The sequence below is a fragment of the Heloderma suspectum genome, chromosome 5, assembly GCF_057233095.1.
Source record: "Heloderma suspectum isolate Gila_16-S chromosome 5, 16-S_ref, whole genome shotgun sequence".
Lineage (NCBI taxonomy): Eukaryota > Metazoa > Chordata > Lepidosauria > Squamata > Helodermatidae > Heloderma > Heloderma suspectum.
Window position 1 is genome coordinate 52,668,425 of NC_139462.1, and position 72,089 is coordinate 52,740,513.

Below are 72,089 nucleotides of genomic sequence, written 5' to 3' on the forward strand. Positions count from 1 at the left end.
CGTTCCCCTTATTTTCGCCGTAGTCTACGTAAATGTTTACGTAGACTAGACATGCCAAAATAAGGAACACAAAAGGCGGCACCCATGGGCGCCGCCATTTGCGTACGTGCGGTTTTTTTTTTTTACTCAGCCGTGATAGGCTACGTAAACATTTACATAGCCTATCATGGCTGACTGCAGGGACGCAAATGGCGGCGGCTACAGCCGCCGCCATTTGTGGCCCAGCCGGCCAGGATTCGGGGGTGGAGGGACGGAGCGCCTCCCCCCCGGCCAGAATTTCGGGGGGAGGGATGGAGCGCCTCCCCCCCGGCCAGAATTTGGGGGGGAGGGACGGAGCGCCTCCCCCCCATGAATCAAATTTTTTAAAGGTAAGTGACTTTCGTACATCTCTACGACATATTTGTATGCATGTTTGCCCATTTTTGCAAGCGACATTCCTAACATAATGCATTTTTAATGGTATATACACAGTTTTGTATGCATTTTTTGAATGGAGAACTCCATTGCAAAATTCAGAGAAGTGCAAATTTAAAAGGATAACTGAGTTCACCTAACGGTTCAAACGTGCAAAATTAGGTAAATTCACAGTAAAATATTAACTGAACAAATTTCTCCCCCATCGCTAGTGACAATGGAGTCTTCTGAATCAACAGTAGTGTGCATATATTCTCTTTTTGGAAGCAAAATATTTTTTTCAAAGCAGTAGCAATTTACCACTATTTTATATTTATTATTTTATACCTTCTCCTTCAATTTCAAGAGGAATGTCTTTCTGTCACTTCACTACCAAGTAAATACAAACCAGCCATGACACATCTGAGATCCTTAGAAAAGAAAGCCCTCTCAGCCCCAGCATTTCAGAAGGCATAACTTGCAGGAAGGACTGGGCTCCATCACCTCTCATTCAGAGAGAAATTATTCATTGGATGCATGCATAAGACTAGCCTTATACATGCATAACTCATGTGAACAAGGTATCAATTTAATCAGGGTTCTAAACTCTTTGAGGAGCCTGCATGAGTACAGAAGGCTCCCCACTGCACAATTGATGCTGAAAATGGCAAAAGTGATAGAAACACAGAGTCATAGAATTGAAAGGGACCATTTAGGCCATCAAGTCTAACCTCCTGTTTAGTGCAGGAATTGAGTTTACATCATCTCTAACAGATGGCTGTCCAGTCTTCACTTGAATACCTCCAGTGAGAGAGAGAGCCTACAAATGCCCTAGGAAGTTCTTCCATGTTCTGACTGTTCTGAGCATTAGGACATTTTTCCTGATGTTCAACCAAAAAAAGTCCCTAATGGTTAGGGCAGTCAGGCAATGGAACCAACTTCTAAGTTTGAGAGTGGACTCTCCATTGTTGGAGGTATTACATGGGCAGCAGGAGTGGTGTGACTTTCTGGGTGGGGCTAAACATGCAGCCACATGGTCCCTATCACCAGGGATACCCTATTCACATGAGTAATACATGAATAGGACTACTGTGTGAATACAGATGTGAATACAGTTGAATGACCTTGTATGCCATGTGAATGGTGCCAGTCACTAACACAGGCAGAACAGAAGATAAGGAAGGGAGAAGACAATAAGGGAAGGTAGGGCTAACTGAGGATGATTGGCTCTACTTTCTCAACTTTTCACCCTGGCAGGTCTGAATAGGGGTGCACGAAAGTACCTTACCTGTCCTTGAAGCTTTTCGCGGTGGGGGGGGAGGCGCTTCGCTGCTCCCCCCGTGAAGTTCAGGCCAGGGGGGAGGCTTCCCGCCTCGCCCGGCCAAATTTCAGGCCAGGGGGGAGGCTTCCCGCCTCGCCCGGCCGAAATTCAGGCCGGGGAGGAGGCGCCTCGCCTCACCCGGCCGCGAACTAAACAGTTAAAAAAAAAAAACGCCCCCGTGATAGGCTACGTGACGATTTACGTAGCCTATCACGGCTAGATCTGCAAAGTCAGCCGTGATAGGCTACGTAAATAGTCACGTAGCCTATCATGGGTGACTTAAAAAAAAAGAAGAAAAAAAAGCGCGTACGCAAATGGTGGCCCCCATAGGGAGCCACCATTCGCGTTCCTTATTTGGTCGCTGTAGTCTACGTAAAGGTTTATGTAGACTATGGCAAAAATAAGGGCAACGCTATTTGCGTAAACCTTTACGTAGACTACAGCAACCAAATAAGGAACAGGAATGGCAGCTCACTATGGGGGCCGCCATTATCCATATGCGCTTTGTTTTGTTTTTTTAAGTCATCCGTGATAGGCTACGTGACGATTTACATAGCCTATCATGGCTGACTTTGCAAATCTAGCCGTGATAGGCTACGTTAATCGTCACGTAGCCTATCACGGGGGCGTTGGTTTTTTTTTTCTTTTATTGGAATGGCGGCGGCAGCAGCCGGTCAAAAGATCGGCTGCTGCCCCCGCCCCTGACGAAGACCCGACGAACCGCTGGCCGGACCCGCCGCCGGGAGGGACATTCGCCAAAGGTAAGTCCCATCCCAGGGGGGGGTGCGGGGTGCGGGGGGGGTGCGGAGAATTTCTCCCCGAAACTTGTTTGGGGGCCGAACACGTTGGCGCTCGGCCCCCCGAAGTTTCAGGGAGAAATTCTCCGCCAACCCTAGGTCTGAATCTCAGCTCTGAATCGATTTCTCAGCACCCCTGTATGGTGAAGGTGAACAGAAACAATGAAGATGGAAGTGATCAAGCCTGGCGTCATTTGCACGGACATCCCACTTCACCTTGGATGCTGCTTCAGACCCTCCTAATCAGCCCTTCTTTGACTTGGACTGATTTGGACCCCCTCTGCTTTGACTTGGTTCCAGATCCAAAGAGAGGTTCGGATATCTGAACCACTCGGTTTGGGCATTTTTCCATTGGCTTGCATTGGAAAACACAAATGGCCATACCTTTTTCAGTTTTCATGGTTAATACATGAAACTTGGAGGACTCTATGATGACATGGAGGGGATACCACCTGCCAAATTTCAGACAGTTTGGCCCAGTACTTTTTGTGCTAGGTACATCTGAACTTTGAGTTTTTCCACAAAAACTCTCAAAGCAAAAAGTTTTTTATACCTCTCAGCACCGCCCTGCCACCGCCACCCCCTGCCTTCTCGGATGTCTATAGCCATGTTTCAGTGATAATGGAAGGAGAAGCAAATGAAGTAGTAGTAGTAGTAGTAGTAGTAGTAGTTGTTCAATCGTTCAGTCATGTCCGACTCTTCATGACCCCATGGACCATAGCACGCCAGGCCTTCCTGTCCTCCGCTCTCTCCCGGAGTGTGCTCAAGACAAGTTCATATTCATTGCATCAGTGATGCTATCTAGCCATCTCATCCTCTGCCGTCCCCTTCTCCTTTTGCCTTCAGTGTTTCCCAGCATCAGGGACTTTTCCAGAGAGTTTTCTCTTCGCATTAGGTGGCCAAAATATTTGAGCTTCAGCTTCAGGATCTGTCCTTCCAATGAGCACTCAGGGTTGATTTCCTTTAGGATTGACTGGTTGGACCTCCTTGCAGTCCAGGGGACTCATAAGAGTCTTCTCCAGCACCACAGTTCGAAAACATCAATTCTTCGGCGCTCAGCCTTCCATATAGTCCAGCTCTCACAGCCATACATTACTACTGGGAAAACCATAGCTTTGATTAGATGGACCTTTGTCGGCAAGGTGATGTCTCTGCTTCTTACTATGCTGTCTAGGTTTGCCATAGCTTTCCTCCCAAGGAGCAAGCGTCTTTTAATTTCATGGCTACAGTCACTGTCTGCGGTGATCTTGGAGCCCAAGAAAGTAAAATCTGTCACTGCTTCCATTTCTTCCCCTTCTATATGCCAGGAAGTGATGGGGCCAGATGCCATGATCTTCATTTTGTTAATGTTGAGTTTCAAACCAGCTTGTTAATGTTGAGTTTCAAACCAGCTTTTGCACTCTCCTCTTTCACCCTCAACAAGAGGCTCTTGAGATCCTCTTTGCTTTCTGCCATTAGGGTGGTATCATCTGCATATCGGAGGTTGTTGATAATTCTCCCAGCAATCTTAATTCTGACCTCTGATTCATCCAACCCAGCATTTCTCATGATGTACTCTGCATATAAGTTAAATAAGCAGGGTGACAATATGCAGCCTTGTCGTACTCCTTTCCCAATTTTGATTGAAGACATTTCCCAATGTCTTGTTCTTACTGTTGCTTCTTGACCCTCGTACAGGTTTCTCAGGAGACAGGTAAGGTGGTCTGGTACTCCCATCTCTTTAAGAATTTGCCGCAGTTTGTTGTGATCCACACAATCAAAGGCTTTAGTGTAGTCAATGAAGCAGAAATAGACGTTTTTCTGGAATTCTCTTGCTTTCTCCATGATCCAGCGAACGTTGGCGATTTGAACTCTAGTTCCTCTGCCTCTTCGAAAACCCAGCTTGTACTTTCGGTAGTTCTCGGTTCGCATACTGCTGAAGCCTAGCTTGTAGGATTTTGAGCATCACCTTGCTGGCATGTGAAATGAGCGCAATTGTGAGGTAGTTTGAACACTCTTTGGCGTTGCCCTTCTTTGGAATTGGAATGTAAACTGACCTTTTCCAGTCTTGTGGCCATTGTTGAGTGTTCCAAATTTGTTGGCATATTGAATGCAGCACTTTAACAGCATCATCTTTTAGGATTTTAAATAGCTCAGCTGGAATACTGTCATCTCCACTAGCTTTGTTGTTAGTAATGCTTCCTAAGGCCCACTTGACTTCACTTTCTAGGATGTCCGGCTCAAGTTCAGTGACCGCACTATCATGGCTATCAGGGACATTCAGATCTTTCCTGTATAGTTCTTCTGTGTATTCTTGCCACCTCTTCTTAATCTCATCTGCTTCTGTTAGGTCCCTGCCTTCTTTGTCCTTTATCATGCCCGTCTTGGCACAAAACGTTCCCTTGAGTTCTCCGATTTTCTTGAAGAGATCTCTAGTCTTTCCCATTCTGTTGTTTTCCTCGATTTCTTTGCATTGTTCATTTAAGAAGGCCTTCTTGTCTCTCCTTCCTATTCTGTGGAACTCTTCATTCAGTTGGATAGATCTTCCCCTTTCTCCCTTGCTTTTCGCTTCCCTTCTTTCCTCAGCTACTTGTAAAGCCTCATCAGACAGCCACTTGGCTTTCTTGCATTTCTTTTTCTTTGGGATGGATTTCGTTGCTGCCTCCTGAACAATGTTACGGACCTCCGTCCATAGTTCCTCAGGCACTCTGTCTATCAGGTCTAGTCCCTGAAATCTATTCCTCACCTCCACCGTATATTCATAAGGGATATGATTTAGGTCATACCTGAGTGGTTTAGTGGTTTTCCCTGCATTCTTCAATTTAAGCCGAAATTTTGCAAGAAGCAGCTCATGATCTGAGCCACAGTCAGCTCCAGGCCTTGTTTTGACTGACTGTATAGAGCTTCTCCATCTTTGGCTGCAAAGGACATAATCAATCTGATTTCAATATTGACCATCTGGTGATGTCCATGTGTAGAGTCGTCTCTTGTGCTGTTGGAAAAGAGTGTTTGCTATGATCAGTGTGTTCTCTTGACAAAACTCTATTAGCCTTTGTCCTGCTTCATTTTTTACACCAAGGCCATGCTTGCCTGTTATCCCGGTGATTTCTTGACTTCCTACTTTAGCATTCCAATCCCCTATGATGAAGAGGACATCTTTTTTTGGTGTTAGTTCTAGAAGATGTTGTAGGTCTTCATAGAACCGATCAACCTTTGGGGCATAGACTTGAATTACTGTGATGTTGAATGGTTTGCCTTGGATTCGTACTGAGATCATTCTATCATTTTTAAGATTGTACCCCAGTACTGCTTTTCCCACCCTTTTGTTGACTATGAGTGCTACTCCATTTCTTCTAAGGGATTCTTGCCCACAGTAGTAGATATGATGGTCACCTGAATTAAATTCGCCCATGCCTGTCCATTTTAGTTCGCTGATTCCCAAGATGTCGATGTTCAATCTGGCCGTCTCATGTTTGACCACCTCCAACTTACCTTGATTCATTGATCTGACATTCCAGGTTCCTAAACAATATTGTTCTTTACAGCATCGGATTTTCTTTTCACCACCAGACACATCCACAGCTGAGTGTCCTTTCGGCTTTGGCCCAGCCACTTCACTCTTTCTGGCGCTACTTGGAAATTCCCTCTGCTCTTCCCCAGTAGTATATTGGACACCTTCCGACCTGAGGGGCTCATCTTCTGGTGTCATCTCTTTTAGCCTTGTGTTACGTTCCATGGGGTTTTCTTGGCAAGAATACTGGAGTGGGTTGCCATTTCCTTCGCCAGTGGACCACATTTTGTCAGAACTCTCTGCCATGACCTGTCCATCTTGGGTGGCCCTGCATGGCATAGCTTATGGCTTCACTGAGTTACGCAAGCCCCTTTGCCACAACAAGGCAGTGATCCATGAAGGGGAATGAAGTAGTACTGGATTTTAATTTAAAAGGAATCAGCTTTGCTCCATGAGCAAGTTCTCCGCACCATTAAAAATCGCTTCACAGAACATACTTCTGGGTGGGGGTTGGAGTGAATGTCATCTGACTGGAAGGGGCTGCACAACCAATAAGAGAGGCTCCCCCCCCTTCCCACTTTCTCCTTTCCCCTGAAAGTCCACATGCACTTGCATTTCAGGAGCAAGCCTCATTGACCACAATGGGAGTTACTTCTAAGTAGACAGACATATGCTTGTGTTGGGAAAAAGAGCAGTAAACACAAAGGGGACTGGGTAAAATGAGGATAGAATCATAGAATAGTAGGTTTGGAAGGCACCTACAAGACCATCAAGTCCAAGCCCCTGCTCAATACAGGAATCCAAGTCAGAGCATCCCTGACAGATGGCTGTCCAGCCTCATCTTGAATGCCTCCAGTGTGGGAGAGCCCACGGCCTCCCTAGGTAATTGCTTCCATTGTCGTATTTCTCTAACAGTCAGGAAATTTTTCCTGATGTTTAGCCGGAATCTGGCTTCCTGTAACTTGAGCCCATTATTCCGTGTCCTGCATTCTGGGATGATCAAGAAGAGATCCTGGCCTCCTTCTCTGTGACAACAAGTACTTGAAGAGTGCTATCATATCTCCCCTCAGTCTTCTCTTCTCAAGGCTAAATATGCCCAGTTCTTTCAGTCTCTCTTCATAGGGCTTTGTTTCCAGTCCCCTGATCATCTTCGTTGCCCTCTTCTGAACCCTCTCCAGTTTGTCTGCATCCTTCTTAAAGTGTGGTGCCCAGAACTGGACACATTACTGTGTCTGTGTTTCATGGATTGTCAGGCGCCTTTTGTTCTTTTGTCTGCTCATAAATGAATGTGAATATCTTTTTCGTCATGCGGGGAAATACGCAAATAATTACGTAAATATTTACGTAAGTATTTACATAATTTACCCCAGTACGTAACATTTAGTGTATTGTCTCCCATTCCATTCAACATTTCCTCACCAAAAACTTATGTATTTTTCTATGAATTTATATGCGTAAATTTCAGGAAAGGAAAAAATATCATCTGAGAGCCCACAGACTCTATGCGGCCTGAGGGGGGTGCTCTGAAGCAGATTCCACAGGTCAGATTTTTAGAAATCTGAGCTCATTTTAGTTTGGCTCAAATTTCCCCAGCATCCCTACCCACAAGTGGCAGATCTATAATTTTTCTGCTTCAGTCTATGGAGGCAGATGTGCTCTGTGATTGGATGGTGGTTTGGGGAGTCTCCCCTTTAAAAATCATATGAAATCATGAGGATCTCTTTTTGATTTCATAGTTCCTTGTTTTACTTCCTTCCAACACAGAGACAGAAACCAGCTCCCATTTTAACCCTCAGGACCTCTATATCAAAGGGGCGCTATGCCTTCTCAGTAGATGAGGGAAATCGCTGGTGGAAACACCCCCAAGGACTGCTAAGTGTCTCCTGGTCATGAGGAGGAGACAGCTAGCAAGCAGTGGCGATGTGCATGTCACCTCCTCCTCCTGCCTGGGCGATCCACAGCACTTTTTGCGTATAGGTTTATGTGCACATAGACTTCCAATCACCATGTTTTTTAAGAACATGACGATCACAGCGGAGGCGGAAGAACCAGTGAGCAGAGCAGGGGCAGTGGCGGCGGCGGGGGGGGGGCTTTCTCACTTCTCATATCCCTAAGGAACACCACCAGAATGATCCTGGTCTCTGAAAAGCAGCCTTTTTTCTCCAGTTATTCCATCTTTCCCCTTCCTCCACCACTGTCTCTGATTGGAGATAGCTGGGTTACGTTCAGCTCTGATTTGGCACTAGAGTTTCCATTTGCCAAAGCTCCCTCCCTTACTCCCTCCCTCCTCCTCAGCCCTTTGCTGAACTTTCTGAAGTTGATACTTTTGGATACAGGCTGTCTGGTTTGCTCAGAATGAATCACTGAGTCAGATGAGCCACTTTGTATACAAGCTGCTTCGCTCTGGGGTGCTTCGTTGCTATTCTGCTCCACCTTGTACCACATGGAGGCACCTCCAAAATAGCCTGCTTTGACTCATTATTTGGGCTTTGGATTGAAGTGGTGCACAGCCCTACTCTCAATGTTCCCCTGCTGACTGTTATTCCCCTTCTCAATTTCCTTCCATATATTTCATAGAGGCTGTACCCCTACAAATGCACAGTAGGAGTAAATGCAACAACTCCCTCACCCCAAAAAGAGCCTTTGAAAAAGACGGTCTTAAGTTGAGGCTTGTTGTTTGCCCCCTGCCATGCACACACACATGATTTTGAGCTACAGCCTCTTCCTCTATTATATCAATATCTCCATTGAATCCAATAGGAAGATTTAGAGTGGAGGTAGTCTTGAAAATGCCTGGAATGGGAGAGGGGAGGGTGATTCCTTGATTATTTCCCCCAACCAGGCAATTTTGGGCCTGCCACCTCTATATGTAATCTAACGGGGAGGTATTACTCCTTTACATTGCCTATGGTGAAAGAAAAAGACTGCATCCTGCCCCTACACAGCTGAATCTAGGTTGGCTTGGAAATAAACCAAGCTGTTCCACAATTCTAAACCACATTAATCTGGCTATGTAGGCAGAGTCTTTGGGATATCAACAAGTTCCCTTCCTTTTAAAAAAATCCATTAAGCTTATGCACAGGTGTGATGGTGCGAAGGAGTGATTTTTTTTTTTTAGTCATCCCAAAAGCAAGGTACTGACTTTCTCAGGAGTAAGCCTCATTAAAGAGAATGTGATTTATTTCTGAGGTGACATGTATATCGGCACATTTTCAGCTAGTTGAGGCAAAGAAATAAAAATGACAAAAGAGAAAATTGGGAAGGCTTGAAAAGACATTCCAAACTTTATTTTTTTCAAAGGCAGGGGGAGCAGGGAGGGGGAGCAGCATTTCATTCACTCTTCAGTTCACTGACAGGGCAGGGAGAGAGTGGGAGAAATGCCAGCAGGTGTGTGTGTATGTGTGTGTGTGTGTGTGTGTGTGTGTTTACTCACAGATTCCTACCTCCACAGGTACACATTAGAAAACACTATTAAAAACAAACAAACCTGATCTTGGTCAGTGGAGGGTGAAGCGACAGGAATGGGTTAACTCTTCACCTCCATGAGGGGAGTTAATCCATTCATGTCTAGTCCACCCTTCATTGACACAACTTTCTGTTCCTACTCAGAGCACCACACTCCCCAGCCAGCACTGAAGACACTCCTCCCCCCACAGGAGTACCACACATTTAGGACACTCTGAGTCCTAAAATGCAGGGAAGTCACAATAAAGGAAACATCCATCACAAAAGGACTTTGTGAAAATGCAGTTTTTACAGCAAGAAGATCTGGGACCAATACAGATTGGGGGTTATGTCATGTGTCTCATCCATGTGTGGGGTGTAATAGCACCACAGTAAACTCCCCATATAGATTGGGCCATGGTGAATTCATCACTACTATTCACCTCTTCCTTGCACTCTGAACAATGGATTGTGAAAGACCCTATGATCCAATGGGCATACTGCAGAAGATAGCCCTACAGCTAGATTATTCTGATGTGCAACTCTGCTTTTTCTGTTTTATCCTATTTTCTAATACCCAGCATTTAACTGTAACGTTCCATTATCAAGGATATATATTTTTTATTTCTGTTCAAAAGTTAGAGACGCGCTGCCAAGCTCCTCAAGAAAAGAGCGTTCTTAAAATGTAACCACTGAGTTAGCATAGGAACTTCACAAAGAGAATGCAATGGGAGTGCATAATGTGGGCAAAACGACATTGTAATTTTGCAGTCGAAATGCATCACACACTGTTATGATAAATGACTGTGCTTTTTAATGAGGTAACTGTTTTGTCGAGCAGATCAAACTGGAAAGGCAGACACCACTTTAAGAAAGATGCTTATCACTGCCCACAAATATTTAAGCATTTATACATACAGAATAAAAGGGTACATGTGTTTTTTTTTATTTGTGCGTCATGATATTCCTTGTTACAATGTCTAGCTAGATAAAATATATAGTGACACAGTCAAAAAGAAAGACCCTATTGATTTATAAATTACTTCCAGTAATTTTGATTTTGAAAATAAAAACTAAAATAAAACTGTATCAAAATGGCTTCTGTTATTTCAGTTTCTGTTCAGACTCCTCCAAATCCAGCCAATTTTTTGTGAAATCGTTCGATGAGCTTTCTTCCAGGGTGCCACTAGGGGTGCACAAAAGTCACTTACCTGGTCTCGCAGCTTTTCGCGGTGGGGGGGAGGTGCTTCGCTGCTCTCCCCGCCAAGTTCAGGCCGGGGGGGGGAGGCTTCCCGCCTCGCCCGGCCGAAATTCAGGCCGGGGAGGAGGCGCCTCGCCTTGCCCGGCCGCGAAATTAAAAGATAAAAAAAAAAAACGCCCCCGTGATAGGCTACATGACGATTAATGTAGCCTATCATGGCTAGATCTGCAAAGTCAGCCATGATAGGCTACGTAAATCGTCACGTAGCCTATCATGGGTGACTTAAAAAAAAAAAAAAAGCACGTACGCAAATGGCGGCCCCCATAGGGAGACACCATTCGCGTTCCTTATTTGGTCGCTGTAGTCTACGTAAATCTTTATGTAGACTACGGTGAAAATAAGGGCAACACAAATAGCAAAATGGGGATGCTTTGGATCCAGACTCTGAAGTGGGTTGGACTGGGTCCAAATTGTCCAGAAGTGGGTCGGGGCTGATTTGGAAGCTCTGAATCAGCCTCCGAAGGAGGGGAGGCATACAGCCCTAGTTACCAGAGCATTGATCACCGTGGCTAGACTATCCCTATCCAGGAATGGGCATAGTTGGCACACCAACCACAGTTGATAATGGGTGCTCCAGATCACCTTGGCTCCCAGGGTCAGATATTGATCTAGGAGCATCCTCAAACTAAGTACCTGCTCCTTCAGAGGGAGTGCAACCCTATCCAGAACAGGCAAACAGCCCAATTCCTGGACCTGGAAACTGCCCACCTGTAGGGTCTCTGTCTTATCAGGTTCCAGCTTCAGTTTAATAGCCAAGAAAAAAAAACTGCATCCAGGCACTGGATCAGAATGCGCATGACATCGACATCCAGTTGGAACCATGGCGTTCCAGAGTTCTGCAGGTTGCTTATCTCTAACAGCGGGGAAAAGGTTGAGAAACCTTTTTATCTTCCCCTGGAATTAAAAGGGGAAGCTTACAGTACCATCTGGATGAAATCTTGGAAGAACAGCTGCTTCTGCGGAGAAACAGTGAAATCTACTGGAGTGTCATCTACTGCACACTGTTTGAAACTTCTAAGCAATTAGGAGACACAAGGACAAACAGCTCCAAACAACGTCCCTGAATGTAAACTACCAGCAATTAGGGATGGGGGAGAATGGCCGCCGCCATTACAAGAAAAGTAAAACAAAAACAAAACACCCCTGTGATAGGCTACGTAACGATTAACGTAGCCTATCATGGCTAGATTTGCAAAGTCAGCCGTGATAGGCTACGTTAATCGTCACGTAGCCTATCACGGGTGACTTAAAAAAAAAAAAAGCTCGTACGCTAATGGCGGCCCCCATAGGGAGCCGCCATTCGCGTTCCTTATTTGGTCGCTGTAGTCTACGTAAATGTTTACATAGACTACGGCGAAAATAAGGGCAATGCAGACAGCGTTGCCCTTATTTTCGCCGTAGTCTACGTAAATCTTTACGTAGACTACAGGGACCAAATAAGGAACACGAATGGTGGCTCCCTATGGGGGTCGCCATTTGCGTATGCGCTTTTTTTTTTTAAGTCACCCGTGATAGGCTACGTGATGATTAACGTAGCCTATCATGGCTGACTTTGCAGATTTAGCCGTGATAGGCTACGTAAATCGTTACGTAGCCTATCACGGGGCTTTTTTTTTTTTTCTTTTGAAGTTCGTGGCCGGGGAGACGGGGCGCTTCTCCCCGGCCTGAATTTCAGCCGGGTGAGGCAGGAAGCCTCCCCCCCAGCCTGAACTTCGGGGGGAGAAGTGAAGCACCTCCCCCCCACCGCGAAGCAAGCTGCGAGACCAGGTAAGTGACTTTCGTACATCCCTACCAGCAATATCTGAGGACTTGTAATTAAATCTGTGTAAGTTTGTTTTTCTTGTTTCTGCAATTATACTTTCTTGTTGTGCTTTGAAAAGTGGGGGATGGCAGAACCAAAGGAAAAAAGGAAAGGCTTGAAAACGCCACCTACCCCCCCCAATGGCTCCCCCTGCAAAGGTTTCTAGAAATGCCAGAGATGAAGAAGAGTTGCTTGCTTTGATAAAAACTATGTCTTCGCAGCTATGAGGGCAGTCAAAGAAACTTGAAACAATTCAGGACTCAATAACTGCCCTTCAGGGGCTGTGGATTTAATTCAGAAGATGGAAGTGAGGGTTAATGATATTGAAGATCGGATTGTTGTGCATGAATGAAAGTCACTTACCTTTTCGCAGGGGTGAATTGCAGTGGGGAGGAGGCGCTCGGCACCTCCCCCAAAATCCTAACCTGGCTGGCTGTGCTCCGCGGCAGCTCCACGGAGCCACTGGCCAGGTGCATTCGCAGGTGTCTGGAGCCTGCAGACGCAAATGGCAGCAGCTATGGCAGCCTCCATTTGCGTTCATGTTTTTGGCCGTGCTAGACTATGTAAATATTTATGTAGCCTATCACGGCAAAAGACAGGGGTGCAAATGGTGGCCGCTATGCCATTTCTGCCCCTGTTTTTTTTTACCGTGATAGGTTACGTAAATATTTATGTAGCCTATCACGGCAAAAAAAACAGGAACGGAAATGGTAGTGGCTACGGCGGCTGCCATTTGCGTTCCCTTTTTTTGCCGTGATAGGCTACGTAAATACTTATGTAGCCTATCACGGTCTAAATGGGGAAGTGAAGCAGTGCCATCCACAAAGCAGCACAAATGACACCAGCTAAGTGCTCCATTTCACGTGCTTTTCTCACACCCCACCTTTTGGGGTGGTGGGGCGGGGGGCTTCATTCTGCCACAGATTTCGAGGGGCTGAATGCATTGGCATTCAGCTTCACTGAGATCCGTGGAGGAATTCTCTGACATCCCTATGCATGAAATGGCCATGAAAGTGTCTCTAGGGCTGGCAGAGAATTTCTCCCCGAAACTTCGGAGGGCCGAGCGCCAACATGTTCGGCCCCCCGAACAAGTTTCGGGGAGAAATTCTCCGCACCCCCCTGCCCTCTGCACCCCCCCGGGACCGGACTTACCTTTGGCGAATGTCCCTCCCGGCGGCGGGTCCGGCCGGCGGTTCGGCGTGTGTTCGTCCGGGGTGGGAGCGGCAGCCGGTCTTTTGACCGGCTGCCGCCCCCGCCATTCCAATAAAAGAAAAAAAAATGCCCCCGTGATAGGCTACGTGACGATTAATGTAGCCTATCACAGCTAGATTTGCAAAGTCAGCCGTGATAGGCTACGTAAATCGTCACGTAGCCTATCACGGGTGACTTTAAAAAAAAAAAAAGCGCAAACGGATAATGGCGGCCCCCATAGGGAGCCGCCATTCCCGTTCCTTATTTGGTCGCTGTAGTCTACGTAAAGATTTACGTAGACTATGGTGAAAATAAGGACAACGCTATTTGTGTTGCCCTTATTTTCGCCGTAGTCTACGTAAAGATTTACGTAGACTACAGCGACCAAATAAGGAATGCAAATGGCAGCTCCCTATGGGGGCTGCCATTTGCGTACGCACTTTTTTTTTTTTTTAAGTCACCCGTGATAGGCTACGTGACGATTAACGTAGCCTATCATGGCTGACTTTGCAGATCTAGCCGTGATAGGCTTTGTTAATCGTCACGTAGCTTATCACGGGGCGTTTTTTTTTTTTAAAAAAAACTTTTGAGTTCGCGGCTGGGCGAGGCGCCTCCCCCCCGGCCTGAATTTCGGCCGGGAGAGGCGGGAAGCCTCCCCCCCAGCCTGAACTTTGCGGGGGGAGCAGCGAAGCACCTCCCCCCCACCACGAAAAGCTTCAAGGACAGGTAAGTGACTTTCGTCCATCCCTAAGTGTCTCATAATGTTTTGTCTGCTCGAATCTCTCAACTGGAGGCCTTCAAATGCAGAGCGAATCTACGTATCCTTGGTATTAAAGACATGGCTACTGATATAGGCTTCGCAGAATTTATGGATAAACTTTTGCATGAGCTAATTTGCTTTACCATCTGATTTCTTACTTGATATTGAGCATGCATATCATATTCCTGGTTCAAGGCATGGCACTAAAGGGACTTCTGGGACTGTTATCGTTCAATTTTCATGAGTCTCCACAAAAAATTACCCTATGCGTTTGGCAAGAGAACATGGTGAGCTCTGGTGGGGACCAGCAAATGACAAGATATGCTCTTTCATGATTATACTAAAGAAATTGCTGACAGAAGAAGGCAATTTGCAAAGGCAAGAAGTTTGGCAAAGCAAATTAACCTGCAATATCATATTAAATATCCAGCTACATTTTGTGAAGATCAGATGAAGAGATTCATCTGTAGGAACAGAAAGATCAGATGAAGAGATTCTTGGATCCTGACGCTGCAGAAACATTTTTAATTGGTATTAAAATTAAATTCAGGGAACAAACTCTCTCCGTCTCTGGAGTTGGAACTTAGCCATTTTTACTGTTCTTTTGAAGTGTTGTTTGGGTTTTAGCTGATAATTGGGCAGGCAGTAGGCCAAAGATAAATGCTTGCATGTTTTTTTCTTCTCTCTCCTCTTTTTTGTGTTAGATTGTAATAAAGTGCATATTTGTGTGTGTATGTGTGTGTATAGCTTTTGTTTCTGTGCTATAAGACTGTTTGGATATTTGGTTTGTTTTTATTGAAGTTTAATATAATTCTGCTTTTTTCCTCTCTCTCTCTCTCTCTCTCTCTCTCTCTTCCTTCTTTTGCTATCCTCCCTTTCTTTTCTTTTTTTTAACATACTATAATGTTGGAAACTGAAGATTTTGATTATATTGTTGGTACTGTTTATTTGATTTGTAAAAACAAAATAAAAATATATTAAAAAAAAGAATGTGCATGACATCTTTCAGTTTAGATGTCACAGAGAAATAGAGCTGGGTGTCACCAACACACTATTGATAACTGGCCCCAAATCTCCTGATGATGGCTCCCAAGAATTTCATATAGATATTTAATAACATTGGGAACAAGATGGTGCCCTGTGGCACCCCACAGTTCAACTGCCAAGGACTGAGGAACAGTCACCCAATGTTATTCTCTGGAACCAACCCCGCAAGTAAGAGCCAAAGTACTGTAGAGCATTGCCTCCAGCTCCCAACTCACAGAGGTGGTCCAAGAGGATACCACGGTCAATGATATCAAAAGCCACTGTAAGATCAAGAAGTGATACTCCCCCTGTCTTTTTCTTGGAGAAGGTAGTCCATCAGGGTGACCAAGGCTGATTCCATCCCCAAACTGGGCCTGAGCCCAGACTAGAATGCATCCAGATAATCAGTTTCTTTCAAGGGCACCTGCTGCTGAAATGCCACCACTCTCTCTCTCTCTCTCTCTCTCTTTAGGCCTTCAATAAAAGACAGTGTGCATTGTCCTAGGCTTGCCATGTGTTCTTTATTTCAAGGCATGGTTTCTCATTTAGTAATACTACATTTAAATGCTACATATGGATCTGTTCCTTGAACTAAGGAACAGGTGGCAAGCCTAAGGATCCCTGATTCAGAAGAGACCATATGCCTCTGCACTGATCAGCTGTTCAGTGCTGTCAGTTGGAGTCCATTCCACCCATATCCCGAACAGGAGATTGGCACTGTCAACACAGACAACTCAGGGTTTAAAATTGTGTGTGTAGCCCTGGTGCTGGATGCACCAATCCAGGCATGGGAACACACACACACATGTGCTAGACTGAGCAAGAAGAGTGATGATCAGAAACCTGCTTCTGTTTATGAGCCCTCCTCTTTTATTTCCCCTTAATAACAGGTGCGATCCTGTAGCCCTCTATTTACCAGTCATAGCTGTAAAATCATTCATATTGTGCTAACTTTATAGGAACAACCGTTTGGGGCTGCTAGTGCTAATCATTACTCCTGTGCAGGCAATCCTAATGCACACTTGAATGTGCATTTTCTTTCTATGTGTTTTAATGTGTGCGTTCTGTAAAAAACACATTTTAAAGAACAACAACAACCCACCTGTGTTGTGACAAGAGAAGAACAAAATCTGGTGAACTGGTAAGTTTTTGATCTGCACATTAGTCTGAGAAGCACAACTCAGGTCATTTTGTAAAGGAGTTGGCAAAGGTTGAATTCTCCAAGTAGAACTCAAACATCCACAGAAGTGGTCTCCATTTGCTTGCAAAAATTAAACACTGTAAATTAAAGTATCTGATATGTTCTTATGTGTCTAGCTTACAGTAACATGTCTGTTGTGGAAAAGATAGTCTGGATGTTTAATTCTTCCTCCCCTCCCTGCTCCTGCCCACTTAGTGACATTTTAATTTGAGAGGGCAAATAAAAGGTGTTCCACTCTTCCTTTTTATGCTCTTATTTTAACTCATTTCAGAAGTTAACGTGACTGCCATCATGCCCACCAGCCTCATCACTTGCAGGCAATGCTCCTGAACAGATCCAGTGACTCATGAACTGTGAGTTTTGCCTCGTCTCTCAGGCCTGCTAAGTGAGACGAAACCATTTTCCATGGAGAAAAAATATTGCCTGGCTGGTTTCTTTACTCACAACAGACTCAAATGCTAGTTTTTCTAGGGATGGAGGAGAATTTCTCCCCGAAACTTCGGGGGGCCGATTGTAGGGGTGCACGAAAGTCACTTACTTGGTCTCGCAGCTTTCCGCGGTGGGGGGGAGGCGCTTCGCTGCTCTCCCCGCGAAGTTCAGGCCGAGGGGGAGGCTTCCCGCCTCGCCCAGCTGAAATTCAGGCCGGGGAGGAGGCGCCTCGCCTCGCCCAGCCGCGAAATTAAAAGTTTTTTTTAAAAAACGCCCCTGTAATAGGCTACGTGACGATTAACATAGCCTATCACGTCTAGATCTGCAAAGTCAGCCATGATAGGCTACGTAAATCATCATATAGCCTATCACAGGTGACTTAAAAAAAAAAAAAGCGCGTACGGATAATGGCAGCCCCCATAGGGAGCCGCCATTCGCGTTCCTTATTTGGTCGCTGTAGTCTACGTAAATCTTTACGTAGACTACGGCAAAAATAAGGGCAACGCAAATAGTGTTGCCCTTATTTTCACCGTAGTCTACGTAAATGTTTACGTAGACTACAGGGACCAAATAAGGAACGCGAATGGCGGCTCCCTATGGGGGCCGCCATTATCCGTACACTTTTTTTTTTTTTAAAGTCACCCATGATAGGCTACGTGACGATTGACGTAGCCTATCACGGCTGACTTTGCAAATCTAGCCGTGATAGGCTACGTTAATCGTCACGTAGCCTATCACGGGGGCGTTTTTTTTTTCTTTTATTGGAATGGCGGCGGCGGCAGCCGGTTGAAAGACCAGCTGCTGCTCCCGCCCCGGATGAAGACCCGACGAACCGCCGGCCGGACCCGCCGCCGGGTGGGACATTTGCCAAAGGTAAGTCCCGTCCCGGGGGGGTGCGGGGGGTGGGGTGGGGTGCGGAGAATTTCTCCCCGAAACTTGTTCGGGGGGCCGAACACGTTGGCACTCGGCCCCCCGAAGTTTCGGGGAGAAATTCTCCGCCATCCCTAGCCGAGTGCCAACATATTCGGCCCCCCGATGTAGTTTCGGGGAGAAATTCTCCGCCCCTCCCCACGGGATGGGACTTACCTTTCCCAAATGTCGCTCCCGGTGGCGGGTCGCAGCGGCGGTTCAGCAGGACTTCGACAGGGGCAGGGGCGGCAGCTGGTGTTTCGACTGGCTGCCACTGCTGCCATTCAAGAAAAGTAAAAAAAACCCATGCCCCCGTGATAGGCTATGTGACGATTAACGTAGCCTATCATGGCTAGATTTGCAAAGTCAGCCATGATAGGCTACGTAAATCGTCATGTAGCCTATCACGGGTGACTTAAAAAAAAAAAAAAAGGCCCGTACGGATAATGGCAGCCCCCATAGGGAGCCGCCATTCGCGTTCCTTATTTGGTCGCTGTAGTCTACGTAAATCTTTACGTAGACTACGGCAAAAATAAGGGCAACGCAAATAGTGTTGCCCTTATTTTCACCGTAGTCTACGTAAATGTTTACGTAGACTACAGGGACCAAATCAGGAACGCGAATGGCGGCTCCCTATGGGGGCCGCCATTATCCGTACACTTTTTTTTTTTTTAAAGTCACCCATGATAGGCTACGTGACGATTGACGTAGCCTATCACAGCTGACTTTGCAAATCTAGCCGTGATAGGCTACGTTAATCGTCACGTAGCCTATCACGGGGGCGTTTTTTTTTCTTTTATTGGAATGGCGGCGGCGGCAGCCGGTTGAAAGACCAGCTGCTGCTCCCGCCCCGGATGAAGACCCGACGAACCGCCGGCCGGACCCGCCGCCGGGAGGGACATTTGCCAAAGGTAAGTCCCATCCCGGGGGGGTGCGGGGGGTGGGGTTGGGTGCAGAGAATTTCTCCCCGAAACTTGTTCGGGGGGCCGAACACGTTGGCACTCGGCCCCCCGAAGTTTCGGGGAGAAATTCTCCGCCATCCCTAGCCGAGTGCCAACGTATTCGGCCCCCCTATGTAGTTTCGGGGAGAAATTCTCCGCCCCTCCCCACGGGATGGGACTTACCTTTCCCAAATGTCGCTCCCGGTGGCGGGTCGCAGCGGCGGTTCGGCAGGACTTCGACAGGGGCAGGGGCGGCAGCTGGTGTTTCGACTGGCTGCCACTGCTGCCATTCAAGAAAAGTAAAAAAACCCCACGCCCCCGTGATAGGCTATGTGACGATTAACGTAGCCTATCATGGCTAGATTTGCAAAGTCAGCCATGATAGGCTACGTAAATCGTCATGTAGCCTATCACGGGTGACTTAAAAAAAAAAAAAGCACGTATGGCTAATGGCGGCCCCCATAGGGAGCCGCCATTCGCGTTCCTTATTTGGTCGCTGTAGTCTACGTAAAGATTTACGTAGACTACAGCGACCAAATAAGGAACGCGAATAAGTCACCCGTGATAGGCTACGTGACGGTTAACGTAGCCTATCACGGCTGACTTTGCAGATCTAGCCATGATAGGCTACGTAAATCGTCACGTAGCCTATCATGGGTGTGTGTTTTTTTTAACTTTTTATTTCGCGGCCAGGCAAGGCGAGACGCCTCCTCCCCGGCCTGAATTTCGGCTGGGCGAGGCGGGAAGCCTCCCCCCCGGCCTGAATTTCGGCTGGGCGAGGAGGGAAGCCTCCCCCCCCGGCCTGAACTTCGGGGGGAGCAGCAAAGCGCCTCCCCCCCACCGCGAAGCAAGCTGCGAGACCAGGTAAGTAACTTTCATGCACCCCTAGTTTTTACAAGGGTACAGAACAGGTGACTCATCATAAGACTTGCCCCTCCCCTGACCTGGGAATTTGAATCATTCTGTACTTAAACGTATAGGACTTGGTCCTGAATTATTAAGTCCACACTTTTTCTTGGCACGTAGTGAGTCATTCAGAAGCTCTGTTTACCAGTCCATTCAGGAAAGTGCTGGATTTACAACGTATTGATGTATTATTTATTTAATCCACCCAACCTTCTCTGGGCATATTACGAACAGCTAAAAGATTAAAATGCTATACAAACAGCTAAAAATATAAAATACAATACAAATATTTAAAAGAATGAAATACAATGAAATACAGTACTAAAACAACAACAATGATGTCAACTATGCTCACCATAGACCTACACATGTTTAAATTATTAGGCTCTGAAGTAACCATTTTGTCTTAGGTCCGTAATAGCAGATGCACTTTAGAGATGGTGGCCCAAGTTCTTCTGAGACAGGCTCAGGTATGAACTTTTGAAAGCTTGTAATAGCCTGTCTCGAAATGAAGCCCCCAAATTCTCAGCACTCCCTCTCCCAGCCCAGACAACTCTTGTCAACCCCCCGCCCCAATCCTCTCAGCCAGTCTGTCTCAGCCCAAGCATGCTTTTCTCCTTCCCTTTACTTTCCTGGCAAGCAGTGACAATGATGGGAGCAGCACACAGGAGAGGAGAAGAAAATGGCTCATCCCTTTTCTCCCTTCCTACATATTACAATCTCGTTGTAGAAGGATTGATTTTGGGATTCATTAAAGATAGAGAGTAAAGTCAGTATTAGATTAGGGTGGATAAGAGAGCGCTCCAATAATTTGAGATGGGCATTTCCACCACATATGAAATGAAGAGCTACATTCTTTACATCATCTCCAAGACAGTCTTATGTATGTGATGGAGCCTTTTAGGAGTGTAGAACCATTTGTGAATCAACTTAAGGGACGATTTTCGAACAGGGATGTCAGAGAATTCCGCCACGGATCTCGGTGAGGCCAAATGCCAGTGCATTCAGCCCCCCGAAATCTGTGGCAGAATGGCCTGCCACCCCCCCGCCCCCCGCGGATCCCCCCCGGGACGAGACTTACCTGGGGCGGATCTTCCGGGCGGTGGCGGCTCCGGCGGCGGGCAGTCTTCCGACAGGCTGCTGCCGCCGCCATTTCCAGGCTTGTGTGGAAGACGTGATAGGCTACGTAAAGATTTATGTAGCCTATCATGGCTAGGTTTAAAAAAAAAAGAAAAAAAGACGTGATAGGCTACGTAAATCTTTATGTAGCCTATCATGGTTGGGGGTGGGTTTAAAAAAACGCATACGCAAATGGTGGCGTCTATGGCCGCAGCCATTTACGTTCCTTCTTTTTACCGTCTTAATCTACGTAAATATTTACGTAGACTATTATGGCGAAAATCAAAGGGAACACAAATAGCATAGCGGGCGCTATTTTTGTCCCCTTTTGATTCGCCGTTTTAGCCTATGTAAAGATTTACATAGGCTAAAATGGTGAATGAAAAAGGGACGCAAATAGCGCCTGCTACGCTATTTGCGTTCCCCTTGATTTTCGCTGTCATAGTCTATGTAAATATTTACGTAGATTAAGATGGCCAAAAAGAAGGAACGCAAATGGCGGCGGCCGTAGCCACCACCATTTGCATATGCGGTTGTTTTGTTTTGTTTTTGTTTTTTACCCAGAGCCCTCTGCAGCCGGAAATCCGGCTGCGAACGGTTCTGGCCTGGCCGGGCTGGGCCTGGCCGGCTGCTCTGCGGAGCTGCCATGGAGCACAGCCAGCCGTTCGAGGATTCTGGGGGGAGGAACGGAGTGCCTCTCCCCCGGCCAGGATTCCGGGGGGAGGGATGGAACACCTCCCCCCCCCATCAACATAATCCGTGAAAGGTAAGTCACTTTTGTACATCCCTATTTTCGAATCACAATCACAGCTGAAGTAGTGGCTAAGGGCTGCTTAGATCAGATTGATTGCCAACCTGACTCTGTTATAGGGGCTTCTATGTCAGGTTACTAACATGTAAATAACACAAACAGCTACTTCAACTCCAAATCAGTGTGCATGCTCCCTAAGGAGACTCACCAGTATTTCACTGTACCACTGTGATTCATCTGTACCACTGTGATGGTACCGGTGAAACTGAGTACAGTTTACCAGGTATTTATTGTGACCTGCCCCCCATGTTCATATTCCAAGGAAGGAAGGTGAAAAAAGCAGTAGGATTATTGAGCCCCTGATGGATCTCTACACTTGGTTGGTCAGTGGGTCAGAGGGTCGCTAACTTACTTTAATTATTTGCATTTTCAAACCTGCTTTTAGATTATTTGATCCTTCTTCATTCAAAACTAAGGTGGATTCTTAGGGCAGTATCCCCAACTGGGTCATTCTGCTAGCACAAATTACATTGTAGTAGCAGAAACTAGGTTCTGAACTATGCACAGGGGGAGAATCCAATGAAAGTTCTGCTTGTGCAACTGCTTGTGTAACAAGTTGCCCAACCACTTTCAGAGGTCATGTGCTCCACTGGCACAATACACAATGCACAAGTACTTGTGCAACTAAAAGATTCAGCCGAGCTCCGCTACCGCTATTTGAGTTGGTGGAATGACATGGTCAGATACTGCCCTAACAATTCTTTATTTCACAAAGCTCATTTTGAAATGTGGTCAAATCACATATTTTAAACTATAGGTCATCTTTCTCTATCCTTGGATTGATATCTCTGGATTGATATTTCAGAAGAAACCTTTTCATCTACAAAATGCCAACTTTTAGGATGTTGATTTTCACTTCCATGTCCTCTTAATGGCACCAGCCTAGAGCTGGAGACAGCTCCCTTGATTTGACAGTACCCAGGTGAACCTTCCAACCAATTTAATGGAACTCATAAAGCAGGGGTGTTGAAATTCTTTTAGTCTGAGGGCCACATTCCATTTTATGGAAGCTCTTGGAAGCTGCATGCCAGTGTTGGGTGGGGCAGAAGGCAAAAGGAGTGGGGCCAAAAATACCAGCATATTTTAGCTTAAAACTTTTATTGGCAGTAACTAAACCTTTGGAGAGGCATTTCAACCTTGTAGAATGGGGGAAAAAAACTGCACCAAACCAGGAAACCACCAAACAGTTGGTGGTTGGGGGACAGGAGGTGGGCCCAAGGGAACAGTGCATGGACATCTGGGGAACCCAGGAGGGCCAGATTTAACACCCACCCTTCCCCGGCCTGAAGTTCTGCACCTCTGGCATAAAAGATAATGCAATATATTGTTTCATGCCTATGAGAACTGGGAATCCCAGGAATATTTGCACATCATTTCAAGAAATCATCAGTGGCAGCAGTGATGTTTCAAAATAGACAGTACAGTGTGTAAGATGGTGTTTGTTTGCTGCATTTTTCAAGCAAACCTTCAACATTACTGCTTCTTCTAGAAATATTATCACACATCAGATGCCAGCATTCACAAACCACAAACTAAGTTAGGTCCCTCAGATGACACCACTGATCCAAGTTCCTCTGGCACCTGCAAGTAAAGTTGGGTAGCTTGGCAATGGGTCATCACCCTTGCCACAGCCATGTCTGCTTCCATTTTAGTCAAATTTCTAGGGATGTACGAAAGTCACTTACCTTTTCGTGGATTGATTCTCAGTGGGGGGAGAGGAGCTCCGTCCCTTCCCCCAGAATCCTTGACGGGGGGGAGGCGATCCGGTCCTCTCCCCCAGAATCCTGCCTGACCAGGTCTGCTGCGCGGCAGCTCGGCGGAGCAGCTGGCCAGGGCCGTCCGCATCTGGAGTTCCGGCCGTGGACTGGCTGATGCAGATGCAAATGGCGGCCACCATAGCGGCCGCCATTTGCATCCAGCCAGGCTGCCGTGATAGGCTACATAAGTATTTATGTAGCCTATCATGGCAAGCCAAGCAAAAAAACAAAAACAAAACGGCATACGCAAATAGTGGTAGCTACGGTGGCCGCCATTTGCGTTCCCTATTTTATGCTGCTTTAGCCTACGTAAATATTTGTATATTACGGCGAAAAAAAGGGGAATGCAAATAGCGTAGTGGGAGCTATTTGCATTCCTTTTTTTCCCGCCGTAATAGCTTACGTAAATATTTACATAGGCTAAAATGGTGGGAAAAAAGGAACACAAATAGCGCCCACCATGCTATTTGCGTTCCCCTTTTTTTTCACCATAATAGCCTACATAAATATTTACATAGGCTAAAACGGTGAAACATAGGGAACGCAAATGGCGGCCGCCATAGCCGCCGCCATTTGTGTATGCTGTTTTTTTTTGGGGGGGGGTTGCTTGGCTTGCCATGATAGGCTACACAAATACTTACGTAGCCTATCATGGCAAAGACCATCTATATTAGTAGATTTTGTCTTACTAAAACTTTGATAGAGATTTTAAAGAGAGAGAGTGAGAGCAGCCACCTCATTAAATAAATCTCACAATGCAAACCTATGCATGTTTACTCAGAAATAAATCCCACTCAATTCATTGGAACATTTTTTGATCTAAGGCTACAGTCCTATGCACAATTATCTGGGAGTAAGACCCATTTAGCTCAGTGGGTCTGATTTCTGACTAAACATATATAATATTTTTAGTCAGGTGAACTCAGTGGCACGGAGCACTTTTTATCAGCTTAGGCTGGTATACCAACTACGTCCTTATCTGGACAGAGATAGCCTTGCTACAGTTATCCATGCTCTGATAACTTCTCGTCTGGATTACTGCAATGCGTTATACATGGGGCTGCCTTTGAAAACGGTCCGGAAACTTCAGCTGGTCCAAAATAGGGCAGCAAGATTGTTAACAGGGACTGGCCTGCGAGCTCATATTATGCCAGTACTTTTCCAGCTGCACTGGCTGCCAGTCCATTTCCAGGCCCGATTCAAAATGCTGATGTTAACATTCAAAGCCCTTAACGGCTTGGGGCCAGGTTACCTGAAGGATCGCCTCCTCCCATATGTGCCTGCCCGGACCTTAAGATCATCATCAGCGGCCCTTCTCCGTGAGCCCCTGCCAAAGGAAGTGAGGCGGGTGGCTACTAGGAGGAGGGCTTTTTCTGCTGTGGCACCCCGGCTCTGGAATGAGCTCCCTAGTGAGGTTCGCCTGGCACCTACATTGTATTCCTTTCGGTGCCAGGGGAAGACCTTTTTATTTTCCCAGGCATTTTAGCATTTTAGCTTTCTAAATTTTTATCTTTGCTGTTTTAAATCTGTATTTTACAGAGAGCTTCGGCTATTGGGCGGTATAGAAATGAAATAAATAAATTAATAAATAAAATATTTTAAACTCCTGCACTGCTGCTAGGTTTTATTGTGGTTGTATTGTTATATTGTGGTTTTAATGTTCTGTATATTTTAAATTGTTTTATTGTCTGTTGCTTGGATTTAATTTTTGTGAACCGCCCAGAGAGCTTCGGGTATTGGGCGGTATAGAAATGAAATAAATAAATAAATAAATAAATAAAATATTGTATGGTGAGTCTGCAGCTTTATAGCTCAACCTTATTCAGTGGAATTTACTCCCATATAGCAATGGACGGACCCATCTCTGTCTGGGGTGTGGGGGAGCTCAACAAGAGCCAATGTGGTGTAGTGGCTAGAGTCTTGGATTGGGAGCCCGGAGATCCAGATTCTAGTACCCACTTGTCCATGGAAGCTCACTGGGTGAGTTTGGGCCAGTCACAGATTCTCAGCCCAGCCAGTTGTTGTTGTGAGGATAAAATGGAGAGGAGGAGGATTATGTACTCCGCCTTGGGTTGCTTAAGGAGGAAAAAGGCGGGATTTAAATGTAAGAAATAAATAAAATGAGCTGTCCAACCCTCGCTCATGTGGCCTGGAGTCTCCCTGCTTGCCCCGCCCATCAAGCCATGCCTCCTCTCCATGCCAAGGACTCCAGCAGTTAAGCCCTTGTGCTTTATGAAAACAAGGGCTTGAGTGCCAGAGTCCTCGGCACGGCCAGCCTGCACACTCTCGACTTGGCCTCCTCCCCTTCCTCCCTGTGCTCACTGTCAAGGGCTTTCTTGAGAGCTGGCAGATGCAGGACAGGTCTCAGGTCTCCCAAGTGCACCAGTGCCCCAGGGCTCAGACAGCAGGGTCCACTGAACTCCAGCCCTTCTTCGGATTCCCGTGCCATCCCTACTCCCAGATAAGCCATTACAGAACTGCAGCCTTAGTAAATTACAGTTTGCACACAGAGGGCCTATTCAGTCAATCAATAGTAGATTGGGGGAAGGGGCCTTCTTCTCTGATCCCCCTTGCCCCTGTATAAGCGTTAATTGTACCCAGTTCTGTCATCTGAAATGATATCTGGAGAGATTTGTATGTGCAGAGGGAAGTGTTTTTATAGACGTGAATACACCTACCGGTGTTTGATGGTACATTCCTATAAATGTCTACATGCAACTAAGTCCCATTGAGTTCAGTGGGATGTATTACCAGATAAATGGGTATAGGATTGCAGTCTTAATGAAAAAGGACATGATGCAGTTCAAGTGAAGCATTTTTAATTCCCACTGATTTCCAGGGGATGTTAAACATCTGCCCTATTCCCCCCCCTCCATTTTGAAGTGTGAATGCTTTCAGGAAATAACTTAAACATCTTCCATAAGCATGCAAAAACAATTCCAATGGTATTGCTAAATGTCCAGATTTCAGTCTTTAACAAGATTTGAATTACCTTCACGCACATTCCCTCATAGTAATTTCATGTCAATTTTAGAAAATCAGGTAAAAAGAAAAGAAAAAAAGCTATGTTCCATATGCAAATAAATTCTCTCTTTGTGATTGCGCATACACCTTCCTAGATCCTTCTAGTGGAGTATTTGTTGTGTCTTGAAAATGCAATCAGCACTGTCAGAAGAATCTTGAAGAAAAGTTCAAACTATTTATTCATAGAATGTTACACCACTTTGACATAACTTGCAAGGTACTTTTCAAAGCCCTGGCAACTGTTCCATCTTTTGTGGAATTTTACATTTTCCCCCTGGAAAAAAAAAGAAAAGAAAAGAAATATGTCTGATTCTTATATTGGAAAAGTTAAAAAAAAGTATCTAATTGTTTCACTGATTTTCTTTGCTTCTCTGAAATGGACTTGACCAACTCCCCCCCCCCCCCCCGCAACACAAAACAGGAAGGTTTTTAGCATATCTTCAGACAAAACTTTCTAAAGCAATAAAAGGCACCCTGGAGAACAGAGTGGAAGCAATCGGATGAATAGGCTTATAAATGCATTTATTTCTTTTTTAAAAAAGACAATCTTCTGATAGCATAACAATTCAATTAAAATGGGTCTGAAGTGTGTGTGTGGGGGAAACAGCAATAAAAATGTTATAAATAGAGATCTTGCAATTAGTAATGAATTGTGAACATATAATTATGCAACATATTGAAAGTCACCAGCATGATTTAAGAACATAAGGAGCATCCAAACAACATTTTACCACATTGCCCTCCTCCTCCTTTCATCTTAGAGAGGATGCCACTCTTTTGCTCTTAGATAGCACAGGAGAAATGTTGATGAGTAATTTCATCTTGAAAAAAAAAACCTGTCTGTGACTCAAGCACAGGGATGCCTGAGGTATTAAATACTTGCAAATTCCTATATGAAACGTCCTGATCTGCAATCTATTGCATTAATGTATGGATTGGGACTTAACTAGCCAAAAATTTCACACTTGTCCAAATGTTGCAGGTTAAACATGTGAAAATATGAATTTAAATATACATTTTAAGATAAAATTTATACTTGAATAAAAGTTCAAAGCACATTTTAGTAGATATTTTGAGAGAAAATATGCATTTAAATGTGCATTTTCAGACTTTTTTTAAAAAAATGGCAGATTAATGTAGAAACAGAATGGAACAAAACTACAGGTATACAAACTAGGCTGTGAACCACTTCGGTCCAATTTCCAAATACCGAAGTGAAGCGGGCTGCTTCGGAGTTGCCTCGGCATGATCCGAAGCAGGTCGGAACAGCACCTAGGCACCCTGAAGTGAAGTGGCTAATCGCCGAGCTACTGAAGCCATTCCCAGACATCTCATCTCTCAATGTATCAACTTGCAAAAGATCAGGGTGGGGGCGAGGAGGAGAATGAAGGGGGGAAGAAGAGAGGAGGGGGAGGAGGGAAGGGGGAAATGGTGAGCCATAAAAAATGGTTTATATATATAAACTTTCCTTGTTCTTGGCTCCCCTCCACCACCACCCCACCGTTCCAGTTCCTGTATTCATTCCCTTCCCATTTTTTATTGGTTTTTTCCTGAAACAAACAAACAAAGAAAAAAACTTTTCTCTTCTGTTAGGATTATAGATAGTCCTTCCCCTCCCCCCTTTGTGTTTAGGTAGTTCAGTATTTGCTTTTCTTTTGCATGTGTGTGTGTTGGACAAGCAAACAGTGTGTGGCAAAGCACTACACAATCCACATTTCAAAAAACAGTGGGCAAAGTACTACACAACACATATCATTTAAATGTTATACTACACTGTGTGGCAAAGCAAGCCCAATATGGGGCACCTTCAGGGATGAGGCAGAGATGGGTGAGGTGCTAGTGGGACCAGAAACCCCGGTAGCCAAGCTGGGTCACCCCTAGTCCAGATAGTGCATCCTGGTGTACAGCAGCAGAGTGCGAAGGCCAGTCACAGTGCCTGGAAGTCACTATTTGAGAAGGCTGGGGCAGGTAGCAGCAGTTGCACTCTTCCCAGAGGGCAGTGGAAGAGGGGAGCCAATGGTGGTTTCTATGTCCAGGTAATGTATATTCTCAGGTAATGTTTATTCCATTCAGCCAAAGAGAGCCTGAATTAGGGATGTCAGAGAATTCCACCCAGATTTTAAATGGGATTGAATTCTGACAAATCCAGTCCATGGAATCCTCCTTGGAATGGGGCAGCCAGGTCGACCCGGAGTGGAGCTCACGTGGACCCTCTTTTTTTGTCCACCAAAGGGTGGATTTTTCAAAAATAATTAAGAAAATAAAAATGTAAATTGGAAATGGAGGAAGAAAGACCACAAATGGCTTTACCCTTTTTATGAGGCATTCTCCAGAGGCTTTCTTTCGCTGGGGCTGAGTCGTCCACGGAAATCCTCCATCTTTTCTGTTTATTGTCTGACAAGGTCAGGTGAAGTGAGGTCAGGTTAGGTCAGGTCCAGTGAGGTCAGGTGATGAGAGGTTAGGTGACTGGAAGTTAAGTGGGGAATCCCTGCTAAGGGCTTTACTCTTACGGAGACCAAGGGCGTGCAGAAAGGATTTTTCAGCAGGAATTACGAAAGTATTTACAAAAGTTCCAGAGCTGAAAAAAATGGGGGGGGAATCTGGGGCAGGCGGACGGCGAAACGGGGTGGCCCTCGGCTCTGCAGAATCCTTGTGGAGAGAAGCCGCTCTATGAGGATTCCGGGGGACAGAACAGATAGCCTCCCCCTTCCACGGACAGTGGGGAATCCGCACACCCCTAGCCTGAATGCACCCACTGTGAAGCTGAATAAAAATTAATACTAGGGGAGAGGGGTTATCTGCACTTCAAAGAAATGTACACCAGTGATTAGGGATAGTGACCTCCTTCTAATCACCGCTTAAGCACCTAACTTATCTGATTAACCTTTTATGTCATAGAATCATAGAATCATAGAATCATAGAATAGTAGGGTTGGAAGGGGCCTACAAGGCCATTGAGTCCAACCCCCTGCTCAATACAGGAATCCAAGTCAGAACATCCCTGACAGATGGCTGTCCAGACTCGTCTTGAATGCCTCCAGTGTGGGAGAGCCCACCACCACCCCAGCTAATTGGTTCCATTGTTGTATTGCTCTAACAGTCAGGAAGTTTCTCCTGATGTTCAGCTGGAATCTGGCTTCCTGTAACTTGAGCCCATTATTCCGTGTTCTGCACTCTGGGATGATCAAGAAGAGATGCTGGCCTTCCTCTCTGTGACAACCTTTCAAGTACTTGAAGAGTGCTATCATATCTCCCCTCAGTCTTCTCTTTTCAAGGCTAAACTTGCCCAGTTCTTTGAGTCTCTCTTCATAGGGCTTTGTTTCCAGTCCCCTGATCATCTTTGTTGCCCTCCTCTGAACCCTCTCCAGTTTGTCTGCATCCTTCTTCAAGTGTGGTGCCCAGAACTAGACACAGTACTCCAGATGAGGCCTAACCAGTGCTGAGTAGAGGGGAACTAGTACTTCCCGGGATTTGGAAGCGATGCTTCTATTAATGCAGTCCAAAAGAGCATTTGCCTCTTTTGCAGCCACATCACATTGTTGGCTCATATTCAGCATGTGATCGACAACAATTCCAAGATCCTTCTCGCTTGTAGTGTTGTTGAGCCACATATCCCCCATCTTGTAACTGTGCATTTGGTTTCTTCTTCCTAGGTGCAGAATTTGGCATTTATCCCTATTAAATGTCATTCTGTTGTTTTCTGCCCAGCGCTCCAGTCTATCCAGATCACTTTGAATTTTGTTTCTGTCTTCCAAAGTATTAGCTATCCCGCCCAATTTTGTGTCATCTGCAAATGTGATCAGCATTCCCTGCACCGCCTCCTCCAAGTCATTAATAAAAATGTTGAAGAGCACCGGGCCCAGGACTGAGCCCTGCGGTACCCCACTCGTTACCTCTCCCCAGTTTGAGAAGGTCCCATTGATAAGCACTCTTTGAGTCCGATTCTGTAGCCAACTGTGGATCCACCGGATCGTTGTTTCATCTAGCCCACTTTGAGCTAGTTTGCTCATCAGGATATCATGGGGCACTTTGTCAAAAGCTTTTCTGAAGTCGAGGTATATGATGTCTACAGTATTCCCATAGTCCACAAGGGAGGTTACTTGATCAAAAAATGAAATCAGATTTGTCTGGCAGGACTTGTTCTTGACAAAGCCATGTTGGCTCCGAGTAATCACTGCATTGTTTTCAAGGTGCTTACAGATGGATTGCTATATCATCTGCTCCAGAATTTTCCCAGGGATTGAGGTCAGACAGACTGGCCTGTAGTTCCCAGGTTCCTCCTTTTTGCCTTTTTTGAAGATAGGGACAACATTAGCCCTCCTCCAGTCATCTGGCACTTCACCCGTCCTCCATGATTTCTCAGAGAGAATACACAGCGGTTCTGAGAGTTCTTCTGCCAGTTCCTTTATTACTGTAGTAATAAAGGCAGTTCATCTGGCCCTGGAGATCTGAACTCATTCAAAGTAATTAGGTGTTCTTTGACCATATGCCTATGGATCTCAAGCTGCAATCCTGCCCCTTCAGCCTGTACTTTGCCTTTGCCAGGGGGCTCATAGACCCTCTTTTGGGAGGAGAATGAGCCAAAGTAGGAATTGAGCACCTCTGCCTTTTCTTTGTCATCTGTTATCATTTTGCCATCCTTATTTAATAGCTGAACAACCATTTCTTTCCTCTACCTTTTACTATGCAGGTAGCTGAAGAAAGCCTTTTTGCTGTTTTTAGCATCCCTCGCTAACCTCAGCTCATTCTCAGCTTTAGCCTTCCTGATGCCATCCCTGCAATTCTGTGCTACCTTTGTGCACAGAATTGCACTTTATGTCCTTTGGTTTGAGTTTCTCAGAACATCACATTGTATCTGTGCCTAGCACAAACACTATTGGGCCAAACTGTCTGAATGTTGGCAGGTGAAATCTGCTCCATGGGAGCTGTTGTTGTTGTTCAGTCGTTCAGTCGTGTCCGACTCTTCGTGACCCCATGGACCATAGCATGCCAGGCCTTCCTGTCCTGCGCTCTCTCCCGGAGCATGCTCAAGTTCATATTCATTGCATCCGTGATGCTATCTAGCCATCTCATCCTCTGCCGTCCCCTTCTCCTTTTGCCTTCAGTCTTTCCCAGCATCAGGGTCTTTTCCAGGGAGTTTTCTCTTCACATTAGGTGGACAAAATATTGGAGCTTCAGCTTCATTATCTGTCCTTCCAATGAGCAGTCAGGGTTGATTTCCTTTAGGATGGACTGATTTGACCTCCTTGCAGTCCAGGGGACTCGTAAGAGTCTTCTCCAGCACCACAGTTCGAAAGCATCGATTCTTCAGCGCTCAGCCTTCCTTATAGTCCAGCTCTCACAGCCATACATTACTACTGGGAAAACCATAGCTTTGATTAGACGGACCTTTGTCGGCAAGGTGATGTCTCTGCTTCTTACTATGCTGTCTAGGTTGGCCATAGCTTTCCTCCCAAGGAGCAAGCGTCTTTTAATTTCATGGCTACAGTCACCATCTGCGGTGATCTTGGAGCCCAAGAAAGTAAAATCTGTCACTGCTTCCATTTCTTCCCCTTCTATATGCCAGGAAGTGATAGGGCCAGATGACATGATCTTAGTTTTTTTAATGTTGAGTTTCAAACCATCTTTTGCACTCTTCTCTTTCACCCTCAACAAGAGGCTCTTGAGATCCTCTTCGCTTTCTGCCATTAGGGTGGTATCGTCTGCATATTGGAGGTTGTTGATAATTCTCCCGGCAATCTTAATTCCGACCTCTGATTCATCCAACCCGGCATTTCTCATGATGTACTCTGCATATAAGTTAAATAAGCAGGGTAACAATATGCAGCCTTGTCGTACTCCTTTCCCAATTTTGAACCAATAGGTTGTTCCATCTCTGGTTCTTACTGTTGCTTCTTGACCCTCGTACAGGTTTCTCAGGAGACAGGTAAGGTGGTCTGGTACTCCCATCACTTTAAGAATTTGCCACAGTTTGTTGTGATCCACACAATCAAAGGCTTTAGCATAGTCAATGAAGCAGAAATAGACGTTTTTCTGGAATTCTATTGCTTTCTCCATGATGCAGCGAATGTTGGCGATTTGATCTCTAGTTCCTCTGCCTCTTCTAAACCCAGCTTGTACTTAACGGTAGTTCTCGGTTCGCATACTGCTGAAGCCTAGCTTGTAGGATTTTGAGCATCACCTTGCTGGCATGTGAAATGAGCGCAATTGTGCGGTAGTTTGAACACTCTTTGGCATTGCCCTTCTTTGGAATTGGAATGTAAACTGACCTTTTCCAGTCTTGTGGCCACTGTTGAGTGTTCCAGATTTGTTGGCATATTGAATGCAGCACTTTAACAGCATCATCTTTTAGGATTTTAAATAGCTCAGCTGGAATACTGTCATCTCCGCTAGCTTTGTTGTTAGTAATGCTTCCTAAGGCCCACTTGACTTCACTCTCGAGGATGTCCGGCTCAAGTTCAGTGACCGCACTATCATGGCTATCAGGGACATTCAGATCTTTCCTGTATAGTTCTTCTGTGTATTCTTGCCACCTCTTCTTAATCTCATCTGCTTCTGTTAGGTCCCTGCCTTCTTTGTCCTTTATCATGCCCATCTTTGCACAAAACATTCCCTTGAGATCTCCAATTTTCTTGAAGAGATCTCTAGTCTTTCCCATTCTGTTGTTTTCCTCAATTTCTTTCATTGTTCATTTAAGAAGGCCTTCTTGTCTCTCCTTGCTATTCTCTGGAACTCTGCATTCAGTTGGGTATATCTTCCCCTTTCTCCCTTGCTTTTCGCTTCCCTTCTTTCGTGAGCTACTTGTAAAGCCTCATCAGACAGCCACTTGGCTTTCTTGCATTTCTTTTTCTTTGGGACGGATTTCGTTGCTGCCTCCTGAACAATGTTACGGACCTCCGTCCATAGTTCCTCAGGCACTCTGTCTATCAGGACTAATCCCTGAAATCTATTCCTCACCTCCAATGTATATTCATCAGGGATATGATTTAGGTCATACCTGAACGGTTTAGTGGTTTTCCCAACATTCTTCAATTTAAGCCGAAATTTTGCAAGAAGCAGCTCATGATCTGAGCCACAGTCAGCTCCAGGTCTTGTTTTTACTGACTGTATGGAGCTTCTCCATCTTTGGCTGCAAAGGACATCATCAATCTGATTTCGATATTGACCATCTGGTGACGTCCATGGGTAGAGTCGCCTCTTGTGCTGTTGGAAAATAGTGTTTGCTATGATCAGCATGTTCTCTTGGCAAAACTCTATTAGCTTTTGTCCTGCTTCATTTTGTACACCCAGGCCATGCCTGCCTGTTATCCCGGTGATTTCTTGACTTCCTACTTTAGCATTCCAATCCCCTATGATGAAGAGGACATCTTTTTTTGGTGTTAGTTCTAGAAGATGTTGTAGGTCTTCATAGAACCGATCAACCTCAGCTTCTTTGGCCTCAGTGGTTGGGGCATAGACTTGAATTACTGTGATGTTGAATGGTTTGCCTTGGATTCGTACTGAGATCATTCTATCATTTTTAAGATTGTACTCCAGTACTGCTTTTTCCACCCTTTTGTTGACTATGAGTGCTACTCCATTTCTTCTAAGGGATTCTTGCCCACAATAGTAGATATGATGGTCACCTGAATTAAATTCGCCCATGCCTGTCCATTTTAGTTTGCTGATTCCCAAGATGTCAATGTTCAATCTTGCCATCTCATGTTTGACCACCTCCAGCTTACCTTGATTCATTGATCTGACATTTCAGGTTCCTAAACAATATTGTTCTTTACAGCATCGGATTTTCTTTTCACCACCAGACACATCCACAGCTGAGTGTCCTTTCGGGTTTGGCCCAGCCGCTTCACTCTTTCTGGCGCTACTTGGAAATACCCTCTGCTCTTCCCCAGTAGCATATTGGACACCTTCCGACCTGAGGGGCTCATCTTCCGGCGTCATATCTTTTAACCTTGTGATACGTTCCATGGGGTTTTCTTGGCAAGAATACTGGAGTGGGTTGCCATTTCCTTCTCCAGTGGACCACATTTTGTCAGAACTCTCTGCCATGACCTGTCCATCTTGGGTGGCCCTGCACAGCATAGCTTATGGCTTCACTGAGTTACGCAAGCCCCTTCGCCACAACAAGGCAGTGATCCATGAAGGGGATGGGAGCTGACAGGACCCCAAATTTCATGCACTTTTGTGGAAGCAGTGAAAAGTTACAGCTCTTTGTTTTGAGAGTTTCTGTTGAAAAAAAAAAAACATTTTTCTGCAGCTGGCACAAAAACTAATTGGCCAAACTGTCTGACATTCAGCAGGTGGAATCCCCTCCATGGGGGCTGAGAGCTCTCCAAATTTCATGTATTTATCATGAAAATCAAAAAAGTTATGGCCATTTCTATTTTCCAATGCAAGTCAATGGGAAAACATCAAATCCAAATGATTTGGATATCTGAAACTTGCTTTAGATCCAAAGTGAAGCGGAGGGGGGCACTAATACAAACTATGGGTGACACAGCCCAGAAATGGACACATCTGTCCATCCCTACTCCAGTGTAGTCTGATCCAAATGTAGCATTAGCTTCCAGTTGGCAATCAAAATGGAATGAAGATTCTGGTTCATACTGTTTCATACACTGAATCCTAAGCATGTCTACTCAGAAGTATTTTTTATTGCATTCAATAGGATTTTCTTCCAGGTAAGTGTGTATAGAAGCTTTCTCCAACCTGATACCATACAGATATTTTGGACCTCTCCTCTCAGCCCCAGCAAACACTGATAATGGTCAGGAATGCTGGGAATTGTAGTCCAAAACATCAGAAGGGCACTGGGATTGAGAAGAGTGATGAGAGCATTGCATACCAAGTAGCTGTGTCATATATGTTGCAAACTGTGCAGGTACAAACTTCCCCTGTCCAATAACAATGTGGGGAATGGTAGCGACTACGCAGACCACAATGGGATGGGAGCTTGTGAATTGCCAAGCTTATGCCTGGCTTAAATGGGGGCCCTCCCATTTTAATACGGGTATTTTGCAACGTACTTGTAATGAGTTATGATTTGGACTCTACTAGGGAAACACAGAGGGGGCTGTCAGCACAGGCAGACACAATTTTAGCAGTGAGCCCACGGGGGAGGCATACCTATTGTGCATTGGGAACGTGTAGGGTCTTCTCCCTTAGATCAAGTGCAGGAGAAATCTAGGGATGTATGAAACACCTACCTGGCTCCACGCCGGGGCAATCCGCGGTGGGGAGGAGGTGCTCCATCGCTCCCCCTGGAATCTTCGTTGGGGGAGGAGCTCCATCCCTCCCCCTGGAATCCTGCCTGGCCGGCTCTGCTCCGCGGCCAAGCCGCGGAGCCGCCAGCTGGCTCCGACCGACCGCAGCCGGACATCCAGCTGCTGGGCAGCCCTGCAGGGACACAAATGGTGGTTGTCGTAGCCGCCGCCATTTGCATCCCTGTATTGAGCCATGATAGGCTATGTAAATATTTACATAGCCTATCACAGCAGGGGGAAAAACCCCAGCGTACGCAAATGGCAGTAGCTGCTGCCATTTTCATATGCTGGGTTCCCCCCCCCCCTGCCATGATAGGCTACGTAAATACTTACGTAGCCTATCACAGCCTCTGCAGGGAAGCAAATGGCGTCCCTGCATTAGCCATGATAGGCTACGTAAGTATTTACGTAGCCTATCACGGCTATGAAGACGAAGCGAATGGCGGCTGCAGGACGGCCGCCATTCGCAAAGCAGCACAGATGGGAGCAGGTAAGTGCTCCATTTTGCGTGCCTTTCATGGGGTGGGGGCAGCGGGGACTTCATCCCATGTGCCTTTCGTGGGGGGGTGGGGCTTTGTTCCGCGATGGATTTCGGGGGGCCGAATGCACTGGCATTCGGCCTCACTGAGATCCGTCGCGGAATTCTCTGACATCCCTAGAGAAATCAATCTGGCTTTCTCCCTTCCATTTGCAGCAAAAGCTGTATCTGTGAGGCACTGATTGGATGGTCTTAGTCTCAAAACCTGAAGCTGCGATCACCATCTCAGAGCAAAGTGGATCATTTTCTTGGAGCAGGGCTGTGCACAGCACTGATTAGTTGGCCCTTGTTTCCTTCAAGAAGCTAACTCTCTCCCCTACTTGGAGTAGTTTTTCAAGAGTAAGAGAACTGTGTAAAAAGTGTGAAAAACATTTTAAAACTGTGCTGAACAAATGTTTGATGAGAGATAAACATGGAAGGCATTTTGAGGGAGTAAGTGGAAGGGAAGAGAAAATGTCAAAAAAGCAATGCACAGTTCGAAGGATTTTTATGTATGTAGTTTAAGGAGCAATGGTAGGGAAAGCAGAATTCACATTACAACAGAAAATCACGCACCTACTCCTGTGTGTAGGTACATCAGTAATTTAGGGCTGCCTCAAAGTGACAATGATGATTCTGAAGTCATTTTACTCACCTCAGAATGGGTTGTTTTGATTTGTCGGCAAAATAAATAAAATGTCTTACAAAACCCCGAAGGTACTTTATCCAAAAGCAGACATAACAGTTTAAAAGATGTTCCATGCTGCATTTTGTGTGAGGGATCCTATGGATGTCTAATCAGAAGAAATTCCTATTGAGTTCAGTGGGATTTACTCTGAGTAAATGTGATACTGAATAAATCAATAAAACAAAGTTTGTCGAGGACCCATTTCACAAAACTGTTTAACCTCAAATTATTGGGTCAATTTTACAAGGTTTTTCCCCACCTCAAATCTATACGCAGCCTGTCTCTCAGAGCAAGGTCCATCTATGTCAACTTTTCCTCCACTACCTCTTCTCCCAGCCACTATTTCTCTCTCTCTCTCTCTCTCTCTCTCTCTCTCCCCTGCCTGACACACACAAAGAAGGGGTTCCATCCCTCCTCCTCCTGCACACCATTACCTCCTTGCATAACACCCCATTCTGGAACCCCTTTGCAGAGGAAAAGTGGTGGTCTGAGTTTCAGGACACGAGGTGAAGGCTGAAAATCTGTCTCTATTTTTCTATGAAACTGGCTGTGAAAGAGTTAAGAACACTTTATGCCATATAAAAGAACACTTTTGTTCTATCTAATGCAGTGCCAAAATCTGTCTCCAATGTGTAGGGGTGTACCAAACCCCACTTACCAAGCTCCGCTGGGTTCCGCGGGGGGGGGCGATCCGGTCCTCCCACCCAGAATCCTGCCCGGCTGGCTCTGCTCTGTGGCCAGTCCACAGAGCCGCTGGCCGGGCCAATCCACAGCAGGTGCCCCATCTGCTGCCGGGCTGCTGCGGACACAAATGGCGTCCTCTGTAGGGGACACCATTTGCGCCCCTACGCTAGGCTATGATAGGCTATGCATATATTAATGTAGCCTATCATGGCTAAAGCAGGGATGCAAATGGTGTACTGGCCGACATTTGCGTCCCCGCTTTAGCCGTGATAGGCTACAGTAAATATTTACGTAGCCTATCACGGCTACAGCAGGGATGTAAATGGCGGCCGCGACACCATTTGCATCCCTGCTTTAGCCGAGATAGGCTATGTAAATATATGCGTAGCCTATCACTGTCCCCTACACAGTGCCGTTCTGCCATGGATTCCACCACTGGAGTCCATGGCAGAATTCTCCACCATCCCTACCAATGTGCCAAACATTTTCTGCAAAACAAGCTATTGTTTTTCTTCCTCATTCTCTGGACACTTTAGAATTTCTCTCCATTGTGCTGCAGCCTCCCTGGCTGCCCACACTTCCTGATCTAAAAAAGCTTTATGGGAAAAGTTATCTCAATGTTTCCAACTGAGAAGAAAGTCAGAGAGGCTTCAGATTGCAAGACAGATGATTCAGCAGCTGGAAAAATGTTTCTCACCCAAATTCCATGTTTCCCTCAGCCAAATTTCAAAAGCCATCTGCATGCTATCTGTTCAGACCTCTGGCAAAAGTGATGTGTTCCTTCCCTGGAAACTCACTGCATGAGAAAGAAGGAGAAAAGGGAATGGCAGAAAGAGGAAAGTTGTGACACACCCATTTTTGGCTCTGGCCCCACCCACTGCTAGCTTCAGCCCCGCTCACCACCATGATGCAGTTCCCAACAGATTATCTATGAGGGAATGCAGGCCTCACAGAAAAAAAAAAAGCCCACCAATGTTCTACGGTGAAAGACAGGGCACTTACACCTCTCATCAAGCTTGTAACTGAAATAAGTTCAAGAACCCCATACCCACCCAAGTTAATTTCACTGAAATTTTCTTCTCTTTTGAATATTTTTTCAAAAGCAATTTCTTTTCAATCAAATAGAAAAAGAATGGTTGGAAAAATGCAGAATATTTTTTTTTAAGTACAGCACTAGTCCCATCCAGCCATCTTATCTCTGAATTCCTGTTACCTAAGCAAATGTGCAGTTGGGAATGTGCATTTGCCAAGATAATGTCTGCCCTTATAGCCTAGGGCTTCTGCACTGGATCTTGAGATCTGAAGGCACAGTTTTATTTTATATGAGGACTATTGCCTGTAATTCTATTGATGGCAGAAACACTTTATATATTTACTAATCACTAGAAGAGGGTTTCCACTGTGCTTGCCTTGATCTTCAAAGGGACTTACAAATGTCCTTTTTCATCAGAATGGCACAGGTATTCACCTGAAGACTGAACCTCTAAGGAGGAAGGTTAGCAACAGGAATAAAAAATCACTTCAATATAATTGTAAAGGTATAGGTATTAAATGTTTGTTACCAATAGTGAATGGAATGGTTATTTATTATAAATTATTCTTTTATTTGGATGACATGATATACCACAGCTTCATTCCTTAAATATATATACATCCCAGGCCTCCTTTCCTCCTTTTATAGACACAAATAACAGTTTATATAAACTGGCTTGGCAATGAATTCATGAAGATTTTGCTCAGTTTTGCAGCCTTGAGAAGATGAAGTCCATTCTGTCAAACATTGTCTAGTCTAGAAGTACCACACAGGAGAGAGAATTGTCGCTTGAGTTTGTGAAAATTTGTTTACACTTCCTATCCCTGTGGGGACTCAATCTATCATGGTAGAGTGGGAGAAAAGTTGGAGGGTCCCCAGGAGAAGCTCTCCAGCCTCCCCTTCTCGCTTTAAAATCACATATGGAGGCTTTGCTTTGGCTCTTTTATTCAGAGTTTGTTTTCCAATCATGCACACACCACTAGTTAAAACATTTCACTTTCCTTCCCTTTGGAATTCCCATGGTTATCTGAGCCAGAGTTTTAGTTGAGTTAGTTGTGTAGCAGCACTCCCAGTTGGCTAATTAGGTTCAGATGCTTTCTTTAAGCTTTTCAGGATTTCCTTCCAGGCACCCATTCCTATAAACACTCACCTTGCCAAAACATACTTTACTAAAGCCCCCTTAATAGACAATGTGGATGTTATAATTTTCCTAGCTACATAGATTTCAGATACTGGTCAAGCGACACAAATTCTGGAACTCCAAAATTGTTCTATCTTAAAGCCACCACAGCAATATGTTGCTTGCGGACTGTCTTGAGACTTGACCAGGTATGTATCAGACATTCTGTTAATGTCAAAGTATTACAAGTTATTTAATTGATACAGACCTATCATGTTCCTCCTCTAGTTGTGTTCCTCCTTTAGCCCCATGTGTATTTCTGCACCATGTTATAAACATGGAAACTTTTTGTTGTAATATTATCTATACCACATTCATAAAATCACAGCGCTAAAACAGGATCTAAAGATGCTTGTGATGTATGATGAAGTTCTGTAAACTGGGAGGATACATCTTTTATTCCTGTGCATTTCAGCCTAGAGAATGTGGGCTTTGTATGTGCAGCTAGCAGAGAGCAATAGGACTTCTTTTTCTGGTTGTTGTTCTTACAAATGTATTATTTCTTTTCATTTTCAAATAAAGATTGAGGCCTTTACTTATGATGTTTAGCTTTGCCAGGCTGAAATCTGAATATACCTCTAAACCTCTCCCAATAAGGCATAAAATTAGACAGCCATGGCTTCTCCTGCCTATTCAAATAAAGACTGAGGCCTTGATGTTTAGCTTTGCCAGGCTGAAATCTGAATATACCTCTAAGCCTCTCCCAATAAGGCATAAAATTAGACAGCCATCGCTTCTCCTGCCTATTCCCTCCCTGGTCCTGCCCACCCACATCCCCTGTTCGTGTGGCATACCTGGAGCCCCGATCTCCTGCCACATCAGGAAATATAGAAGTGCATCCATTTCTGCTGGCTTTCAACCTGGCAGCCCTAGAAGTCTTTGGTGTGCAGTCTATTCTTACGTTATAAGATCCAGGCCCCCTAGCCATAGAACTATGAAAAAAAAAAAGAAAACCCTTAGCATGGATATTTTAGGAAAAATACTTTAGCTTCCCTCACAATTCCTCCTGTTCTTTTACCTGAGCAGGACACTTATTTCTGATGTTGCTTTAGATAACATTTGGTGGCAACTCTATCCAGTTTGAGGGTAGGGATGTACGGACTGTAAAATCTACTCCGTCTGTGTTTCGTGGATTGTCAGGTGCCTTTTGTTCCGTCGTCCACCCACAGATGGAGGTGAATATATGTATGTATGTATGTATGTCATGCAGAAAAATACTCAAATAATTGCATAAGAGGTTTCGTAAGTATTTACATAATTTACCTTGGTACATTGGTGAATTTCAGGAAGGAAGTGTCTGGACAGGGAAAGTTTAAGCTTTCCCTTCCTGTGTGCAGTGGTTCCAATCCATACTGGGACCCTACATGCTTACTCTCAAGTAAAATCTGAAAACACATAGGGAGCTGCATGCTATTTAATTAACGTAACGTGCAGTTTGACCCTGTGAGTGATCAAAGTTCATCGCAAGAGCTAGGTCAGGTCCTGGGTTCCCTCTGCTTAGAGGACAGCAACAGAACTGCTAGGACTGCTTATAGATCTCTGAATCCTAGCTTTTAAAATATGGAACCTGGTAACTCACCCGTGTTTAAGCCAATTCACACATTTCATGTAGACACCTACAGCCTCTTTTTGCCCCCCAGCTGAATAATGTAAGAAGTGAGTTGTTTTTGTGGCTGCAGTCCATGAGCTAACGTCTATGATCTGTGGACATGGCGATATTCTTGTCCCCTTTAATGGATGACTCCAATGAATGCAAAAAAATAAAATAAAAAAATCAATCAACTCAAGGTAATACATGAGCTGGCTTTTAGTTGAATAATTGCTAGGGCTGTGCACTGCTTCGGTTCTGGATCCAAATTCTGAACCACAGTGTGGTGATTCAAACTGAATCAGTCCAGATCTGAAGCAGATTCAGATCGGTTCAAAGCAGATTGGGGCAAAATCCAAAGCTCTGAATCGGTCTCTGAAGTGGGTTGGGGCCAGGGGTGCATCCACAGCCCTAATAACTGCTAATTGCCTTTTCAAAAATCCAAGTCAAAGTCCAGTGTGATTTAGAGCAGCTTTTATCTATACAATTGGGACAAAGAACAGGAGGTGAGGATGATTTACACTTCCTGTTTTCACATTTCTTTGTATTGGCTAAAATGGGGGTAGGCACATCTCTCTCATGGCAAGAAGCATGTTCTCCTGTGTGTGTGTTTTCATAAATCTTTCTGTAGGGGAGATGCCTAAATCATTCATTTTTTTATGGTATAAAAAAGCATGAAAATGAGAGTTGCAAGTCACTCATGCTTCCCATTTCTCTCCAGAAGTCTGAATACCTAAAACAGCTCTGATATTAATGACAAAAGAAATGACAAGATAAGGATTTATCCTATGCCTAGTTACCTGACACAGGATAGCACTTTTAGGAAATAATGAACAACTCTCCCTTTAGTTCCTACTTTGAATGTTTGGGATTAAAAAAAAAAGCACCCCCCCAAAAAAAAATTGCTAGGCTTTTTACCTAGCATTTCATTACATGTTAACAGGCCATTCTTCAGGCAGTTTCTTTTGCAGAGGAGTGTTAGAGCTGCATGATCAAAAGAAAATAGCTGGCTAATGTAAAGGGCTAGATTCTCTTATCTTATTCATGTACAATAATATCGTATTCTATGATACTCTGCTTTTGAAGTCAATAGTTTCATTCAGGTAGTTTAGAATTATTTGGCATGATTAAGAGTATCTGGCACAGTCCTTTACAGTTCAAATGGATGTGACGAGGAATGGAAGGAAACGATAAGGCTAATGGAGGACTAATGCAGTTTTTATGTTTAAACATTCATCCATTTCCCTTTTCAGAAGTACAATACACTGTTTGTTTTGAGGGCTCCTAAAACCTCAAGGAATGTGCCAGTTCAGTTGTGAAATGCAATTGCACCACCTGCCAGCAAGAGCAAATGTGTGTAAAGGCTGGGAAGAGCTGCAAGATACCCCACTGTGAGGCGGGTTTTGCTTTCAGTAGCACCACCTACTTAAATATGCACCCTTACGGCTATCATTGCTTATTCAGTTATAGTCAAATCTCTTTGGTTTAGAAACAAAGTTAGAACTCTGGTATGTCAGGCATATGATATGTGCTATCCTCTATATTATTTTATGTATTCCTCTTGACCAAAGTATAGCCATTTTTAAATTTTATTTTTACTGTTGGAAGTAGTAGGTTGCCTAAGGCCACCTCATGGGTTGATAGCTGAGGTATGATTTAAACCAGAGACAGACATTGCTGTTTACATGTTTAACCACAATCTTGAATGTAGGGAAAATCCCTGTTTCATCTTTTTTGTTCGTTTGTTCTTATCTTTGCTATATTTGGGGCATTTCTACACCAGCATAAAATCCTGCATTTAAAATGGGGCTTTCTGCTTCCGTTTCAAATGCAGGATCACAATTTATTCCCTTTACATGTGCTTCCTTTTCCCCTTCCCCTTCTCCCCATAGCTGAGTCTTCCATTCTCTTTCATTGATCTCGCTCCTCTTCTTGCTGCTTTAACTCTTTTGACGGAGGAAACTGAAGTGGAACACAACGGGGTAATTTGATAGCTCATTATCTGCGTTCTATTTAAAAATGGAACAAAGGGCATTTAGTGCAGCAGACGTCCTGGAGGGTCACGGCGTCATGTAAAGAGCCCACAAACTTCCATGAAGGTGCAATCTCAATTGCAGGATAAACGCCTGGTGTGAAGGAGCCCTTGGAGTACACACACTCACACACACACATTCACACACACACACACGCCTAATTTTCTCACATCAAAATTAATTAGACTTGGGGTGAAATTGTATACACGCTTAGCTGTGAGTGAGTCCTACTGAATTTGATGAGGTTTACTGCTGAGTAGGCATGCATACAATTGCATTGTTATGGATAGCTAAATCATCAGCAGGCAAAAGAGAAAAGATGACATTTAAAAAACTACAGCTCCGCCAACTCCAACTTTCACTAGCCAGCAGCACTGCTTGAGCAACAGTGAGGATCTGCTTTGAGTCATACTTGCCAGATGCTGTGTTGAGTGAGACATAGGAATGTACGGATTTTGTAAAATTTGTTCCACCTGCGTTTCATGGATTGTCAGATTTCATATAAATCTGAACTTATTTGATTTTCTTGCAGATTTCACAACATTTCTAGTGAGAATGGTGTGATTTTGCTCTCTGACTGAAAAGCGACATCAGTGTTGAAAAGCAACAACGGTGTGGTAACTTGCATAAGGCCTTTTAAACCCTGACAGTACAGTCCTATACATGTCTACTCAAAAGTAAGTCCCATTGAGTTCAATGGGGCTTACTCTCAGGTAAATGGGCACAGGATTGCAGCCTAAGGAAGCCTTTCGCAACCTGGGTCCCTCCAGATGTTGGACTACAATTTCCATTAGACCCAGCTAGCATGGCCATTGGCCAATTGTTGGGGATGATGGAGTTGTAGGCCAAAACAGCTAGAAGACCCAGGCAGGGAAAGGCTGCTCTAAGACCTGACTTCAAACGTATTAACTTAAGAAAGTTAAAGGAAGGAAAGCTTTCCATCCCCCACTCCCCCTGCAGCTGTTAGAACTCCTTGAATTGCCACTCCAGAGGTCAGATGTTGGGGGGCTCCTGAACAATGGGGCATGGGGGGGTCTACTGGGGGAGGGGAAAATTGACCAATATTGGGAGAAGTTAATCAACCAAAATCAGACTGTTATCTTATTACCCAAGCCTAAAAATCATACTGAGGGCCAAAGCAGAGATTACCTTAAATTCATATCTAGCAGCTATGCCTTTATTTATTTATTTATTTATTTATTTATTTATTTTTACCCTAGAGTGGGTGCAGGGAGCCCAATCCAGCTCTTAAAAGACCTCCTACCTTCTATATATGGATCCATATCTATATATGGATATAAATATGCAATAACATAGTATCAGACACCATGAGTGATACTGTTAGGCTAATTTTATATCTGTGTAATTAAGTCATCTCAAGAATTGGTCTGAATGTGTGAAGTGTGTTGGCTCAAGTGGGTCAGACCTCGGGTCCATGACATGTTGCAACAAATGTGCTCATGAGATTTCAAGTACCGTGTTTGCTCCCATGTGGGTGTCAACAGCCTCCCCCACACCTTCATATTCATGTGTTCATTCAGTCCATGAAGGCAGGGTGGGATCATGCTTCCTGGATCCACCACAACCTCCGTGCATTCAGTGGAAGCTGAGAATGGGCTCTATGTTGGTACGACATTACTCCTGATCTGGAACTGTACTCCTGTTTGGGAACTGACAGAAAGCCTGGGAAATGGCTCTCTTTTTAACCACTGTCAAAGTGGTGGATATAGACTGTGGAGACCTAGGTTCAAATGCCTGCTCTCAGCCACAAAGCTTACAGGGTAACCTTGGGCCTTTTGTGGATTCTTTCTCAGAAGGTTGTTGCAAAGATAAAGAGGGTGGGGACTGGGGAATGAACTCTTTGGAGGAGCAAAATGAAATAAACAAGGTGAAAGTATCTGTGCATATTCTAGCATTTGCATCAACAGGAACCTCAAGCCTAACAAAATTTTGTTTTGACTATCAAAACTAGAAAGCTGTCTTCAAGATTTTCTTCTTGCTGATAATAACAAAATGTTTTTTTAAGTCTGTCTCCATTCCCACAAAAAAATAGCATCAATTTTTTTTTTATTAGAATGATATTTAAGGTTAACTAGATGGTTATCCTGTGCTTATCAACAAAATGTGGTCTTCCCAACTCATCCATTAAATCATGCAGATCTCATCTGGGATGCTTGGGTGTAAATGAATACAAAAGGTAGCTCTTAATTGGGATGTGTGTCTGGGACATATTTCCTTTAATACGTTTAATAAGCTTTAAAAACTAGTTTCATTGGTGCACCTCTGGGACCCTGTGAAGAATAACAGGGATGTCTAGAAGTGGATTTTTAATTTCTACATGCAACTGAGGTGGAATTAAAGTGCAAAAGCAATTTCAAAGGTCTTGGTATGATGGATGATCTGAAATTGTTCCTTACATTATTTTAAAAGAAACTTAAAAAAACCACTTTCTGAATTCCTTTGTCAGAGACAATAAAAAGCTAGCTTTATTATATTTTATGAAGCATAATTTTATGTATTATTCTAGCTATTTTATCCCATCTTAATTTCAGGGATTATGACATTTTGAAAACTAAAAAACATAAAGCAGAATAATCCTGGAAAGGCAGCATGATAAATACTCCCATGGCACATTAAAATTTCAGCTTCTTTCTAAATTACTCTGGCTAGGGAAAGCAAACCAAAAATAAACAACACAGAGTTTCTTGAAAGGAACACAGGAAGGTTCCTTGGAGGATATATTTTTCAGATCAACAAATGTGGAAATGGGAATTAGGGAGCAATCCTATGGCTGCTAGTCAGTGGCTACACGGCCATAGGACATGTCAGTTTCTGGGAACTGACCTTCCCCCGCTCTTATGCTGCCTTGCATGCAGCTCGGAATGGCACCACGCTCCACGCTCTGAAGAGGAGTGTGGAGCAGCAAAAACAGGGCATTCCGGGAGGTGTTCCAGGCTGGGGAAGACAGAAATGCCAGTACGACAAATCCAATGTGTCGCCTGGCACTGGCAGCTGCTTCCCCCGCTCCGCCTTCCCATGGCTAGACAGCTAAAATTGGCTGTCTAGCTGCAAATGCAGGGTGGCTGAAGCGCTGATGATTCCCTCCATGATTCTCCTGCCCTGCATTGGATAGGTAGTCGCCTCTGAGTTCGGAGGCAGACGCCTATCCCGGTAGGATTGCTCCCTCCATAAATGCAAATTGTTTACTTTTGAAAATATTGTCTTTGGGAAGCTCCACTCTTGAAAGCAGCCTTACTTCTCAAAGATCATGTGCTACTTGAAAACAGGGGAAACTCCCCACTAGCTTAGTGGTCTTTTGTGGTGGGTTTTTGTGCCTGTTTGCAGATTTTAGATTCTGCAGCATTGGTGCCATGTTTTAGGGCCATTTTCTTCTTCACCATGTGATTCCAGCCAGTCATGGATTTCATAGTCAAGATGGGAGCCTAGGACTCGGAGTCATGGTCTGAAGAGACATGATACAGCAACTTGCTGAAGCCAAGCAGATCCAGGTTTGAACATGGGTCCCTAGGTGCAAAGCAACCTAGGAACCCTTTGTACAGCATTTATTTAGCAACTTGCCTGATCAGCATAGATGACAAGGAATTCCATGCAGGCAAGATCACACCCTCTCTCCTCGGCCAGCCTGCTTGGTTTCTATGCTGGTCACATAAAAATGGAAGCCCCTTTCTCCAAAGCTAGTATGATAATACAGAAGGGTGTGGCCTTTCTCCACCAGCCTGCTTGGTTTCTGTGCTGGTCACAAGATGAAGGACCCCCCCCCCCTCAGAGAAGGGGTTTTATAATTTGCTTTTTGTTTTTACTGTCTAGAAAAAAAATGGCAGACTGTTTTGTGGGTATATTTACAAGGATGCCTTTGTATGCTGCCTTGAGATCCATGATGAAAGAAAGGGAGGTTATAAATGTAATGATGGTGATGATGATATAGCACTGTCTAGCCAACTAGATTCAGCTTTGTTGTTGTTGTTATTGTTGTTGTTATTTACATGTCTATACTGCCCAATAGCCAAAGCTCTCTGGGTGGTTTACAAAGATTAAAAACATTAAAAATACAGTATACAGAGGTTAAAAGCCACTTGCATAAAAAACACATGAGCAGACAAAATACACAAGAGAACATACATCTAAAACAACTTCAAGCAAGCAATCTCAAGCAATCAACCATAACCATAAGACAATCCAGGATCAATTAAGAAGTGTCATATGCTGCCAAATGCCTGGGAGAAGAGAAAGGTCTTAACCTGGCGCCGGAAGTTACTGATGGCAAAGAGATCCCTAGACCTTTTATCATTCTGAATGGGGGTGTCAGAGAAAGAAGGAACTAGGGAAGGACAAATCTGTCAGTTTTGCTTTCCCCCACATTCAGATTTTTAATGTATCAGTTTCTTTCTCTCCCCAAAATGAAGAACACTGCAATTTTTGGTAAATTATTATAAAAAAGGAACTGAAACAAAATTCTCAGCCATCTACACCAGCCCAGTTCAGTAGGCACAGCTGTTCCCAGCATGGAGAGGACCATGACGTACCTGCCTGTTATATAGCTATTAAAGAGGAAGACCCTACCAAAAAAAGAGAGAGAGAGAGAGAGAGAGGTGGTGACTAGGGATGGTGGAGAAATCCGCCACAGACTCTAATGAAGCTGGATTCTTTAGAATCTCCCCCCCCCCCGAGTTACTTTTCACTAATGTTCTCTGGGTGGATTGCAAGCAGTTAAAAAACTGGAATGGCATACGACAGTTAAAATATATAATGCAGTACAAATATTTAAAAGACTAAGATATAATATAATGTAAACTAATAAACAGCACAGGAATCGATATAACAGCCATGATAACCTAGAAGGAGATCTCTAAAATGTCTGGGAGAAAGGAAGGTCTTTGTCTTGAACCAAAAAAGATAATGTAGGTGCCAGGCAAACCTCTTTGGAGAGTTTATTCCCAAAATAGGGAAGGCCATCTCTCTTGTAGCCACAGCCTAGCTTCCGTTGGCACTTGGCAGGGGCAGCTGGAGGAGGGCCTCTGAAAATGACCTAAGGGTCTGAACAGGTACATGCAAGAGGAGCTGTGGCTTTAGATACTCTGGTCCCAAGCCATTTAGGGCCTTACAAGTCAATACCAACACTTTGAATTGGGCTTGGAAATGGACTGGAAACCAGTGCAGCTGATGAAGCACTGGCATCACATGATCAAATTGGCCAATCCCAGTTAGTAACTGAGGAGTTCTATTTTGAACTAACTGAAGTTTCTACATTGTCTTCAAAGGTAGCCCAATGTACAACACATTGCAGTAATCCAACCAGGAGGTTACCAGAGCATGGATAACTGTTGCCAGGCTAGATCTGTCCAGATACAATGAAATGCATTGTATCCTCTTGCCCCCCACACACTTGAGCGTGAAACTTTTGGCAAGGGGAAGCTGTTGGGAGAAAGGGGAAGTGGCCCTTTTGCTTTCGTAAGGGGGCAAGTGCTTTTTCTTCTGTCTAGTGGAATGATTAATGCTGGATTAGGTCAAAATGGTGACAACACAATGCTGGTGGCAATGAAACTGCCAGCAGAATGTGCAAAGATAGGAAGCATTGCTCAGTTATCTCGGCAGTGAGGATGTGTTCCTTCTAGGGATGGGTGAGAATTTCATTTCAGTTTGGTTTTGATAAGAATTTACCAAAATTTGCAAAGTTTAGGATAAAAGCAACTTGAGATTTTATTTCATTTTTTAAACTGAATATGGGAGAAAGAAACCCAAACAGGCAGATCCATCCATCCAGGCTCAGGGCTTTGAATGCTTCACTCTTAAAAGTCTGGATTTTAATCCCTCTGTATGCAACCATGTTAGTGGTTAATTAGGGTCACTTAATTCTTATCAAAACCAAACTGAAATTAAATCCAAAGAGGTTTGCCTGGCACCTACATTATCTTTTTTGGTATGAGGCAAAAAGACCTTTCTTTTCTTCCAGACATTTTAGAGACCTCCTTCTAGGTTATCATGGCTGTTATACTGATTCCTGTGCTGTTTATTGTTTTACATTATATTGTATCTTAGTCCTTTAAATATTTGTATTGTATTATACTGTATATTTTAACTGTTGTATGCCATTCTAGTTTTTTAACTGCTTGCAATCCACCCAGAGAACATTAGTGAAATGTACAAAATCAAATAGAATTAAATAAATAAATAAATGGAAAGTAAAGCATGTTCATCCCCCTTACCCCCCGCGTCCTGTTTTTCATGCAGCAACAGCAGCAACTGCCAGAGAGATGGTTTCCTAGCTGAAACCACTTGTAGCCACTGTAGGCTGGGGAATTGCTGCCATGGTCTTGACATTCCAGGAAGTGAGGCTGAAGGGTGCTACAGCATCCAGCACTGTGTGTGAGTCAATGATTTCTGAGTCAAGAATTGCTCCAGCATGGGTGCAGGGCAGTGGACGGCATCGGCAGCTATGAACTCAGGAGTTTTGCAATTGTACTTGTGTACTTCTGGCTGTGGAATTCCCCACCTTCACTTCTGCCTCATGGTGCCTCAAGGAGAAGGTGGGAATTCCCCTCCCTCTTCGATCACCGTACAGCAGCCACCATGCCAAGAAAACAGCATCATCAACAACCAATATTGCACCAGTTTGTTTGTTTGTTTATTTATTTTCTTAATCGCCCATCTGGCTGGTCACCCAGCCACTCTGGGCAATGTACAACAGTACAACAGTCTAAAACAATACAATTCCACATTAAAACATTGTATTTCCAAAAATACCCAAACCCACCCCAAATGACTACCTGAACAACCACATTTTTAATGTGTGGCGGAAGCTCATTAAACAGGGGGCATGGTGGAGTTCCCTAGGGAGGGAGTTCCACAGAGTGGGGGCCACCACAGAGAAGGCCCTCTCCCTTGTCCTCACCAGCCTAGCTGTCCTGGCTGATGGGAAAGAGAGAAGGCCAACTGAAGCTGATCTTGTTGAGCAGCCTGTCTGGTGTTGCTGAAGGCGCTCCTTGAGATAGGCTATTTATTATTATCTTGATATCACACTTTTTCTCCTCCAAAGGATCCAAGGCCACTTACATGATTCTCCTTCTCTCCCTTTTATCCTTGCAACATCCCTGTGAGGTAGGTTCAGCTGGGAATCAGTGACTGGCCCAAAGTCATCCAGTGAGCTTCATGGACAATTGGGGGCTAGAAACCAGATCTCCAGAGACCCAGTCCAACACTCTAACCATGACACCACATTAACTCATACTGGTATTTGTTTGATATGTGTTTTTCTATCCATTCAACAGTTAATGCAGTTTATACAGCAACATTTCTTGTGGGACATGGAATCAGGAAAACAGGAACAAATTCTGTTTGTTATATCGAATTAAAAAGTCCTTCTCTGTTTTCAGCACGGGATAGATTTTTTAGAAACCCTGCTTATACTACTTTTAGGGATGTACAAATCCCTTACCTTGTTCCGGTGGCAGTGTCCACTGGAGGGGGGGAGTCGCTCTGTCCCTCCTGCTGGAATCCTCCCCAACTGGCTCTGCTCCATGGCGACTCCGTGGAGCCGCCGGCCAGTGCCACCTGCAGCCGGACATCCGGCCGCTGGGCTGCACAGGGATGCAAATGGTGGCTGCCGTAGCCGCCACCATTTGCATCTGTGTCTTTAGGTGTGAAAGGCTATATAGCCTATCATGGCTAAAGACACGGACGCAAATGGTGGCAGCTACGGCAGCTGCCATTTGCGTTCCTTCCTATTGCCGTGATAGGCTATGTATATTTATATAGTCTATCATGGCAAAAGATAGGGGTGCAAATGGCGGCTGCTATGCCATTTGCGCCACTGTCCTTTGCCATGATAGGCTACATAAATATATACGTAGCCTATCACGGCTCAAGACATGGACACAAATGGCGGTGGCTATGCCATTTGCGTCCCTGCCCTGAGCCGTGATAGGCTACGTAGATACTTATGTAACCTATCACGGCTTGCCATTTGCGGCAACAGCCTGGCAGTGGCTGGAGCCGCCAGAGCTGCTGCTGCCACTGGAGCTGCTGCTGGCGGAGCTGCTGCCACTGCCGGAGCCACTGCTGGAGCCAGAGCCACCATCAGGTAGGCTCCGTTCCACGGGGCTTTCGTGGGGTGGTGGGGCAGGTTGCTCCGTTCTGCCACGGATTCCGGGTAGGGATGGATGAAAGTCCCTTACCTGTCCTCGAAGCTTGCTTCGCGGTGGGGGGGAGGCGCTTCGCTTCTCCCCCTGAAGTTCATGCGAGGGGGGGAGGCGCCCCGCCTCGCCAGGCCAAAATTCAGGCCGGGCGGGAGGTGCCCCATCCCTCGCCGGCGAAATTAAGGCTGGGTAGAAGCGCCCCGTCTACCCGGCCACGGGAAAAAAAAACCCAAACCACCCCCGTGATAGGCTATGTAACGATTAACGTAGCCTATCACGGCTAGATTTCCAAAGTCAGCTGTGATAGGCTACGTAAATCATTACGTAGCCTATCACGGGTGACTTTGGAAAAAAAAAAAAAGCACGTACGCAATAGGGGTGGACAAAAGTCACTTATCTGTCGTCAAAGGCCATTCGCGGTGGGGGGGAGGCGCTTCGCTGGTCCCCCCGCGAAGTTCAGGCTGGGGGGGGAGGCTTCCCGCCTCGCCCAGCCGAAATTCAGGCCGGGGAGGAGGCACCTCGCCTCGCCCGGCCGCGAACGCGAAAGTAAAAAAAAACAAAAAAACCCGCCCCCTGATAGGCTACGTGACGATTCATGTAGCCTATCACGGCTAGATTTGCAAAGTCAGCCGTGATAGGCTACGTGAATCGTCACGTAGCCTATCACGGGTGACTTTAAAAAAAAAAAAGAGTGTACGGATAATGGCGGCCCCCATAGGGAGCCGCCATTCGCGTTCCTTATTTAGTCGCTGTAGTCTACGTAAATGTTTACGTAGACTACGGCGAAAATAAGGGCAACGCAAATAGCAAAATCATCAGAAAGTCCACAGATTCTGCATGGCCTCTCTCCACAGTGGATTCCACAGGCTGGATTCTTAGAAATCTGAGCTCATTTTAGTCCATCTCAAATTTCTCCAGCATCCCTAGTTCTGACTGGTTCTGACTGAAACCCAGAGCGGCAATCACTGCTGCACTGACATTGGAGCCACCAGCCTCCACTAAATTCTTGTAAAAGTTACTCGGTTGTCTAGTTCCAGTTATTTCAGTGAAACTGCTATACCAGGGTGGTTGAATCTCTGGGCCACAGGCCAAATCTGGGTGCCAAATCTGGATCTCTGCAGTTCCCCAGATGGCCACGCTCCTTCACCTTGCCCCACCCCCTCTAAAGGCTGAAATATTTCTAAGGCAGTAAGAGCGTTAAGCTAAAGTACGCTGGTATTTTTCCCCACCCCTTTAAGCTTAAGTATTAGCTTACTAATACTAAATACTAATACAAAATACTTACTAGTAGTAGTAGTAATACTTACTACTACTGCTACTATTACTACTGAAGTATGCCAGTATTTTGCCCCCACCCAATTTTTCCTGCCTGTTTGGCCTTTTGCCCCACCCAGCAATGGAATGCATCCCACGAGAGCTTCTCTGAAATTGAATTTGGCCCTTGAAAGAGGTTTGACACCCCTGTAGAAGACATTCAGTTTAAACAATTCCTCCTCCTTTGAGCTTTCTCATTCTAGCACATGGAGCAACATTAATGAATTGTTTTTATTGTGACACCCAAAAGAAAACCCCGTGCACCTTGAAATGAAGAACTAAATCACAGTCTAATTACTGATTTTTAAAAAAGTATTTTAAGGAAAAAAAGATATTATCACATGAATTAAAAAAAATAAGGCAAGGTTATTCAAGATGTTAGGTGCCATCACAAAAATACAGCAATTTGTAGACTTCTTTATTAGTCATTTCCCAGCCAGCATTTCTGTTTTCACATCTGACATCAGCAGCACAATATGACAATCAACAAATGATGATGCCTCAGAAAATGAACAATGATGGCTCCCCCCTTTAAAATCTATAGGCATGGTAAACAGGGAAGGATTAGGATGGTACTTCCATGTATTTTGAAGGGAAAAGCCACATCTGAACATGCACCAATCCTTTGTAATTTATATGCCAAGTGTGTATATTTGTACTGTTGTATCCAAACACATGTATGATGTTTAATGAACATAAATCACGTATCTTCTGGCATTGTCCAAATATTAAGATCATGTGGGAAAGGATATTATAAAACATCAATGAAGTGACAGGATATAATCCGATTTACAGTCAGAAATATTGGAACAAGGATAACTGTTTTGAGAGTTGGCCTCTGTATACCACCACATTGAAGTTGAAAGGAAACACACCCAGATGGGAGCCAAGTCAGGACTTTCAGCTGTAATTCAAAGGGTTTGACAAAAGTGAGGCACTAACCATTCAGGAAGTACAGCCGGTGGCATACACAGATACCCATCGTTGGTGGCTCATAAGTAATGGAACAAACCAACATCATTTCAAACTTAAGGATCACCTGTAATACCTGGATGAAAATCCTTTGCAGTCAATGACTGCCTCAAGTCTGGAACCCATGGACATGACCAAATGCTGAGTTTCCTCCCTCGAGATGCTTTGCCAGGCCTTTACTGCAGCTGCCTTCAGCTGCTGCTTGTTTGTGGGTCTTTCTGCCTTCAGTCTGGTCTTCAGTAAGTGAAAAGCATGCTCTATTGGGTTGAGATAAGGTGACTGACTTGGCCATTGAAGAACATCCCACTTCTTTGCCTTGAGAAACTCTGGGGTAGCTTTTTTGCTGTATGTTTCGGGTCATTATCCATCTGCAATATGAAGCAGCGTCCTATCGGTTTGGCAGCATTCGGCTGAATCTGAGCAGAAAGTATAGCCCTATACACTTCTGAATTCATCCTGCTGCTTTTATCAGCAGTCAGGTCATCAATAAACACCTGTGACCCAGTTCCATTGGCAGCCATACATGCCCATGCCATAACACTGCCTCCACCATGTTTGACAGATGATGTGGTATGCTTTGGATCATGAGCTGTTCCTTTCCTTCTCCATACTTTTCTCTTCCCATCATTCTGGTACAAATTAATCTTGGTCTCATCAGTCCAAAGAATCTTATTCCAGAATTGGGCAGGCTTTTAGGTGTTTGCTGGCAAAGGCTAATCTGGCCTTTCGGTTTTCTTTGGTTCACAAGTGGTTTGCACCTTGTTGTGAAGCCACTGTATTAAAGCCATCTCTTGACTGTAGATGTTGACAGTGACATGCCTACCTCCTCAAGAGTGTTCTTGACCTGGCTAGATGTTGTGAAAGGGTTCCTCTTCACCATGAGCAGAATTCTGCGGTCATCCACTTTAGTTGTCTTCCATGGTCTTCCAGGCCTTTTGTAGGGGTGGACGAAAGTCACTTACCTGTCCTCGAAGCTTGTTCACGGTGGGGGGGAGGCGCTTTGCTGCTCCCCCTGCTAAGTTCAGGCCGGGGGGGGAGGCTTCCCGCCTCGCCCGGCCGAAATTCAGGCCGGGGGGGAGGCTTCCCGCCTCGCCCGGCCGAAATTCAGGCTGGGGAGGAGGTGCCTCGCCTCGCCCGGCCGCAAACTCCAAACTTTAAAAAAAACAACAATGCCCCCATGATAGGCTACGTGACGATTAACGTAGCCTATCACGGCTAGATCTGCAAAGTCAGCCGTGATAGGCTACGTTAATCGTCACATAGCCTATCACGGGTGACTTTAAAAAAAAAAAAAGCGCGTACGCAAATGGCGGCCCCCATAGGGAGCCGCCATTCGCGTTCCTTATTTGGTCGCTGTAGTCTACGTAAAGATTTACGTAGACTACGGCGAAAATAAGGGCAACGCAAATAGCGTTGCCCTTATTTTCGCCGTAGTCTACGTAAATCTTTACGTAGACTACAGCGACCAAATGAGGAACGCGAATGGTGGCTCCCTATGGGGGCCGCCATTATCCGTACGCGCTTTTTTTTTTTTTTTAAGTCACCCATGATAGGCTACGTGACGATTAACGTAGCCTATCACGGCTGACTTTGCAGATCTAGCCGTGATAGGCTACGTTAATCGTCACGTAGCCTATTACGGGGGCATTTTTTTTTTCTTTGATTGGAATGGTGGGGGCGGCAGCCGGTTGAAAGACCGGCTGCCGCTCCCGCCCTGGACGAACACCCGCCGAACCGCCGGCTGGACCCGCCGCCGGGAGGGACATTTGGCAAAGGTAAGTCCCGTCCCGGGGGGGTGCGGAGAATTTCTCCCTGAAACTTGCTCGGGGGGCCGAACACGTTGGCGCTCGGCCCCCTGAAGTTTTGGGGAGAAATTCTCCATCATCCCTAGCCTTTTGCTGTTGCTAAGCTTGCCAGTTAATTCCTTCTTTTTCAGGGTGTTCCAAACTGTTGTATTGGCCACTCCCACTCTTTTTGCTATCTCTCTGATGGGTTTATTTTGTTTCCTCAGCCTAATGATGGCCTCCTTCACTCACATGGACACCTCTTTGGACCTCATGTTGGGAGTTCCAGTGAACAGCTACCAAATGCAAATGTAACACTCAGAACTACCTCCAGGCCTTTTATCTGCTTGATTGGTCATGGGGTACCCAGGAAAGAGGCCACACCTGGCCATGCAGCTGCTTGTCAGCCATTCGTTCCATTACTTAGGAGCCACCAACGATGGGTGTGTGTGTATGCCACTGGCTGTCCTTCCTGAATGGTTAGTGCCCCACTTTTGTCAACCCCCTTGAATTACAGCTGGAAGTCCTGACTTCGCTCCCATCTGGGTGTGTTTCCTTTCAACTTCAATGTGGTGGTATACAGAGGCCAACTGCCAAAACAGTTATCCTTGTTCCAATATTTCTGGCTCTGACTGTATAACCTGTTTATTGTCCTTTTTGGCTATGTGAAGAATGAGGCACCTCGCAAAGATTGGGAAATGATCATTAATTTACTAACAGCTGCTGAATATAACTGCAATCAGTTATAAATGGAAGCAAAAAGATATCCCATCAGTGAGAGAAGTATGAAGGTGTGGGAGCTGGCATTATTATGCTGAAATGCACAAATACTGTTAGAATTAGAGAGGGTTGACAGGGAAACAAATGTTTTATTGAAAAGTCTATTTTGGGTATGTTTGGGAATACCAAAATACAGGACAAGGTGCAACCCTATGATCTGTTATGAACTTTGTAAAGAAGAAAAGATCATGTAAAGTTATGAGGCAATATAAGCAATTATTAACTGGCTGGAATAATATCGTGAATGAGTGTACAATGGAAAGATGTATTAAAAACTGACATGGTTAAGGAAAAAGAGAGATTTGGAACAGTTTCCTGGAACTCTTTGGGCTGGTTTGGATGTGATGGGAAGCCATCGTTTCCTGCTATGGGCATGGGCCTAAATTTCACCAAAGCACCCTCCCTTTCTCTTACATGGTCATGTGGAGGAGACTGGAAGCTTTCATTTTTAAAAGGACCACATTTCCCTGTGATGTCTAAACCCACCCAAGGAACTGTGGTTTCTTAAACTGTGGTTTGTGAGAACAAGCTATATAAAATTCTTGTTTCAGATCCTGTCTTGTTCTGAAATCAGTTCTGAGAAACTATGGTTTCCTAAGTTCAGAACTGTTAAAGAGTGAAAGGAAATGCTTCTGATCTCCTCATAGCCATGTAAGAAGAAAGAAAGGAGTGTATAGGAACTTGAGGCTCATGCAGCCTGATGCACAGGTCAGGAAATGATGGTTGCCTGTTATGTCTGAACTGGCTGTTTTGATGTTGTGCATTGTTGTTGTTTTTTCTCAGTGTTAAAAATCTCCCCCACCCCAGGTTTCAAAGGCAGACACTTCCTTAATCTCACCCCTTCCCCAAGATGTCAAGCATTGTAGGAGGAGACTCCTGCTGCAGGACTGAGCTGAATGAAGTACAAAGAAAAATAATCCTAAGGAAGAAACTTCCATGCAAATTGTCTTATGATGCACCATTATATGCACCACATGCTGCTAAAGACATGGCCATGGTATGCCACTTTCATTGTGTTCTTGACCCTTCTGGAAATTAAATGGGGAACATTCCTGTCCTGCTCAAATGAAATATCTAAGGCAAAAAGCATTATAGGCCTGCTCTTCTTAACCTCTTAATGAGGCCCTAGTCCCAGTTCTACAATTCCTTTTCAAAAGGTTTCCACTGCAGCAAAGAATTAGAAACTCTGCTTTCAGAGATGCATCTTTTGCTAATGCTCTGTTCTTGCAATTAATCACTTGAAGAGGCTGTGCAAGCCCAATCAGGCTCAATTTGTCTATGTCTCAGCTCTCTCCTTCATTATCACTAGAACTGTTAATTAATTCTTTGCTCATATTAAACAGTAGCATATGTTTTCCTCTCTGTGTAGATTAGAAGGAGTTTACTACCCGAAGGCCCACTCATTGGGCCTGTGATATAACCTTCTAATCATCTGTGTCAGGAAAGGAAATATATTAATATGCAGACATTGCTTTGTAATTCATATTGGATGCTATTTTCTTGCACACTTTACATCATCTTTTTGGAAATTACTTTTTGATAAGACATTCTATTTATCATTGCACATAGGTTGCATGTTGAATGCTCTTTCTGCTCCAGAACACAAAGAGAAAAGACAGATACCCTTTTTTCTAAAATAGCTCTAGAAGTGTGAACCAGGAGACAGCTGGGTTATTTCCCTGCCTCAGATCCCACAGCACTGAGAGGCAACTCTAGGGCAGGGGTGTCAACCCTCTTCCTGCCTGGGAGATGGATTTAATTTTGGAAAAGCTGGGGGGGGGGATGTTGCATTCCACTGGTGGGCAGGGCTGAATGCAAAAGCAGCAGGCCAAACATTACCAGCGTATTTTATCATAAAGCTCCTACTGCCCATAACTAAGCCTCAGCAGAGGCATTTCAACCTTTTAGAATGGGAAATAAACTGCAAAAGCTGGGAAACCATCACATGATTAGTGGTCAGGGAAAGGGAGGCAGGGGAAGGGAGCAGGGCCATCTGGGGAACCCCAGAGGGTTATTGGGACCCCTAGGTAGGCCAGATTGGCCCACAGCCCTGAGGTTCAATATTCCTGATCTAGAGAATCCTCCTTTACCATCTTCATGGCTCAAAGTGCTCACCCAATATCCTTGCTTGTTTCTGTTCCTTGCCTGCATTACCCTGCCATGCAAGGGGCCAAAACATCTGCTTAGTCCCTTTTGCTCCATGTGCCTTGTGTATAATTCTGCAGACAGGTGACTCCTGTATGACTGACATAAGTGACCTTTTGAATACCAAATGCCTAGGTGTTGAAAACATCCACCTAACCCATCCACCACTGCCAAACCAATTTCTCTATTGACGTCTCTCTGGGCCCTTTCAAGGTACCTGAGATCCCCTTCTCCTTTCCAAATTATTTGTCATTAGAGCAGATGGCAGACCCTGGCACTGTTCCCATATAATCCTGCAAAATCAGTGCCTTATTGTATAGCATCCCTAGAGCATTGGCCCCAGGTGTATGAGCAAAAGCTATGGGGGATTGACTTCAGCAATCAAATCGTCCTGGCAGAGAACCCAAAGCAGGTAACCCCACAGCATGTCATGTCTGCCCATCCACTGGATCCTAGGGATGCATGAAAAAAATTGTTTTGGTTTGTTTTTGATCAGGATTTACCCTTCTGGACCAAAACATGGACTTGGATGCAATCTGTAATCAAGGCCTGTACATTTCCGGGCTTGCAATGTGATCCGTGGACCAAAAAATAAAATGTGTTCAACAGCATGCGTACATTTGAAAAATGTGCATGGAAAACATGTACTTTTGAAAAATGCACACAAATACACTTTAACCAGTGGGAGAAGAATGTGTACATTTCAGAGACATGCACAACTGATGCTTACATTTAGAAAAAATATGCACACAAATATGAACAAATTTTCATGTGCAAGGAAAAAACAAAGCTTGCAGTCTGATATGGACCACACTAGGGATGTATGAGAATTCTGTTTGGGGGTGGTGGTGAAAACTCAATGGATTTTTCTGGTTCAGCTGGGCCCTGCAGATTTCATTCCATTTTACCCCACAGGCATCGATTCAATCTGTAGCAAGTCAAGCCAATACGTGAATTCCCTTTTTTATGGCAGCAATTTCCATAATTGGGGGGGGGGGTTGAACTTTGTGCAAATGGTGTCAATTTTTTTCTTTTTACAATTTTTTATTGGTGATCTTGTGCAAGTGCACATGATCGCAAATCTGTCTGTTTGCTATGTAGCCCTGCCGAGGTATATCCCCCTCTAGGCAATATCCTTCTCAGTTGTTACTATGTTTAGCCCAGCAGAGCCATATAATCCCATACTTGTCAAAGAACTCATTAATTCCCCCCGCCCAGTGCCAAAGTGGAGGATGAACTTGACAAGTTCTATTGCAGTATTGTGGAGCAACACAAGGAAAAAAAAATACACGAGAGGGTTTTGTTTTGTTTTGGTCTCTTTTCATTGCAACGATACAGAAAAAGGATCTTGCCCAAGTTGCAAAATTCTGGAAATGTACCTCTGAACCAATACAAATTCTGAACCTCTTTATGTATTTTTTTTCTTGTGCTGCTCCATAATTGTGAAATCGTATAATACTATACCTGTTGGGTTTTAAAAATAAAAATAAACCCCCCTATACTTTTAAAACATACTTCTACCTAATCATACTTTTACCTAGCTTACCATCTTCATTATTGTGTGTCTGTGTATATTTAGAGCAGCTGAAGAAGGAGAATGCTGCACCATTTTGCTTTAACATTTTTGTTGTGTTAAATCACACACACAGATGTGTGTGTGTGTGTATAATTTACTTCATTCTACAGCCACAAAGTGTCTTTACTCCTGACTCACCATTTCCCCAAAATGTAAGATACTGCACGAACAAGTTTTGCTTGAATTTTTTTCTGCATTAACTCTGAGAAGTGCAGCTTCCAGTAACTTCAGGGAAACACCAGGTGTGAACTCTGTTAAGGAAAAATATGGTTTGAGCTATTAGCAGTCAAGTCTGATTGGAGGATGGATCTGTTTCCAGTGACAGTGTCTATGGGGATAACGATAATTCCATCTGCACCATAGCCGGAGACTTAAAATCTTCACATTCAGAGTTCTAAAAAAAAATAATCTTACAGATGTCTTTACCTCATTATGTGGTTACTAGGGGATTGTCTCATCTGGTGTACTTTGCAACCGGGTATACCTTTAACAAGCAATCTGGCATTAGCCTTCTGTTTCTACCACTGGAAACCAAAGGATGGCTATATATCATGGGCACTGTTAATTACATTGCTGCACAAGGCATCATCAAAGCTCTGAAGGCTGAAAGGCACATGAGGACAATTCCACCCCCGCCCCACTTCCTAAAGCAAAACTGCATTTAACAAATCAAGAAAAGTATAATAAATTATATCCAGGTTTTTGTGATAATGAGACAATGGAATGCATAGGCAAGTGAGATTTTAAGCACCCCAAATGTCATGATCAACATCTCCAGGAAAGTTACTTCCTTAAACCTGTGAACAACCCTCTTTTGATTTTCTTGAGGAAGTCTTTGAAATAAACAGAGTAACAAGTGACATTACCAACATCATTCACATCATTAAAGCTTCCAAGTACAGTGAGAATTTTAGTTCAGACAATTATGTTGATAATAATGTTTCGTATGTTATTTGGTGCTTTTCCAAAGTGCTGAAAGTGTTTCACATGTATTATCTCAGTAAATAGGGCTGCACAAGAATTTTGTTTCTGCTCATATGATAGGGATGCATGAAAAATTTGTTTCTGCCCACATGCCCTGCTGACAACCCAAAATGCAAGCAGGAGAACGTCTTCCCTGAAAATGTTTGCAAATTCTCAGGCATGCACTCGCATTCAAAAAATGCACAAACTTTGCTGGAAAAAGAACTTTGAAATTGTGCACTTTTTAAAATGCACAATTTCACACTTTAATGTATGGGTGAAGGAATTGCACAACTTTGGAAATTTGTGCAACTTTGGATTTTTTGCACAATTTTCACATTTGAGCGCATTCATTTTGTGCAAATTTTATGAGAAAAATGAGGAGAGACGAGCATCAAGCTGATGTTCAGAGAATATTGGTGAACTCAGACATCTCTTGTTCACCCATCCCCACCTACAAATTAGTCCTATGTTTTTACTCTAGTACTGCAAATACAGGGCTGGAGAGAGACTGGTTGGTATCTGGTTACTGTGTCTAGAAGGTTTATAACATCTGAGGCATAAGCTACAATGTTAGCTACTCATTAGCCAGTGCCTTTGCAGATATGCTAAAATAGTATGTAACAACATTTCCAGGAAATTAATTAAACCAACTTTTTTTAAAAAAAAATAATAGTGGGCAAGGGGACACAAATCAAAGTTCCCATTAGAAAAATAGATCTTAGTTCTCTTGAACTTAGGGAATCGGGACTATCAGTTCCAGTAATTATCACAGGGGAAAATATTAAATAACTTCTAGCTGATGCGGCTGAGATTTTAGATTTAAATTAATGTCTATTCATGAATACTAATTTCTGCACAATTAGTTGTAACATGTAGAATATTCAGTTTACAAGTAACATTTGCCTTTTATACTTGTACTATAAGCCAGCACACAGTTAGGTGTACATTTATTAAGACTCATTAGGGAATGCCTTTTAAAAAGTTTCTAATATTTAAAGACTAATTGCCCTTTCTTCATTCCTCTTATATTTCCAGGGGGTGGGGGTGGGGGTGGGGATAAACAAGTTTTGTTATACAAATCTAACTTAGAATGAAATCCATGAACTTTAATAGTGGCAGCTTTTCATACTTAAAAACTGGCATAAATGGATAGCCCACAAATTAATTCAGTTTTGCTGGACATGAACTCATGAGGTCACAACTTAGGTGACATGCTGGACATCACTACACATCCTCCATAGGTCCTAGCATGGCCTAGGCTAGGGATGGATGGATCTGTCAGTTTCGCTTTCTCCCACATTCTAATTATTTAAATCTTAAATTATTTCTGTCTTGAATATAAAAACAACAACAACAAATTTTGGTAAAGTCTTATCAAAAACGCCCCCTATGAGGAAAGGTTACAACAGCTGGGATTGTTTAGCTTAGAAAAGGGAGAGTTAGGGGAGACATGATAGAGGTGTACAAATTTTGCATGGTGTGGAGAATGTGGACAGGGAGACATTTTTATCCCTCTCTCAAAATACAAGAACCTGGGGTCATCCTATGAAGCTCATTAGTGGGAGATTCAGGACAGATCAAAGGAAGTGCTTCTTCACACAGCGCATCGTTAAATTATGGAATTCGCTATCACAGGATGTAGTGATGGCCACCAGTTTGGATGGCTTTAAAAGGGGGTTAGATAAATTCCTGGAGGAGAAGGCTATCTATGGCTACTAGTCCTGATGGCTATGTGCTACCTCCAGGATCAGAGGCAGTATGCCTATTTATACCATTTGCTGGGGAACATGGGTGGGGGGGTGCTGTTACACTTGTGCTTGTAGTTTCCCCATGGGCAGCTGGTTGGCCACTAGGGGTGTACAGATCCCACCTACCTGGGTCCGCTGGGGGGTCCGCAGGGGGGGGACGCAATCCTGTCCTCCCCCCCGGAATCCTCCCCGGCTGGCTGTGTTCCGCAGCAAGTCCAGGAACTGCTGGCCAGGGCCAGCCGCTGCCAGACTTCCAGCCACAGCTGGTCTATGGACTCAAATGGCGTCTGGTCTGGCATAGCAGACACCATTTGTGTGCCTGCCTTGGCCATGATAGGCTATGTAAAGATTTATGTAGCCTACCATGGCAAAAAGGGAAGGACACAAATGGCATCCGCTATGCCGGATGCCATTTTGCATCCACACTGGGCAGTGGACGGACCTAGCTGGATCCGGAGCCGGCGGTGTCAGCCTGTCAGGTAGGATCTGGCCGGGTTGGACTACACGGGGTGGTGGGGTGGGGTGGTCCGTTCTTCCACAGACTCTGGGGGGGGGGGCGGATTCTAAGAATCTAGCCTCATTGGAGTCCGTGGCGGAATTCTCTGCCATCCCTATTGTCTACTGTGTTAATAGAATGCTGGATTAGATGGATCCTTGGTCTGATCCAGCATGGCTCTTGTTATGTTCTTATGTTCTTTACTAACTGAAATGAAATTCTCACCTATCTGCACTGTCCAAATTCAATAGGTCCATGGAGAGTACCATGCTGTACATGCCTGCCATATCGCTAATGATGAGGAGCCTGTCAGAAAAAAGACACAACACTAATTCAGCACTAATATTTTACAAATCTGTCAATTTCAGTTTCTCTGACATTCTATTTTTTTTAAAGAATTCCAGGTTCTTTCCATCCTGAATTTGAAGATATTTCTGGATTTTGTTAAATTCTTACAAAAAATAAAGTGAAATTCTCACCAGTCCCTAACCCAGACACATCCTGACGCTGCATTAGGTCTTGTCAGTGAAGGAATGTTGAAATATACAGAAGGTGGGGTTCACATGAAACCTTTGGGCATGAATATACACATGAGGCGGTCATGGGTTCATGACAGCTCGCCCTGTCCCAGACAACGATGCATGCACCACTCCCACGGCCATGCATTTGGCAGCAGCGTGAATGGATCTTACACACATAGTGACAAGTGTATATAGTGTTCTTCCACTAGACGTGGAACCCATAGCTGGTGTATGCATCATTGGGGTGTGAGACTAGGTGGCACAACTCCTCATTCAATGCAGGAGGCTGATGTGCATCTCCCTCCCCAAGGCTGATTGCTAAACCAATTCAGTCTATCCAGATTCTTCAGTACAGAGATAGTTGCATGACTATCCAAACAATCTGGGGTATTTTTACTCAGATGTAAAAACAGCCCACTGTGTTCAATGGCGTGCTATGGTCCATGGGGTCACGGAGCATCGGACACGACTTAACGACTGAACAAATTCCACAATAAGTGTGTATTGGATTAGGCGGTAGTCCCATTTAAAGCAATGGGACTTATGTAAGTTCTAATTCATTTGTTTCATGTTTCCATGGAGCTACTAAACACAACTAATTTTAGCTAGATTGTAACTCAAGACAATAATAAATCAATTAGAAGTTACAGATACCACTTAAATGTATGTTTGCTAACAATGATAATTCCATAATAAACCACTAGATTAAACTAGGGAACTGTTATCAGTTTCAGAAGATCAGCAGATGAGGAATTTCCCAGTGGGGCACATTCATGCATCTTTAACATGTCCATACATCTACAGTGTAAAATAAGAGAAATCATCTTTAATAAAGATAGTTTTTAAAGAAAGTCAGATTTTCAAGTCCAATGAGACTGCTTTACAATCAATCTATCGACAAATATACAAGGGATTCAGTGGTTGGAAGAATGTCATTTTTATGCTGGGAAATAAATTAGTAACCCCATCTTCCATTAAAATAAGTTGTATGATCCACTTACAGCTGCTTGGAGGCAGTAAAAATCAAATCATGGGAAGCTGCATCTTACCATGCCAGACTATTTGATTATTTAGCCCAGTGTAGTCTATTCTGACTGACAGTGACTTTCTATTGTTCAGGCAGGGGCCTTTCACCTCCCTTGGCAACTGGTGATGCTAGGGCTGAAACTGCCTGCATGCATTGCAAAGCATATGCTGTTCCACTGAGCTACCTTCCCTCAACAACCTCCACAGATCTGAGTTTTTTTAGCTCTTACACCCCTATTCTAACTCTCTTGAAAGCAAATAATATTGATTCACTTGTATGTAACTGCTTATGGCCATAGCCACATGCAGCAAATTGGCATCCCTAGTTTTTCAGTTCATCTGTTTGACTATGGTCTTCAACTAGAGACAGGTGAATCTCTCAAGCCTGACTTCACTCAGGTTCTCAGTTTTTCCAGTCATTCCATCCTGATTTCACACCGGATTTCAAATTTGTTTTATCTGCATGAAAATGGGTACATATTTTCATAAGCATTTTGGATACATTTCTTTTTAATGCATGCATTTTTATGAGTACCTTTACAAACGTGTGCATTTTTGTACACTTTTTTTGTGTGAACTACTTCACAAACAGATTTTGATGGCAAACTGTATTCTGTTTTGTGTTTAGGTTTGGGAAGTGAATTTGGTAAGTTTGCATTGAAATGCAAACTGAATGAATTTCCTACCTCTCCCTCTCCTGAACACAGTTGCATGTGGATACAACTCTAATGCATTTTAATGGAACATCTCCATGCGTTGCTGTGTGCAGAGGAGCCAGAAGTGTCTGCTTAAGATGCTGGAGGAGCAAAGGGCACAGTAACAGTAACACACAACCAGAATCTATTTCTAATGTTTCTCTATGAATAAAAACTTTTGTAAAGGAAAGTCTGCCACAAAATATTCATTTGGTACAACATAATGTTATTTGCCATTTTATTTCCAGTATTTTTTAATGTTGGCGAAATGAAAGGAGACACGTTCCTGAAGCTTTTTCGTGGGCCTTTAATTGCTGTTATGCTGTTATTTTAGTCATAGTAATACTCTGTTTAGCATAATTAATACAGACCTAAAGCACTTTTGTTTCATTACAACCTACACAGTGGATCAAAGTGAAACAATCTGCCTTGTGTATTATGACACTTTAAAATGTTTTCACTATGGTTAGTACTTTTCCTGCAAATTATAGCAAGCATTTTTTGTATTATGTAAAATGGCAAACACATAGAAATTATTGTTTTCCTAATGCTGTCTACCAGCAATGGTTGAAAACAAACAAATCAATGCTTTGGAAAGAAATGTGCAAATTGGTCAGATAAAGGCATTAAACAACATTGTGTGAGTTTAATGTGCTTTTACTTTGAAATGAGATGGATTTATAAAGCTGTCAATCTACAATAGTGCCAGAGCCCCAAATTTCCATATGGCTCCTTCCACCTTTCTTATAGGGATGCGTGATTGAAGCAGCAAAACTCAAGTACAGGGTTATCCAGATTCTACCTTGAAGCTCGTTCCAACTCATATCTGTATGAGAGTGTGAGCTTTTCTTTTTTTCTTTTCACACAAAAATTCATGCATATTTTCATGTGTTTTTTTCCAGATGTGTGCATCAAATGTGTATATTTTTAAAATGTATGCATTTTTCCCCATTGATTAAGAAGCGGTTGTGTGCATTTTCCAAAAGTACACATTTTTCTTGTGCATTTGTCAAATGTACACATTTTTCAAATATTTTTGTTGTTCTTCTGTGAATTGTATTGCAAGCTCAGAAATGTAGGGTCCAGAGATTGTGTTCAGGCATGCATTCAGTTCCAGGAGATGGAAACTGGGTAAATACTAGACAAAAACAAACAGAAACAGTTTTCTCATGCATCCTTACTTTCTCATAGCCCTTCTTGATTTGACTACGCCCTGTTTTGTTTTGTTTTTAATTAGGTCCCTGTGTTGCAAAGGATCCATGCTTTCCCTGCCATTATAAGCGTTCCCCCAGTACCTTATTTCAAAGGGTCTCCATTTTACCTGGGTCCTGGGAAGGCAAACTAGTACATTTATTACCAAAGGCAGAACAGATTGCAAGTGTACACCAGCTTTCTTCACTGGCGTGAAGAGGTTGAACATTTCCCACCTTCTAATTTGCATGCACTTCAGAATGAGCAGACACACAACTCCTTAGAGAACTCAAATGTGAAATTGCTTATGATATCTTCTCACAAAAATAAGCAGCATATCCCTAAGATTGATCTCTGTACAGAAGACTGGAAAATAGCCAATGCAACACCAGTTTTTAAGAAGGGATTGGGGGTGGGGGATCCAGCAAATTTCAGACCAGTTAGCTTAACATCTATTCTGGGTAAATCAGTGGAACTCATTATTAAACTTAAAATAATCTAGCATATAGAAGGGCAAGTCTTGCTGAACAAGAATAAATATGGCTTCTGCAAAGGTAAGTCCTGTCTCACTAACCTTTTAGAGTTATCTGAGAATGTCAACAAGCATGGGTATAGGGGCAATCTGTTTTACATGGTTTACTTACACTTTCAACATGCTTTTGACAAGGTCCCTCACCAAAGACTCCTCCTGGGCAAACTTAGCAGTCATGGTAGTAAATGCTTTGAAAAAATGTTATTTAAAAACCAGCTGTATGAAAATTCAAATTAGTATTCACCTTGACTTATATTTGGAATGGGGGCACCATTTGGTGCTCTGCCTCAGGAAGAAAACTAGCCCTGACTGGACATACAGGTTGCTGCAGTTGAGATTTGTGAGGTGATCAGGCCCTGTGATACAATACTCATATGAGAATGGAAGAATTGTAAGTGAAAAAAAACCATCCCATATAATATCAGAATTGTCAGTGGTGTGTGTTAGGGGTGGACAAATGTCCCTTACCTGTCCTCGAAGGATGTTCGCGGTGGGAGGGAGGTGCTTTGCTGCTCCCCCTGCGAAGTTCAGGCTGGAGGGAGAGGCTTCCCGCCTCGCCCCGGCTGAAATTCAGGCCGGGGGGGCCTCGCCCCGGCCGAAATTCAGGCCGGGGAGGAGGCTTCCCGCCTCGCCCGGCCGCGAACGTGAAAGTTTAAAAAAAAACAAAAAAAATGCCCCCTGATAGGCTACGTGACGATTAACGTAGCCTATCATGGCTAGATCTGCAAAGTCAGCCGTGATAGGCTACATCAATCGTCACGTAGCCTATCACGGGTGACTTTAAAAAAAAAAAAAAAGCGCGTACGCTAATGGCGGCCCCCATAGGGAGCCGCCATTCGCGTTCCTTATTTGGTTGCTGTAGTCTATGTAAATCTTTATGTAGACTACGGCGAAAATAAGGGCAACGCAAATAGCGTTGCCCTTATTTTCGCCGTAGTCTACGTAAATCTTTACGTAGACTACAGTGACTGTAGGGAATGGGAATAGGGAATGGCGGCTCCCTATGGGGGCCGCCATTATCTGTACGTGCTTTTTTAATTATTTTTTAAAGTCACCCGTGATAGGCTACGTGACGATTGACGTAGCCTATCACGGCTGACTTTGCAAATCTAGCCGTGATAGGCTACGTTAATCGTCACGTAGCCTATCAGGGGGCATTTTTTTTCTTTTATTGCAACGGCGGCGGCAGCAGCCGGTCGAAAGACCGGCTGCCGCTCCCGCCCCGCTCGAACACCTGCTGAACCGCCAGCCGGACCCGCCGCCGAGAGGGACATTCGGCGAAGGTAAGTCCCATCCCGGGGGGGGTACGGGGTGCGGGAGGGGTTGGAGGATTTCTCCCCGAAACTTGTTTGGGGGGCCGAACACGTTGGCACTCGGCCCCCCGAAGTTTCGGGGAGAAATTCTCCGCCATCCCTAGTGTGTGTGTGTATGCATGTATGTGTGTTAGAATGGATATGTTGCTCATGCTGGGTGCGTGTGCATGGTGATGACTCAACAGAAGGGATGGCATAGGGAGACCTTTCCTGAAAAGAAAGTTCTAGCTGTGATGCAGGAGAAACAGCAGTGCCTGGGTGCTAAGGGGAAGCCTTCACTGTCCTCCACACTCTGTTTTGTACACTAAAAGTAGGTAGGACTGCACTCCTGAATTTCTGTTGCTCACTGTGCCACAGATGACATCTCCCAAATAAGTAAGAACATAAGGAGAGCCATGCTGGATCAGACCAAGGGTCCATCTAGTCCAAAGTTCTGTTCACACAATGGTGAACCAGCTGCCCATGGGAAACCCACAAGCAGGACATGCGTGTAACAGCATCTCCCCGCCGATGATCCCCAGCAACTGGTGAACATAGACATACTGGAGGTATCATATAGCCATCTGGACTAGTAGCTAGGGGTGTACGGATTCCCTACCATCTGTTCTGTTGGGGAAGCCGTGGGGGGGGAGGCGATCTGTTCCTCCCCCCCCGGAATCCTTCAGAGCGGCTCCGCTCCTCAAGGATTCTGGGGAGGGGGAACTGGCTTGGGGGCCGCTTACTTTCCCTCCTGCCAGCCAGAGCCGTTCGCCACCTCCCTGTCCCTGCTGATTGCCATGTCTTTTCTTTAAACAAAAAAAAGGCGCTCTATCAGCAGGATGTGCCCATAGACTTATATACAAAATAGAGCCGTGAATCTTGCGTATAGGCCTATGGACACATAGACTTAGATGCAAGAGATTCATGACTCTATTTGCATCTAAGTCTATGAGCACATCCTCCTGATCTCCTTTTTTTTTTTTTAAGAAAAGACATGGCAATCGGCAGGGACAGGGAGGAGGCGAACGGCTCTGGTTGGCAAGAAGCAGCCAAGTGCCATTCTGCCTCCAGTCCTCCTGGAGTGGAGGTAAGTGGTCCTGATCTGCTGCAGGTTTGAATCCGTAGCAGATTTCTCTGACATCCCTACTAGGAGCCATTGATAGCCTTATCCTCCATGAATTTGTCCAATGGCTGTTTAAAGCCATTCAAAGTGGCGGCCATCACTACTTCTTCTGGAAATGAATTCCATAGTTTAACTATGCACTGTGTGAAGAAGTACTTCCTTTATCTGTCCTGAATCTCCCACCAATCAACTTCATGGGATGACCCCGGGTTCTAGTATTATGAGAGAAAGAGAAAAATGTCTCCCTGTCCACATTCTCCACACCATACATAATTTTGTACACCTCTGTCATGTCCCCCTTACTCACCTTTTTTCTAAACTAAACAATCCCAGCTCTTTTCAACTTTCTTCATAGGGGAATTGCTCCAGCCCCTTGATCTGCACATAGTTGCTCTTTTCTGCACATTTTCCAGCTGTACAATATCATTTTTTAGCTGTGGTGACCAGAAGAGTACACAGGATTCCATGTGTGGTCATGCCACAGATTTGTATAAGGGAAATATAATCTTGGCAATTTTATTTTCAATTCCTTTTCAAATTATACCAAACATGTAATTTACCTTTTTTTTCCCACAGCCACCGTACACTGGGTTGACATTTTCATCAAGCTGTCCACTAGAAACCCCAACATTTCTTTCTTGGTCAGTCACCACTAGCTCAGATCCCACAAATTTATGCTTGACATTGGGATTTTTTGCCCCAATGTGCAATTTACACTTGCTTACATTGAACTCCGTTTGCCATTTTGATGCCTATTTCCCCAGTCTAGAGAGATCCTTTTGGAGTTCCTTGCAATCTCTTTTTGTTTTAACCACCCTAAATAATTGGGTGTTGTCAGCAAACATGTCCACTTCACTGCTCACTCCTAATTCCATATAATTTATGAATAAATTGAAAGCATTGGTCCCAATACAGATGCCTGTGGGACCCCACTGTTTACATCCCCTTATTGAGATAATTCACCATTCATTCCTACTCTCTACTTTTAGTACTTCAGCCATTTACTGATCCATGAGAGGATTTTTCCTTTTATTCCATGACTGCTAAGTTTGCTCAGGCCCAGCTTGTCCCAAAATGTTCCCCAGAGCCTAACAACTTTGAATGCTTCCTTCGTACACCACTATCCCATCAATGCATTGAGACGCCTCAGCTTCGCCTGTCTAGCTGGCCCTGCATGTGGAACAGGTAGCATTCTAGAGAGCTTCGGCTCTTGGGTGGTATACAAATGAAATACATACATACATACATACATACATACATACACCTTAGTGGTCCTGGACCTTCTACTGAGCAAACTAAATTTGGCTTCTAGGATCTCATGAATACATTCCTCCACATCATTGGTACCAACATGGACCATGACCACTGATTACACACCAGTACTATCTACAAAGCTATCTAGATGGCGAGTGCTATCTGCAGCCTTTACACCAGGCAGACCATTTACCATGTGGTCTACACATCAATTACAAAACCAGGTGTCAATGTGTCTAATGATCAAATCTCCCACCATCAGAAGCCCCCAGGCCTCTGCCCACTGGAGACACATCCTTGGCATGAGTGGATATTTGTTCATCGTTTGAGCAATGAGTCCCTTCTAAGAGCTCATTTCCCTCTTCCTCAGAATGACACCCTCCTTCCTTGAGAGCCCCATTCTCTATGACAGCAGAGGAGCTGTCACCCAGGGATTGGGACACTGCTATTAGGTCCACAATGGTCTTGTCCACCAACCTCTCTGCCTCACTCAGCTTTTCTAGGTCAGCAACCTTGGCTTCAAGGGAAAGTACTTGTTCCCTGAGAGCCAGGAGCTCATTATACTGTGGGCACACATCCATGACTTCTGTCCAGCTGGCAGATAGTCATACATGTGGCACTCAGTGCAATACAATGGATAGCCCTCACACACCTACTGGTTTTCTACCTTCATAACAGGGTGTGTGTGTGTGTTGTATAATTGCTATTATTGGGTTTCTTTACCTAGAAAACTAAGTTGTTTACTAGGAGAAGCTGGGAATTTATTTATAGTTATTTATATTTATTATACTAGGAGAAGCTGGGAATTTATTTATAGTTATAATTATAACTGTTTATAATTATAGTTATTTAGTTACAGTTACTTACTATGAGAAGAAGGAAGAGTTGACTACCCTGGCCTCCTTGCCCTGTTGCTAAACTCACATGGGTGCTTAAGTCACTTGTGTACTAACG